The sequence below is a fragment of the Epinephelus moara genome, chromosome 10, assembly GCF_006386435.1.
Source record: "Epinephelus moara isolate mb chromosome 10, YSFRI_EMoa_1.0, whole genome shotgun sequence".
NCBI lineage: Eukaryota > Metazoa > Chordata > Actinopteri > Perciformes > Serranidae > Epinephelus > Epinephelus moara.
The window spans coordinates 32,333,667-32,405,078 of record NC_065515.1 but is presented as its reverse complement, the minus strand read 5'-3'; the positions used below and the strand labels follow the sequence as shown (position 1 = coordinate 32,405,078).

The 71,412-nt window shown below is 39.6% G+C and overlaps 5 protein-coding genes across 8 annotated transcripts in view; all 5 read right to left on the bottom strand.

Moving 5' to 3' along the window:
- LOC126396302 (cAMP-specific 3',5'-cyclic phosphodiesterase 4D-like) overlaps positions 1-18,408 on the bottom strand; it is a 127,971-nt gene extending 109,563 nt beyond the window's left edge. The window contains exons 1-2 of the mRNA XM_050054256.1: positions 18,246-18,408; positions 2,590-2,640 (exon numbers count right to left, since the gene is read on the bottom strand). Of these exons, the coding sequence (XP_049910213.1) occupies positions 2,590-2,604 (15 nt within the window). The 5' untranslated portion in view covers positions 2,605-2,640; positions 18,246-18,408. The remainder of the gene's footprint in view (positions 1-2,589; positions 2,641-18,245) is intronic.
- A 2,197-nt stretch (positions 18,409-20,605) lies between these two features.
- On the bottom strand, positions 20,606-33,516 carry LOC126396739 (integumentary mucin A.1-like). Of its 2 annotated transcripts, none has more exons than XM_050055020.1 (4): positions 33,389-33,516; positions 27,069-27,506; positions 26,499-26,662; positions 20,606-22,628 (listed from the first exon to the last, which is right to left on the bottom strand). In XM_050055020.1, the coding sequence occupies exons 1-4, from the start codon at positions 33,447-33,449 to the stop codon at positions 22,584-22,586; spliced, it is 708 nt and encodes a 235-aa protein (XP_049910977.1). In that variant the 5' UTR covers positions 33,450-33,516; the 3' UTR covers positions 20,606-22,583. The 2 variants fall into 2 exon arrangements, with proteins under 2 accessions (XP_049910977.1, XP_049910978.1); XM_050055021.1 differs by lacking the exon at positions 20,606-22,628 and adding an exon at positions 24,947-25,081.
- Positions 33,517-38,529: 5,013 nt separating this feature from the next.
- On the bottom strand, positions 38,530-43,065 carry LOC126396440 (mpv17-like protein 2). Its single transcript, XM_050054511.1, has 5 exons — positions 42,782-43,065; positions 42,023-42,184; positions 41,696-41,772; positions 39,612-39,740; positions 38,530-39,302 (listed from the first exon to the last, which is right to left on the bottom strand). The coding sequence occupies exons 1-5, from the start codon at positions 42,969-42,971 to the stop codon at positions 39,180-39,182; spliced, it is 681 nt and encodes a 226-aa protein (XP_049910468.1). The 5' UTR covers positions 42,972-43,065; the 3' UTR covers positions 38,530-39,179.
- A 1,492-nt stretch (positions 43,066-44,557) lies between these two features.
- On the bottom strand, positions 44,558-58,415 carry LOC126396441 (mpv17-like protein 2). 3 transcript variants are annotated; one of them, XM_050054513.1, is made up of 5 exons: positions 58,025-58,415; positions 46,997-47,158; positions 46,691-46,767; positions 45,271-45,399; positions 44,558-44,991 (listed from the first exon to the last, which is right to left on the bottom strand). In XM_050054513.1, exons 1-5 carry the CDS (start codon positions 58,212-58,214, stop codon positions 44,869-44,871), a joined length of 681 nt encoding a protein of 226 aa, XP_049910470.1. In that variant the 5' UTR covers positions 58,215-58,415; the 3' UTR covers positions 44,558-44,868. The 3 variants fall into 3 exon arrangements, with proteins under 3 accessions (XP_049910470.1, XP_049910469.1, XP_049910471.1); XM_050054512.1 differs by lacking the exon at positions 58,025-58,415 and adding an exon at positions 48,228-48,563; XM_050054514.1 differs by lacking the exons at positions 44,558-44,991; positions 45,271-45,399; positions 46,691-46,767; positions 46,997-47,158 and adding exons at positions 53,489-54,292; positions 54,438-54,566; positions 56,809-56,885; positions 56,985-57,146 and having other exon boundaries at positions 58,025-58,393.
- Positions 58,416-63,219: 4,804 nt separating this feature from the next.
- LOC126396442 (mpv17-like protein 2) lies at positions 63,220-70,521 on the bottom strand. The gene is made up of 6 exons (XM_050054515.1): positions 70,416-70,521; positions 66,926-67,249; positions 66,632-66,793; positions 66,178-66,254; positions 65,086-65,214; positions 63,220-64,594 (listed from the first exon to the last, which is right to left on the bottom strand). Exons 2-6 carry the CDS (start codon positions 67,113-67,115, stop codon positions 64,496-64,498), a joined length of 657 nt encoding a protein of 218 aa, XP_049910472.1. The 5' UTR covers positions 67,116-67,249; positions 70,416-70,521; the 3' UTR covers positions 63,220-64,495.
- Positions 70,522-71,412: the final 891 nt, after the last annotated feature.

Genomic DNA, 71,412 nt, shown 5'->3' with positions numbered 1-71,412 from the left:
TCGAGTTGACAGGTTCGTCTGGCATCGTGACACAAAACAGCAGTTTCCCGGTCAAAAAAAAGAAAAGAGCAATGAGCGCAGCAGGGGGGGTACTAACGCTGTTGTCAAGCTGTTGTCAAGTGTTGTCAAGCTGTGCACCAGAGCCAATGAGGAGTAATAACAACATTGGCAAACGCTATAAACAAGACAGACGCAGTTATCGAGGCCTCTCTTAAATCGGCACGTCTTCTCAACATCATGGTTATTTTTTGCTTTGCTCTGCTTCACACTTAAAACCCCCAACAAAACAAGTATGTTGGCACGGCTACGCATCAGTGTGGTCTCAAACTGACGTTAGATTCAGGTGCATATGTTAGTCTCTAGTGATTGGTTAGGGAATATTAAATCCCCCTCCCCACAGAAATCTGTTAGAGTGGACGCAATGTCAGAGTGTAAATGGAAACAGAGTGTAAGGAGCTGACATTTCTGTCTGAAATCAGGAAAACAGTATTTCTCTTATGGAGGAAAATGTCCTCTTGCACACACGAGTGGTTGAATTTGCTCTGCGGCTCAGAGATAACAGCAGACACAGAGAGGGAATTTCTTTCTTTTTTTACATAATATGCAACTTGCTCTTAATCGCAGAAACTTTTTAATTGAAGATGATTTTTTTACTCAACTAAAAAGACAACGTCTTTTCGTGGCAGTACTCCTGCCTGCTCCTCTAAACTGGGGATGTGTCAACCACGAACACACTGACTATAAGTACCTCATACAACCCCACATAAAAAAATCTGATCTCTGTAGCTTTTTGGAAACACTTCAGGGTAGATGGAGATTCTTTCAAGTAGGAAATAAAGTTGTGCTTTAAAAAACAAATATCAGCTCTAGTTTTTTTCAATATTTACTGGCAAGAATCTGATAAAAGCAGCAGACTGTTAACCTCTACTTTGTCATCTAACTTGTAGTGTTGCTGGTGTCATTTAAACACTAAACGCAACATCCATCCATCCATCCATCCATCCATCCATCCATCCATCCATCCATCCATCTTCATCCACTTATCCGGGGCGAGGTCGCGGGGGCAGCAGGCTGAGCAAAGCACTCCAGACATCCCTCTCCCCAGCAACGCTTTCCAGCTCCTCCTGGGGGACTCCAAGGCATTCCCAGGCCAGACGAGATATATAATCCCTCCAGTGTGTCCTGGGTCTGCCCTGAGGCCTTCTACCATTTGGATGTGCTTGGAAAACCTTTCCCAAGAGGAGCCCAGGAGGCATCCTGATCAGATGCCCGAACCAACTCAACTGACCGGTTTAGATGCGAAGGAGCAGCGGCTCTACTCCAAGCTCCCTCTGAATGTCCAAGCTCCTTACCCTATCTCTAAGGCTGAGCCCAGCCACCCCAGAGAGGAAACTAATTTTGGCTGCTTGTATCCATGATCTTATTCTGTCAGTCACTACCCAGAGCTTATCATTATAGGTGAGGGTTGGGACGTAAATGGACCAGTAGGGCTGACTGATGTATGGCAAAAGTGGAAGATCTGAGTCATACAGTATGACTTGACTTAACTTGAGTAGCAAATTTGAGGACTTTAGACGTGCTTGACTTACAGTGATAAAAGACTCAACTTGACTTTGACATGGTATTCATAACTTGAGACGTGTCTTAGACACATGACTCAAAAGGACTTGCCTTTTTTTTTAAATATTTGCTTTTTCCTAGATATTGAGAAATTATATTTTGTTTTTGAAGCTTGATTGGGTGATTTCTACAGCAATGCCTGTAAATCTGGCAACCTACTAGGACGCATCAGAGCAGCAGAGGCCAGTGCACGAGGTTGCTTTCACAGAGGGGACTAGTCCAAAAATAATGACATTTGATTCAAGGATTATGTTGTTGTTGACGATAGTAAGAAAATAACAACACAACATCCAACTTTATCTATTACTATAGAACCAAAAAGAAAGGTATGTGAATGTGTCTCTTTGGCTAATTTATTAGCTTACTGGCCCATCAGAATTTCCTACCTGACTTGTGACTTGCTTGACCTGAGCAATGACTTGACTTGCTTGATTCTCACCACAACTTGAGACTTGCTTGTGACTTGCACATGTGTGACCTACTCCCACCTCTGGTGTACATTGACTCCTGTTGGTAATGTGCCAGGAAGTTGTGTTCACTACTGTGACTTTTAGACCTTCTGAGGTTAAAGTTATTTAAGATTAAATTTATAATCACCAATATGCCCTTCAGAATCCATGTTTCAAAACAGTCTTTTAAGTATTATTCTGTGTAGGAGAAAAAAGCCATTTTAAAATGCTCCTAGCTTTTCAACAACAACAGACGTGATTCTTTCTCGTCATCAGATCAGACACTTGTTCTGAGTGTGTGTGTGTGCATGTGTATATGCATGTCCCCTGTGTCTTTATTAACTGCGAACAATGCCCTGAAGTAAAGATAAAACTTTTATCAGAGAGATACAACGTGACGCACAGCTGCAGTGTAAGATCTTACTTCAGTTAACCATGGACTTGATAAGGAAGAAAGGAGGGGTGTGTATGTGTGTGTATGTGTGTGTGAGTAAGAGGGGAAGTCATGAACGTTATTTACCTCAAGCCGTGACATTGATGCTGGTTATTTGTTGCAGCAGCAAGACAGCAGCTGAAACAAAGTAAAAGACAACAGAGAGGTGGTTTTAAAATGACGTTCATCACCCTTTGTAATCCAAGTTGATCATTATGAAGTACAGCGTACTAATAAAACATGTTTGCTTTAAGGGGAGATAACAGAGACTGGTGCTGTCTCACATGACAAGATGAAGAGAAACATTCTGTTATTGCTCACTGGCAAATTAATCATCTATGACTTCACTGTCTGCAAAGATTTCTGGCATTGATATAAGTCATTTTACGGGAATCACTTTGAATCTTTACTTTGGTTTTGCAGTCGTAAATCAAATTACACAAGAAAAAAAAAAAAAAATAAGTAGTATAGGAAGTATGATGCAGGTCTCTAACACACATAAAGAAGAAAATTAAAGTGTAGTGTCCTGTGAAAACTAAACATTAATGAGGACTCATCTATAAAGTATTCACATGATTCATCAACACCACCTGGCATTACCATGTGCTCAGTGATGGCGGATTGATCTATGAGCACGCTGGAGGCACCACAAAGGCTAAAAAGCCTTTCTGTCCAGCTAGAAAAATACATGATGAAGCACTTTTATGACTTTAATTAACTGATTTATGTTCTAAACACACACGCACAGAGGGCTCAGCCCACAAGATGCAAGATGGTATAACAAAAAAGTTTAACACAAAAAGCACAAATGGTTACAAAAAGTTGACAGCAGGGACAAAATGTGTCGTGTAGTGTTCAAAGCTAAATTAAATTAAGAGACATTCTTTATTCATATGAGGGGTAATTAGTCATAAAATGGTAAACAGCACTGATGTAGTGCTTGTAACCTGAGATCAAGTGGTTCACAGTACCTTTACTCAGTGTATACCATTAAGGACACTGGAAGTTTACATTCCACATTGGGGATTGTATCTGGCTTAGTCCAGTAGTTATTTAGGCTTATATTTTATTTTTCATATACATTTATTTTTTCCTTGTAGTTGGCAGCATGTGATCAATACCCAGTTGAAACTAGGCATCTTTTAAGTGGACCATTTTTCAGAAAAACCAATGGATTAAATTGTTCCTCACAGGTTGCGTCAATTCTACTTCTCCGACTAAATTGTTTAAAAAAAGCTGAGAAAACAGGATTGTTTTTCTTAGCTAATAAAAATTTGACACTTGAAAATACATTGTTTTTACAGAACAGATACCCTCATGTTAGGAAATAAAATTACAGACAATATGAGTGTTAACAAAATAAATAAAATGTCTAGGAAAAAGAGGAACTCGTCTCTTCAGCGCTTCTAAAATCCTGGCTATGGCTCAACTTATGTTCACTCACAGACACACACACACACACACACTGGTCTAAGAGTTCAGCTTCAATACCCAGGAGGAGCTGGGGATTAAACTACTCACCCTGAGGTTGCAGAGGTACTCCAGTGTATTGCACTAGGGACTCACAAACACACACTTTTTTAAACTAGAATTACTGCCTTAGGGGTGTATGTCTACGCAAACCAGTCAAGTTAGAGTTACAGTTTATGTCTGTCCAGACTCATGTAGCCATGACTGTTTACAATGCTTCAAATATGGATGTTGCTGCAAAGACACTACAAAATCTAAAACATGGACACTTCACACATCTTCAACCCGGCAGCATGAAAATCTATACAACAGGGCTTGACGCTAACTTTAATGAATTACGGATATCTATAACGTCATTCTTACTAGTCAAAACTGAATTACAGATATCTATAACGTCATTCTTACTAGTCAAAATTATTTTTGCCATTCATGTGTATGGGGTTTGTCATTATAGATATCTACAATTACATTATGACTATCTATAATTCCAGTTTGAGATATCTACAAAGTCATTTTGACTAGTCATAATTCAGTTGCAGATATCTACAACGTCATTCTGACTATCTGAAACTCAATTCAAGATATCTAGAAAGGACCATGTAGATATCTTCAATTGATGATAATTAAAGATATCTTGAACTTGAATTATGACTAGTCAAAATTAAATTGTAGATATCTCAAACTGGAATTACAGATATCCACAATTCAGTTGCAGATATCCGCAATAACAATTGCAGATATCCGCAACTACATTGGAGATATCTATAATGACAAACCCCATACACATGAATGGCAAAAATAGTTTGAATCTTACTAGTCAAAACTGAATTACAGATATCTGTAATTAGAGTTTTGACTAGGCAAAATCTAATTACAGATATCTTGAATAAGAGTTTTGACTAGGCAAAATTATGTTGCAGATATCAGTAATGAATATCCAGTCTAGCGATTAAATGTTAAAACGGCTTGCCATACTTCTCTGCTATTGGACGCGCTGAGGTGTCGTCACAGCGCGTTGCGGTGAAATTAAAAAAATTTCAATTCGAGCGCAGGCTGGCCGTGGCATCAGCTCGGTGGCAGAGCAGTGCGCTCTTGCGCCGCGGTAGCACATACACAATGAATGGGTTCGTCGGCGGAGGTCTGCACTTTGCGCGCTCTGTGTGAAAAGGGCTTTATTTCCACCCTGCCCAGCAGCGGTACCGTGGCGAACGGTCCCTAACTGCGGGGAGAACGGAGCAGGCTTCACCGGAGGTCCGCCGCTTTTCCCGGTCCCTCGTCACCGCTACACTTTAACTTATTTCCACCCAGCCGACAGCCTGGCCGTGGAGAACGGTCCCTAACTGCGGGGAGAACGGAGCAGGCTTCCCCGTAGGTCCGCCGCTTCCTCCACACTTTGACTTATTTCCACGCTGCCGACAGTGGGACTTATATTCATTGTGCCGACAGTGGCTTGGAAAACCGCCCATAACCGTGTCACACGGGGAAGAGGGAAGAGGGAAGAGGGAAGAGGGAAGAGGGAAGGCGGCTTTTGCGGTTAGATTATCTTTTTTTTTTATTGACAAAAATATAGGCTGCTTCGGCTGTTTTTTTATGCGCACATGTGCCCCTAAATATTTTTTACAGTTCGCACACACGTATTTTTAGTCGCAAATGCGAGTGAAACGCTCGCACTGTCGAGCCCTGTACAATCAGCACAGCTTCAAAGTGGGAGCCCAAGATTAGTGTCAGCAATTCAGTATCTGACCAAATGTCTCCCCTTCTGCTCCTGAGTTATCGTGTTGAATAATGGAAAGAAAAGTGTTTTTACAGAACAATATGATGTCACAGTGAAGTTGACCTTTGACCTTTAGAATATAAAACACCATAACTTCATCATTTTATCCTATTGGACATTTGTGTGAAATTCTGTCATAATAAGCGTATGAATTCTTGAGTTATAGCCAAAAATACCTTTGATGTTTGACCACCAAAGTCTGATTCATTCATTCTTTGTCCAAGTGGACGTTTGTGCCAAATTTATATAAATCCTCTCAAGGCGTTCTTGAGATATCGTGTTCATGAGAATGGAATGGATGGACGGACAACCTGAAAACATTATGCTTTCGGCCACGGCTGTCACCAGAACAGAGGTATAAAAATGGTCTTGACTTGTAGTCCCAATCCCACATTTCCCATAATGCAACTCAATAGTGTCTCCTTCATTAAAAATACCAACGTCTTTCAAACTTGCCTCCAATTTGTAACACAGGCTTTATGGTACAGATCAGTTTTCACAGTATTCGAGTAATTCTGTGCTGATGTATCAACACCTCACTGAATATTTATGTTGTGTCACAGCTCTCATTACATTATCCTACTCTGCAGTTCAAATCTGACTTTATTCCTGTCAATTAAAACCTACAGTAGCTCTGGGCGAGAAGCTGAACCACAGATTTGTGTCCGAGGAGACCATTTTATCAGCTGCAAGAAATCAATGAAGGTCATGAATTATTGAAATTTCCTTTAGCTCAGACTACAACAATTCAATCTGCTATTCAATTTTTTTTCATACAAACATCATTAAACACAACATGAATATGTTTTATTCATGCTCTGCATCCAAAACAGTCGAGTACATCAATTTCTCAGACATTTATTGTAAAAGAAAAACACTTCTGCTTTTCATGTCTTTTAATGTGAATACCAATCAATACTAATGCTTTTACAAAGTTCAGCCCATTAACACAGGGTGAACTTCTGCTTTCTATCCTCATGAGGGCCGCAGCTTTTGATTATTTTCATTATCAATTAATCTGCAGATTATTTAACCAATTTTTTTGTCTATAAAAGATTTTTTAAAAATGTGAAAAAAATTCCTTCTATAATTCCCCACAGTCCCAAACCCAAAGATATTCATTCTACTACTGTGCACAAAGGAGAAAAGCACAAGACACACTCACATTTATGAAGCTAAAACTGGCAATCTTACTATATAATGACGAAAACTCTGTATGTGTGTGGATGTGTCTGTATGTGTGTCTGTTCCACGTTTTTCTCCTCATTGACTTGGTCATTCCATGTGAAATTTGGCACAGTGGTAGAGGGTCATGGGAGGATGCGAATGAAGCAATATTACATCAATTGGCCAAAGGGGGGCGCTATAGCAACCGATTGAAATTGCAAACTCTGAATGGGCATATCTCATGCCCCATATGTCGTAGAGACATGAAACTTTGCACAGAGATGCCTCTCCTCATGAGGAACAAATTTGCCTCAAGAACCCATAACTTCCGGTTATATAGATTTTCCGCCATTTTAAATTTTTTGAAAAACACTTACAATCGATCTCTTCCTAGGAAGTTTGACCGATCTGCATGAAACTCTGTGAACATAATCTAGGGACCAATATCTAAAGTTCCCTCTTGGCAAAAGTTGGAAAACTGACTAAAACTGAGCTTCTATAAGGCAATGAATATTGCGGAGGGCGTGGCTCATCACATAAAGGTGTATAACATCTCAAGGGTTTCACCGATCACCACGCAACTTTGTAGGCATATGACCACACATAATCTGAGGGGACCCCTCCATTATTGACCCCATCAAACAAAATGGGGGCGCTAGAGAGCTAATTTCTTATCTAGGCCTAACCGCCATATTGATTTTTACTAACCGCCATGTAGATTTTTACTAACTGGTATTGTAACATCTTGGTAGATATGTAGAACAGGACGCCTCAAGGTGACTGGAGAAATTTAACTCTAATTGGCAACTGGGTGGCGCTATAACAACAGAAAAATGCTTAAAAATGGCTAAAATGCGACCGATCACTGTGGCTCCCCCTGTGGCCAAATGTTGATGTTTTTTTTCTAATTTTTGGTATGACTAAGTCATGGTATGGTATGCTGTACATAATCACGGAACCAATGGGTATGGACTAGTAATTGTAATTTTTGCTTTGAAAATAGCCAAAACAGAGGCGCCCAGTAGCTCAGTGCTTAGAGCGGGTGTCCCTTGTACAAAGGCATTGTCCTTGCTGCAGCAGCCGTGGGTCCAATTCCAGTCTGTGGCCTCATGCTGCATGCCATCCCCTCTCTCCCACTTCACACTCACTCCTGTCCTGTCTAATAAAGGCAAAAACCTGACGAAATAGTCTTAAAAAAATGACCAAAATGATTATTTAATTATCAGAATAGTTGCCCATTCATTTTCTGTTAATCAAATAATTGTATCACATCTCTACTCAACATCTGCTGCTAACTCATAACCTTTTTCCTCTCTCCTCTGGTATTGTAACATCTGCAAGAACTGTTGTGTCTGACATATAAAGCAAGTTAGCATATTATTTCTCACCTATAAAGAACGTTCACCTGTGTGCACTCAGTTGGCAGTAAAAGTACATCCAGCTAAAATCAATTTAGTCTTATACAGCATCCATTAAATAAATTGCTGTAGACTGTCCTCTCAAGACAAACAACATCAGCTTTTTCTTGACAGTTGTGGAAGGTGCAGAGCCGCAGACAAATTATGTTGTCTTGCTGATATGAGCGTCAGATCAAAAAACATTCTGAAGGGAATGGACAATTGATTCATTGTGTAAATTTCTAGTCTGTGCCTCTCCCAACTCTTGCACATCCACACCCCCACCCACACTCTCAGGTCTTCCTCTTCCATCCACCTCACTGTCCCGCCAGCCCACCAGACCACCATGGGGTCTAGAGCCTTCAGCCAATCTGCTCCCCACCTCTGAAACCCCCTCCACCAGACATTCGTAGTGTCAACTCTCTCCCCACAACCTAACCCAGGTTCAGTATGACTCCCATCTGTCTAGCTACACACATCCACTATTTCCTTAGCATTTTATTTACTGTAAACTTGTTTTGGTGAATATTTATCTATTGTTATGTTATTATTCTATCATTTATTTATTTATTCTATGTTACTTTATACCTTACCTCGTTGACTTTTTTCATCTGATGTTTCCTCTATCTTTGCCTGTACAGTGACCTTGAGTGTCGTGTCGTAAAATGTATTATCATTATTATTATTACTATTAGGCCTATTACCATAATTCATTCGGAGAACCTGTTGGATAAATTCCACCTTCATGATGGTTAAAATGATTAACTGTTTTTTAATGGTGTTGATCTAAGATTTTGGAGACTGAGAATAGAAAAACCTTTCATGTCTGCGTTTGCATGCAAATGGCTGAAATGTGTCTCTTGTTTGCATGTGCAAAATCTGCTGTTAAAGTTAGTTTAGTTCATGGTGTTGTGTTATACTGAAAGACGTGTTTGACCTTTTGTCCACTCCCACTGATATGAACGAGAGTAGACTGGTGTTTTCATTTTATTGATCGCTTTTGATATGAGGGCTGTAATCTAAAAAAGATTCCTGATTAACAGGTGTTATTCAGGTGTATTCACAAACAGCTGAAGTGTGTCTGCATCCATATATGGCTAACTGAAGGAATAAAGGACAGACTCGTAGACGTGTGCAATTTAATTTACTCTACATTACATTACATCTGACTTGTAAAACAGACCCATACGTACATACGTGCAACTTTAAAAAATTTAAAGGGCTTAAAACCCGTTTACCCCACGTACAAATTTTGCTCTGACAAATTTGGATGGCAATTTATAAAAAAGATTTTGTTGGTATGTTTGCACACCCATGTCGAACATTGGTGCAGAGGCAAAAATATGAGGGCGGACCTTGATTTCAGCGTAACACAAGAACAGAGCAGTCTTTAATGGTATTAATTAAACTTAAACTGTCACAATACTACAGAGCTGTGAATGGGGAAGCTGGGTCTATAAATGTTTTTCCCAATTTTGTTTTCCCATTTCAAACTTTCCCTTACATGATATCCAACTGTTTTAAATGATTCCCACAAGGTTGTTTTGTCACTTTAGTGAGGCAGTCAGGTCTAAATACTACAATACCCATGAGTAGGCCTGGGTGGTATCACGGTATTACAGTATACCAGAATATGTAGAATATTGTTAATACCTTCAAAAATACAGACACTCATCTTTCTCAAACTCATGTGGAAAGGCTGTACTGAGGACATACTGTATGTAGCGCACATCACACACTTCTCTTCTAAAAGTCAGTCTCTATTGCTGGAACAGACGGCTGAGCTGGCAAACATGGCGACTGCCAGTGGTGGGGATAATGTTACAGGACTGTAAACAACCAGCTAGGAACACATGAAAGAGATTGTGCTGAATTTCTTTTACATCTAACTCAGTGAATTGAGGGTTTATTTCGACAAAACCAGTGCAGGTGATTGTTGGAACAATGAAAAAAAGATTAATTGACAACACAACTAACTAAGATGGTTTGTGTGAGGTTTGTTCGAGTAAAGTGTGCTTTCTGAAGTTAACAAGGCAATTACGCTTAGGGCTGGGCGATAAAATTACTATTTTCAAGCAAGATAGAAATTTAGACAATACCGTTTTTATCAATATAGGGTCAAGTTGCGTTACATAACGCATACCAGTGTGCATCTCTCCTCTCAGCTCCGCCTCACTCATGCACTCACAAGTTCTCCAGCAACACTAAGAGCACCACAGAGCTGCTACTCTGTTTAATCTGTCTGTTAATTAGTCTACAGTGTGACAAAGGTCTACACGATGCACGTGCTACGCTAAATTGTGAGATGATTGAAATTACCGCAGCACACGCACATTCCAGTAGTTGTAGTCTAATGTTTGACATTGAGACAGCAACTGGATGCAGGCGAGAGATCTGTCTTAAAAAAGCAGCAACAACACAGACGTTTCATATACAAGACGTATTTAACTCAAACAAACTCTCTCGTTCCTTCCCTCCCTCGGCCTCTCTGTTGATGCTCTGTGCATACATAAGATTAATAGCCTCAATAAATAAAAAGATTTCAATCATAATCCAGCACAAGATTCATTTGAAAGGCCAAGGAAAACCACTTTTTCACTCCCCCTACAAAGATTTTGAATTGCTCAAAACTCCAATGGGTTTAGGCCTACCTGATACTTTTATACTCATGTTATAGTTTTGTGGCCTGTGCTGCAAACCTTTAAACCTCTGTAGCTCCAGTGCTATGTGCAAAAAGTTAACATACAGCCCTGCTTTTTATTCTAAAGAACTTTCATTGACATGTTGTGCAGTTGTATATTTTCAAACAGGGGGAAAAAATCCCTGTCTTTGCATTTTATTTTGATCACAGTCTGTTTTTATAAAAGTGCCTGTGACATCTCAAATGTGGCTTTGCCTTGTAGCGCTGCTTACCCATGAGTCTGGAATACCATTGCTATGGGAAAAAAAACAAAGAAGTCAGCCCGAGGCTTAAATTAGTTGTCCAATTTGTGAAGAAAACACAATGCCACAGCTGCTGAATGAATCCATTTCAGTTTTCTCAAAACCTCATCTTTATCTCCTGTCTAACGTTAGTGGCACAAAACAGAAGTTTAACCTCTATGATTGGATATTTCTTGCCAAAATGCACCTTGAGAGTCAAAGTTATGTTCCCTCAAGGTTCTTTCACTTCTACCATCAACTTTTAATTTAAAGAACCAGATATTTTCTTACAAAGCCTGGATGTGATTGATGACTCAACCAGGAGAGTTTCATACCAATATCAGCCGGAGGAACCTTCCAACTGTGAGTCACCTAACATTGTGCATGGGAAAAATGAATGAGACTTTTCCTTCCAGAACCAGAGGCGTCCAAAATAGCGCCTCCCACTTCTTCACAACTCTGAGAGAAGTCAAAATGTCTGCTGTAAAATCAGAATCAGAGGGATGTGGAGCCTTGACAGAAGTATGAACTCACTGAGAGATTTCTAATTGCAGTATATGAATCCTTCCACATCTTTAAGTCTTTAAAAAACTCACTGCATTCTTTATTGCTTTTGCCCCCAAGAAAAAAAATCGCCAGCTTTCAGCCTCTCTAGCGGACGTGGAAACCCTCTGCCCCCTGATACGCTTCACCACAGTCTGCCAGACCTTCTTTGAACCACAGCTCTACCCAGTTTCAAGATGCCGTTTGACAGCGTCAGCGCAGCAACACGTTTGATCAGTTTCGGACAGTTTAGTTGTAAGGCGATGCTCTGGGTGCAGACAGCCTGCCATCTCTCTTATCTGTAGCGAGCTGACATTTAATTCAAAGGATGCAGATTTTAAGGAGTGTTTCACCAAGGGGCCATCATTAATGTTGCCAGTTATATGTGTGATTTTTCTGCAATGAGAATTTATAACTTCATTCAATCTATAACTTTGAGGGCTTAATAGGCAAGCTCTCAGATACTAATGCGTCTCCTAATTAGTGTGTCATTAAAGGCAGACCATTAAAAAGGTCAACCACTTAAATCTTCATGATAAAACATGCAAACAGCATTTTGCTGAAAGGCAAATATACAGGATGTTGTCTGCTGTTTACAGTCAGAAAAATCTTGGTTATTTTCAATTAATTAAAATTTCAAAAGCTGTTTATTTAAGTGTGTTCAGTACTAATATTTCACATTTCAGAGCAGTGACTCTAAAAGTGAAAATGCTTTTAATATAACCATTTTCAAACCTGGACAGCGGCATTATCTATTTAACAGCTGTGACATCTCATGCTGCAATTATTCAAAAGTTCACAGTGTGCGTAGTGTGAAGCCTTCTGTCCTGGCACAGCATGGTCTGTAATGATTAACTATCTCAATGGCGGTGTTCCTGTCTTAAATTCTACAATCAGCCATCATAAAGTGAACACCCAAGGCATCTTGTGATGCCGTCATTGTCTTGGTGACGCACATCTGATATGCTTGTTAAGATTTGAGCTGATAAGGGACCACAAACAGTCTGAGCAATATTCAAGAGCTTCACTACGACACAAGATATTCACTGCGGGAAAATATGACTCACAACCTTCATCCCCAACCGACACACCCCTATGAATTTTAATCATCAGTATTACAGCTATGTCTTACCGCTACAGCCCATTGTTGATACAATATAAAAGAATAAGATCAACAATTTCTACCCGGAGACTTCAGAAAAGCTTTTTCACCCGCTAACATCTGGCTTTTTCATTTAGTGGGAAATTTAACACGCTGCCACAAAATAACAGCCGTCTCCCCCATAGCAGCGCTCAAACATCGTTGAAAATTTAGTTGGCACTAAGTTTAACAGAACGATAGTTAAATTAAGAGAATAAAACAGAGGTAACCACTGTGACATTTTCACTGATCTCCATGCTAAAAACCCATGTGCACACTGATTTTCGCTAGTCGGCAGATTTTGTCAGCTTTGGACTGAGCCAGGCTAACTGTTTCCCCCGATTACTGCAGCTCTAGCTTTATATATTATTATTACGTGCTGCAGGATGAGTGGTAACAGATTACATGTGATCAGATTACAAAAAACAAGTAACTATAATCATCCTAGTGCAATTCGGTTAAAGTTACATTGTCTGGGTTACTTGATTATATTTCACACAGGAACGTTATTTCCATTTGCAGTATTAGATTGGGTGGTATGGCTCTGTTCTGGGACCTCTCTGCCTTTCCTCACGCCTACGCAGAAAGAAACCTTCCATGCGCTTACGTGGAAAGCCTAAGGAAGGGAGAGCACACCTCTCTGCCCTTCCATGCACTTGTGTGGAAAGCCTTAAGTCAGACAGTACACTTTTCTGCCCTTCCACGTGCAAATGAGGAAAGCCTGAGGCAGAAAGAGCAAACCTCTCTGCCCTTCCATGTGCCTACGTGGAAAGCCTTAAAGAAGAGAGCACATCTCTCTGCCCTTCCATGCACTTGCATGGAAAGCCTTAGGTCAAACAGTACACCTTTTTGCCCTTCCACGTGTAAATGAGGAAAGCCTGAGGCGGAGAGAGCACACTTGTCTGCCCCTCCATGCGCCTACATGGAAGGCCTAAGGCAGGCAGAGCAGCAGCAAAGACCCCTCGGGAACAAAACAGAGAAGCATCAATGACAAACAGAAATGACACTGATAAGTCAGACACAACATGAAAAAGGGGAGCTGGGGTGGAGGCAGGTTGCAAAGCAGCTTGCAGAGGAAGCAGCAACAGTAGGCAGGCCAGAGCAGTTTAAATAGGGTGCCCTGAATGAGACTCACCACACCACTCACCCTGAATGACATTGGTTGCATAGAAAGGAATCATGTGATCTATCAGCTGACTCCCTTCATCAATCAGCCGCTCCATCAGTTGATTTGGCTTTTTGAGATCAGCTGATGTAGCTGGGATGTGAGCTAAGCTTGACATCGTGTCCTGCCTGAACTAACAGTGTGCTCAAAATTTGATTACATCTTTAGAATATGGCAATTTCAAAACCATAAAACCTTTTTTTTCATGATAACCAATGCTCTGTTAAATCATGAAAAGCACATCTGACATACAGGGTTTCTTAGACAACTGCTCCACTCTGTGGTGGACCTGACGGGAGAAAAAAAAACAAAAAAAAAAAAAACACTGCTGAATCGAGATAAAAGGTTCATGCAGCGGCAGTCCCTCCAAACAGCCTTTCATAAAAAATAGCAGAATATGTTAAGTGCGACCTCAAATAGTTGTTAGTCTACAGAGTGAGATGTCTGACCTCCACTGTGGCCAAATATCTTTGTGTCTCACACCTTTGTTACACATGAAGGAGCTTAGCTAAACCCACATGTTGGTTTCCAGCTCAAACAAAATGACTTACTGTTACTCAGGCAAACAGAGGACACAGTGGACAGTAATCACTAAAGGACAGGAGCGAGTCATAGTCACAATCAATCTCCATATAGTCATATATATATAGTCATATTTATTATTAACTCTTCACCACAATTGTGGTATGGAGTACAAACAAGACAAAATACAAAATAAATGATGAACAGTCAGAATGAGTCATCACAGGTCAAAGTAAACAAAAAGAAAACCAAGCCTGCACTCAAGCACGGCCATACATTATTTCATTTAAAAAGTGGCAAAACATTATTCAAGAAAGCACCCAGTTTACATATTGTTCTTGAATGATCAGTCTTCATTAAAGCTATACATTTGAATATAGATGGGTGGTTTAAAAAATATTTAGGCAAGTACTTATTTCTGTTCTCAGAGATGGTTAAATTTTTACATTAAACAAAACATGATATTCATTTCCCAGGTGGCCGTCATTACACAGATTACACAACCTTTCATTCCTTTCCAGACCCTTGTATCTACCTGTTATTTTAGGAAGTCTATTATTAGAAGTTCGAAAATTACAGATGGCCTGACTATACTTCTTGTTTTCACAAAGTAAATATTTTTCAAAATTAAAATCCTCTTTAAATTCACAATATAAATCACATGAGGACATGTTCTGTAGTTCATAACGCCACTTCTGTACAAACTGGTCCTTTAACCTCTGCTCAACTGCCATCTTCAACCATTTAATGTTATCACATCTCTGGTCTGACCAAACATAAGAAAAACCGCATTCATCTAATATTTGCTTAACAAAAGAAATCCATGGTGATACATATAGCTCATTAATATCTAAATTAAATAGACAGTTATACATCACCCTGCTAATCTTTGTTTCCTTCCCCATCACTAAACTCCCCCAATAACCAATAATTCTTTTTTGATATCAATACATAAAGGGTATCTTCCAAGTTCGCCATAAACCATATTATTACAAGTGGACATTTTAACTTTCAAAATATACTTGAGGAATTTCAAATGTAATTTCTCTAAGATGTTTACCTTCTCAAACCCCCATACTTCGCAAGCATACAGCATAACTGACATCACCAGCCTATCAAAAAGCTCTAATCTAATATCTATTGGTAAAACAAACTTCCTACATTTGCACAGTAAAGAAAACATAGCTCTTGAAGCCCGTTTATAGAAATCCTCAATAGCAAATTTGAAAGACCCGTTGTGGTTGAAAAGTATTCCTAAATATTTAAAACTATGTACAATTTCTAGCTCCTCGCCATTACAGAGGAACTAATACTTTTCAGCATAAACTTTACGGTGGCCAAATATTGTAACTTTAGTTTTATTACTATTTATAGTTAATTTCCATGTCTTACAAAAATGGCACATTTGATCAATTCCTTTTTGCAGACCTTCCTTTGTTGTAGCCATAGTGATGGTATCGTCCGCGTACATAAGTACCATGAGTTTAATGTAACTATCTATCATATCATCGCTACATCGAGCCGGCTCACATCCATTTACAATTAAATATTCCTCAAGATCATTTATAAAGAGGGCGAATATGTATGTATGTATGTAGGTGTGTTTCTACTCGTTTTCTGTAGTGGATCAGTACACATTCTTCTCATCTCTTCTTTCTGTTAGTGAGTTTTAAACCAGCAACTCTGCATTTTGTTAAAACACGACAGCTATGACAAATGACATCATTTCTGCAACTGGACAGAAAACAGCCTCAAACCAACATTCACGACAAACAGAAAAAAAATACTGCTGCTGTGACAAACTTGCAAATCACAAATAAAGTCACCTGTCAATAAAAACCCAGGGTCTGTTTTTTAATTCTCATGATTGATCTCTGTGGGGAGGTGACGAGACAAATGGCATTTTTCTGTCACATTACCAGTAAGTCATCCAGTCAGACAAAAGCAAATTTGGGCACTGGCTCTGCAAATGTTTGCATATACAACAGCCTCAGATCGTGATGGATGATAGGAGCAGGACGAGGCGGCTCAGCGCTGGAGCAGCACGCCATCTGATGGACACAGAGAGGACAGTCAAGCCTGATTTTCTGTGTTTCTTGTTAAACTGATGTGAGTGAAGGAATCCCAAAGTTTCCTACATCAGTGAAACAGGTCTGACAGAGTGACTCTAACCCTGAGGGGGCTCTGTGCTGCATAGCGTAACTGCACTGTCAGTATGAAGGTAAGCACAGTGAAGACAGTGAAACACTCAGTCTGATACGACGTATGTCACAAAATATGTCTCACTGCATCACTCGAAGGATCACATTTTACTTTCAGGCTGATGAAAAAACTCCTCAAGACAACAAGTCCCTGACATTTCAACGGCAGACATTTGGAAAAGAATTCAGCAATTCAGACAAAATGTAAATGATAAATAAATAAAAATGTACATATAAAATCAAAAAATCGCTCTAATTGCAACAACAATAATAATAAGAAGAACTGTAATAATTACTCTTCTTTACTCTATTTTTCCTCATGATGCTGGTTTGAATCTACAACAAATAATTAAGTGCACTCTCTTTGAGCAAGGCACTAAACAAGCGCATTGGATCCTACCCTACACAGCAGTGAAAGAAAAAAGATTAGATTAATTCGATAAATCATATTGATTACTTAAAGAAAGCCAAATATGATCCCAGTGTAAAGAAGGTATCAGATAATCCCAACTCACAGAAGGTCAAAAGCCGCCCCAGCCAGATGATGAAGAGGAATAAACACGTGTGGAGACAGAGAGTAGTCTGAGCATGCTGAAATATGAATTTCCTGACAAATCTTTTTTACCTCCCAATTCTGAATGTGTGTGTGAGTCAGAACAAAAATGATGATTGCTTGAAAGAGATACGTTTCAGCAAAACCTTTACCTTTTCCTCTGAATAAGGGAGGAGGGACAGATCATGAAAGAAAGAAAAGGATGTGACGATGTCGAACAGTGTGTGTGTGTGTGTGTGTGTGTGTGTGTGTGTGTCATAGAGACTGAATGAAGGAAGCAGATATGGAGGAAGGAAGGAGATAAAGACAGGAGAAGGGAATGCATAAATATTTTGGGGAAATACATTCCATGTTGGTTTACTGATGAAGCTTAATTATTTGAACAGCTGAGCACACACAGTGTTGCTTACATTACAATACAACACAAGCATGACTGGAAAACTACTACTGAACATGCGCCGCAAGGATATTACTAAAGAGTATTATACAAACACTACAACATTTCATGTTTTTACATGAATATCATGAGAATATTGAAGAAATCATGCTGTAATGCAGCACAAACACACCATTAAATCTACTGAGTGCACTATGAGGATGACACATTACATTCATTAAGATCTTATCAGTGTAAAATCACTGTTGAGTATCACTGACACGCTTTATGTCCCTGTATGTATTCTGTATGGATAGTGCAAAACTCCCATAGTGAAATCGGTGTCTTAATCATTTTCTTCTCCCATGAGCAAACCATCTGCCAGGCACTTACCAACTTTACTTTGACATGGGTAAACATACACAATCAAGACATCGGCTGCCTCTGTGAGCGCATCTACCGCCATATGACAGTAGTTTAAAGTTTAATTTTAAAGATTCACTTTCACTCACCGCACCGCAGCTGTCTTCTCTCTCGTAGCTTTTTCTTGCAGGGAAATTCCTCTGAGCCTGTCGGAGTCGTCCGTCAGGTAATGCTGCCGCAGTTATCGCTCTTTTCCATTTTTATTGCCGCAGATAACTTACTGAAGTTAGACTTCAAACTCTGCAACATGCAGCGCTGCATGTACGGCTGTCACTGTGACGTCAGCGAGCGCGCATCACATGACAGGAAGTGGAGCTGTGGGACGTAAACAACTTTACAACACTAACCACGAGGTCTGCTACGGTGGCCCTCTATTGTTTTTACTGCCCTACATTGACCTGGCTGTTCACACAGCTCACACACACCTAAATCTGTGTACATGTGTCCTTATCTGTCAGTTTAGCCTACTCATGCCTCCTTGCATGTTTTTCACTATTACTCATCTTTCTTGACCTTTTGTCTGTGGTTGACGCCTGCACAGTGACTCCCTAACGTCTGTCTGTCTTAGGTGCATTAGTATTAATAGCAAAATCTACTCAAAAGTATAAGTCCTCATTATGCAGAGTGCCCCCTGTGTGTTTTATTAATGTAGGCTATATTACAGGCATTATTAATATGAAATAATGTGCATACAGTCTTGTAATGTTTTTTAAGTTACTTGATTAATCTTCATTTAATCAGGAAGTCTGCGCCTTTTCAAGAAAAATCTGGCCACAATAGCAGCTGAAAAACCTTTTTAACAACTCATTTAACTTCACCCCCCCTCATGGCAACAGGACCAATGGTAGTGGCTTCCCGAGCACAACAATGCATACGTGCCACATCACAAAAACTGCTCAGGAATTGCCTGAGGGACATGACAAAGAGCTCAAGGCATCGACCTGGCCTCCAAATTCCCCAGATCCTAATCTGAACAACCAACGCACAACAGGACTCAAAGAATCCTCCAACACCCTGGTTCCAGCCACCACAGGACACCTTTTCCATGCCTCGACAGGTTAGAGCCGAGTCTGATCCAACTGTGAATCTGGGTGTCCTCTGGGGTACCAGCATGTGATGGATCAGATTAGGATCTGGGGAATTTGGAGTCCAGGTTGACACCTTGGGGCCATTCTGAGCAGTTTTTGTGGGGCGACATGGGGCATTGCCATCGCGGGGAGTGCCATTGCCATAGTGCAGGGGCAGGGGGGGTTGGTGTACTTGGTCTGAATTGGTGTTTGGGTGGGTGAAGCATCATGTAGCATCAACATGAATGCAAGGACCCAAGATTTCCAAAAAGAACATTTTATTGTAAGATTGTTATTCACTTCATCTGCCAGAGGTTTTAATGTTTTTGGTGGATATACCTGGATGGCACAAGGGATAGTGACATCATCTTTGGAACAGCAGATTGTGGGTTTAAACCCCAGTTTGAGCATCCACTACAGCTACACACAAACCTATCTCAGAATATGAGCGAGAGTAATAAAACTCAGCGTAGACGTCACCTGGGTTAACCAGAACTTGAGGAAGACACACACACCCCTCATTTCCATTTTGCACTCTCCTGCCAAAAGCTTTGCTTTGTGTTTATGCCAATAGGTTACAACACAATACAAATGTTTTTCATTTAGCACAAACAGGCCAAGCAGTGACTTTATGCACAATATAGTTAAAAATGGGTCAAAAATGAAAATGAAAAAACAGAAATCAATATCAAAAAGATGTGAAAGCTAGTGTCAGTTTTCAGGTATTTTGTCCAGGATGCCCTCGGATGGACTCAGACATAAGGATTCCTTCAGTCACAGATGTTACCCAGATGTTTGTTAATCAGACAAGTTGAACTAGTACATCAGAAGTTTACTTGTGTTTTCAGTGGAAAAATGTCTCAGCAGTGATGCTAGATTCACAGACACTGAGACAGCTAGATTTCACTATGAAGAAACACTTTCAGTTTGGTCGAAGCAGCTCAGTCATCTTACTGGCTCTGACCTTCTTTGGGTAACCCTCACCACTGAACCACTGAACCCTGCAGACAGCATGCTTTATCTGAAGTCTGAGTCATCCACCTGGAGAAACTTGACACGTTGACGTTGGGGTAAAGACAACAGGCAGGGTGCTGAGTGGTTCTTTTGAGCATAACGTTAATCTGAGTCAGGAATCATCCAGTGATATGAAAAAGCAAAAAACAGCAAAGTGTTTTGGGAATATTCCTTTTATTTCATTCAAAATGTCACAATTATGTACATCTGTCTAACAGCTAGTGTGTGATGCACACTTGTTGGGTTATATGATGATCACCCTCATTTTTAAAAGCATTTACTGTGATCCTTGAGCATAAACATGCAGCAAAATTACTTTGTGGAGGTATGAAAGTAGTTTGAATATATTATTCTCCTTTGGAAGAGAGCTGTTTGTGTCCCAGCCATCACTAGAGAGAGATGTTAACAGAATTAAAATGAATGAAAGAGAGCAGCTTTGCCACACACATACGATTTGGTAAAGGATTACATGTGTCAACATTGTATGTGAAGAGATATACAGAGTGAGAGTGAAAAATATGCAGTGCTCCGGGAATGAAACCTAAAGCCCGGATATGAGTTAGCATTTTAGCACTCCTGGTTCCCTCATCTTTACGTCAAAGGGTTTATTGAAAGGGTTTTTGGTTAGATGCCTGAAATAAGGTCTGTGGTTAACACAAGCTTGAGAGACTTTCATGTTTTGTTTTATGTCGTAAAATATGTCAGAAAATTTCCCCACTTGTGAATTTTAAAGCCTGCACTTGCCTTTATGATAGAAAAGGCGGATGCTAAGTGGCTAAATGAGAGTAGTGTGCGTCATCACGCCAAACGCAACTTTAAGGCCTTGTTATGGTGGCGACTTTAAGTCATGCATCCATTGTGTAGTTTGTTTATAGGCTAACGTTAGCTTTTTACTTCTGGCGACTGCAAAATTGGTATTCCTTTGTGAAGATTATCTTTCTTAACAAAACGTGTAAATGTCATAGACTTCTGTTTTCCACAGAGCTTATTTTTCTGGAAAAACAGAACCAGGGCGACATTAACTTCCCTGTTGGCCTATGAAACACATCATCCTTAATGCACTCTATTTAGTGTTATTATATTGTCTGACATCTGTCTGTCATGTGTCTGCAGACGTGTGTCATTGTTTGTTACAAGCCGAAATACTCATATTGACCAGAGTTACGGTTTAACTCAGTGACTTCCAACTGGTTGGTCGCAGGTCCATTCTGACTGGACCACAAGTGACTCCCAAGTTTGTAAAAAACACACTTTATTTTGAAGTACAGTAAATTTCAGGCACAGAGCTTTTATTTTGAAGTGCCATTTTCTGTTGTAGAGTTAGTGATTAGTGGACAACAGACTAACTCAACGACATGGCCAAACGCAAGTATGACCCTGAATGTATTATACTGTGTGGACCTTGAACTAATGACTAAGAAATCTGGACCCTGTGGCTGGACCAGCTGGGAACCACTGGTTTTACTGATAAGTCAACAAAGCGAAACTATTTCAATTTGCAGGTTCAGCATGACGAAGTACAGTCCTGCACTAGTTTGCATTTTCTAGCTAGTGTTTAAATGTTACCTTCCTGGTTCTTGTGTCTTCATCTTTCCTTGGTGTTGGTAGTCTTAATAATTCTTGGTCATGACATTTCTATCAAGCTGAAATGTATCTCAGCCAATGAGTTTATTTCTACATCTGAAAACTGTTTGTACTGGATGCCTCAGGCCAGGGTAGACATTATCTATACATCATATGTGGCAATAAATAACATAATACGTGTCAATTCCAATTACAGTTGTGTTTCTATATAATAACTGCCCAAAAAGGCATTGTACATGCAGATAATATTAATTTCATGTACACTTTCAACCCTGAAAATATAACTTCCTATGCAATGTTGACGACACAAATCCCCACATCATCATGGAAACTTTATATGTGCTGTATTCTTATAATGTCACTTGTTACATGCAAGAGTGCAATTCTGAATTACAAATGCTCACCAGGACGTGCATCACCAATTGAGGAAACATTCATTTTATATTTGTACCTTTCATGCTGATTCTCTATTCAGAAGAACCTATGGAGGAAGACTAAGTGCAACAGTTGATCCAGCTTCAATCAGCAGAATTATAAGCAGCCAAACTTGCAGGTCAAGGGTCACAGGTGAGGCAGGTATTCTCCAGTCATTGACAAAAGTGCTTTGTAGAGAAATAAGAGCCTGAGAGGAAAACATCAAACTTGTCTCTTTCTTGGGTGGACAACATTTCTGTTTTTTTTTTTTTCTCTATCCAGAATCATCAGAATCGTACAGTAGACCGAGCTCCTCCTGGACGTCAACGTCTGATGAAGTCTTCTCTGTTATTTTGAGTAGTGTGCGAATGGAGATTCCTCGTTCACTTTGCCCTGGAGAGATGAAAGGAAACAGCAAAACGGTTACAAGGAGCAAAACATTTTCATATTAACCTGCAACCAGTGTGGTGTTAAAATGCCTGTTTAGAACATCTGGTGTTTCAAACCTGCTTTTGTCTTGACTTTTACCCATCTAACATTGTGTTCACCTATTTGGTAGAGCACATTTTGAGTCACTATATCTTAATGAAAAATTTGTTGAACTTAACTCAACCTATTTGAGCTATCTCTACCATTCGGTTTAGGTAAGTTATGCTAAAAAAAAATCCCTAGATGTTGCTATGTCTTTTAACAGGATGCCTTTTCAGTCCGCCTCCTGCAAGAGGTTGGAAACAAAAATAGTCACTTGAGACATGTGGGCTGTGTGTGGTGGGATTTTCAAAGGTAGGCATGTTTATTCAGCATGTTATAGTTTCAGAGATCTTGCTGAACAAATTCATGTAACTTTATACAAAATGTAAAACTCTAATAAGGGTTAAATAATCTTTTACAAACAAGTTCTACCAAACAGTTCATTTATTCTTTTGTGGTAAAGGTAGTGAAGCTAAGCTAATGTAACTAAAACTGAGTATTTGCTACAAAAAAATAGAAAATAAATACATTTCTGATCGTTCACTGTTGTTAAATGATACATTTAATGGTATCCATTGTATATATGCCGAAATAATTTCATATTAATAATATGTATTTCAAATAAATAAAGGCAGTGATGCTAAGATAATAGATGTATTTTCTATAAAATAAAAAAGATTGAAATTAATTGTTAATATCATATAGCTAATGTTCTTCCATTATATATTTGATGAAAAGAATTATATTGGAATTTTCAGCAATTCTGAGATGTTTTCAAAGTACCTCTACTGGTGAATAAATATGTGGAAATAATACTAATACTGGTAATATAACTAATTCAATGGTAACAAATTGACACATTGGTATACTAACATATTACTATTATTATAACAGACAGAAAAAAAATCTAAATTACAAATCATGTACTGTTATATAAATACCATGAAGTGACATCTCAACCATTTGGTGGAAGCCTATATTTAAAAAACTATGGGGTCTGATAATAAATAAATTATATATATATATATATATATATATATATATATATATATATATATATATATATATACACATACATATATATATACATACATACATACAGTATATATATATATATATATATATGTACAGCTACTTATCTGCACCAGAGTTAGCTATAAGCTCATTTTCATCTGTAGTCCCCAGGCAGGAAACAGAGAATAATTTCCCTGCTAAAAGACACTATTACATAAAAACACTACAACACTAAGACACCACCACAACAACAATAAAACTACAACAAGACAACAAGATATAACACGATTTCATAATGTTACATCAAGTGTTTGAGTTAATGTGTGATGGGTACATGATTGGGTTGGGTATCATTGCCCAAAAAGAAATAAAAAATGCAAAGAAGCACATTTTCCATTGCTTATTCTTCAGTGTCGACACTACAGGGCTGCAGAAGGTTCTGTTTTATAACTTTTCTGAAGTGTTGTTGCACAAATTGTAAGCTAAATTTGAGAGGATGGAGGAGGAGATTAAAATAAAGAAGGGATCTCTGGATGAAGGACACTAATTTTAGTCTAAATAGGCGAACAACATAACACAATGTCACTTTGAACCCTGAAAACAGACCTAAAAGACACTTATTAACCATGAAAGTTATCTGCTCATCTTCTCCTGCCCAATTTGCAAAATCAGCTGTTTTATGTTTGGACCCATATGATGTTTGCTGCTGTGTATGTTGAACGCAGCACACAATGTCCTGAACGCTATTTACAGCAGCTACACTCCTGTGGCAATAAAGATTTAGAGATAGCTGGTGACAGTAGTTTATTCCATGTGTGTTTTTGCTTTTGTTTCTGTTAGTAACACAGTGGAGACCTGATGGCTGCTCCCATCATCTGAGGTGGCATCTGAGGCGCTGATGCAATAAGGTTTGATTTCTTAGTGCTTAGTCATTACATGCTCACCACACACTGTCCTGTTTCTGAGACTTTTTCACACACTGATAATCCAGTCAGGTTTCCTGTTTGTGTGAAAAAAGAGAGCAGCAAACCACTGTGCTCACTGCTGAGAGGAAAGGGAAGAAGATGACACAGGGAGGCTGAAAAAATCTTAAATGTCAGCTCTTACACAGTTGACAGGACTGACAGTTCATTTCCCTGCAGAGCAAGACACTGCACTGCTGCCAGAGTCACACCTTGTAATCATAGTGTACATGCAGCTAATTGCCAGCAAGTATTGCCCCCTGCTGGTGAAAATACCAGGCAACTTGCACACACGAGGCATGGCACCATGTCATATCATCATTGTTTAGTGTCATGGATGGATTACTGAATGGGCCAACCGGGCAACGACCCAAAGTGTCAGGGGACCCCTGGCCGATTCTGCAAAATGACAAATGTCAAATTAACATGTATCAAGTAGGAAAAGACAGGAAGAGACACAAACCCACAAAAAGGTGCAAACAACTACAAAGAGACGTAAAACCACAACACGTCTGTGTGCCTTGCTCCTGTGTAGAAGAGGAAGCATATCTGTGTCCAGGGGCCCATTGTCTCCTTATCTGCCCATGTTTATTGTGTATTATTCTTGGTTCTCTGTCAAAATTTTGTGTCTACAAGAATTTGGCAATCACTTTTAGGAAAATGGCATCGAATACAAGATTAAATATATTTATATTTACAGCTATTTGACCGAATCACAAGCTAACAAAGATCATAACCGGGCCTTGCAATGCTTAGTTAGCTTTAACCTCTGTCTGGCCAAATTAGCAAAATGCTTGCTGTCCACAGGGTACAAAGTATTAGAATCCCACAGTTTTCCCATTCTCCCTGCTGATGCCTCATGTCTGTATCCACTTTTATCCTCTTCAAAGCTGAGTTCTTCACCCTGTTGCTAGTGCATCCCATCACACAGTAGCTTTTAGACATTTTTCTGTTGCTTGCTAACAGACGGAAAAGACAAGGAGGCTCCTTCACTCAATCCAAAGTCAGTGGAGATCAATGAAGTGTTTTTCCCTCCAGTGGACTTAAATGTGCTCTGTCTCTGTAGGCCTACTGATGGTTAGCAGGTAAATGCTAATGTTTACCATGTTTATCATCTTAAACTAGCTCGCTTACATTAACACTAATTAGCACTAAACACAAAGCGTGTCGTACGTCATCAGTTTTGACCTGATGATTGCGTTAGATGAAAAGGTAAAGGATCAGCAACAAGATCAAGCATGTAGGCCCACAAAATTTCATGGCAATCCATCCAATAATTTCTGAAATATTTCAGTCTGGACCAACCGACTGATGGATGCGATGCTAGCATGGCTAAAAATGAAAACATAACCTTTTTCAGTCTCATCCAAATGTATTCTCAAGATAAAATTAAATGTAAGTAGTTAGAAACTATTCATTCATTCAAACATTTTCTATAATCCCTCATCCCGCTGGGGGTCCCAGGGGGGCTGGAGCCTATCCCAGCTGACATTGGGCGAGAGGGGTACACCCTGGACAGGTCACCAGATTATCACAGAGCTGACACATAGAGACAGACAACCATTCATGCTCACATTCACACCCAAGGGCATTTTGGAGCCACTAATTAACCTGCATGTCTTTGGACTGTGGGAGGAAGCTGGAGTACCCAGAGAAAACCCACGCTGACACAGAGAGAACAACCTGGCTTCGAATCAGGAACCCTCTTGCTGTGAGGTAACAATGCTACCACCAGGCTGCCTTAGTTGAAAAGTAGTTTCACACAAATGAAAACTTCAAAATTAGTTAAAACATCAGTTTCCATTTTTATACTCACCATCGGCATGTCATCAAGCCTCTCGAAGTTGGACCTCGGTGATTGGATACATTTCATGGCGGCAATCACCAGCAAAAGAACTAAGACGATACAAAAGATGCAAATGATGGCCACGAGGCCGGGGTTTGCTTCCAAGTCATGTTTTCCCCACTCATGTAAGAGACCTGAGGGTGAGACAAACCAATAGTTCAGTGACAGATCTTCCAATAGGCTGCATAAGCGGCATTTTTTATTATTAAAAAATCTTAGGGGGGCAAATGTGACAGGTCCAGCGCTGCAAAAAGTTACTTCTTAACTTCTCAACAAACTGGATAAGACATATTTCTGCTTCAGTCAAAAAGAAAGGTGTACTGAGGAAAGAATTGCAACTCTAAATTTGCCAATAAAGAGCTCTCAAAGTGCAAAATGTATTACAGATCTCTTTCAAAAACAACCACCAAAGACTAAATGAGGGAAAATGTAGCAGGTTTTTGATTTTGTCACATTTTCCCCATTGATTTAAACATCGTTCTCTCATTCAGGAAAGAAACAGAATACACCCTGAAACCTAAGCTCTAACAATAGTCTCACCTGAGCTGGTTGTGTTTACAGAGGTTGTTGCCGTGACGTTCGGTGAGTCTGACGTTGGCGGGAGTGTCGGTCCGTGGGAAACTGTCGTGTTGGATGTCTGGTTGGTCGTTGGAGTCTGAGGAGTGTTGTGTGTCTGGTGTGTTGTTGTCGGAGGCTGTTGTGTGTTGTTGGTAGTTGTCACACTGGATAGACTGACTTTATCTTGCGTAGTCAAAGTTGTACTGACTTCATCTTGTGTAGTCAAAGTTGTACTGACTTCATCTTGCGTAGTCAAAGTTGTACTGACTTCATCTTGCGTAGTCAAAGTTGTACTGACTTCATCTTGTGTAGTCACAGCCGGACTGACTTTATCTTTGGTAGTGACTGTCAAACTGGTGTGGTGTGCAGCACTTGTGGTAATCTCTGTTACCTGTTTGACTGCAGAGGAAGTGGTGGTGTCTGCAAAGAAACAAACAGCATGAAAAACTCTGAGGATGCATGGCATTTGCACGTGATCAAGATAAGGCTAGTGGAGCATTAGTTGGCATTTTCAAGGCTGATAACCAAGCTGATGTTTTGGACTAAAAGCAGAGGCGTAACTGGGAGTTACGTGTCACACAGGAGGTGACTATATCCAGTTTCGTTTAGTATTATTTAATGACACTGCATGCACAAACACAGCACTTAGACTCGCCCAAGTTTTCCTCTTTTATGTGCTTTATCAAATGAGAAAGAGTCAGCAAATGTAATAAATTATTACCAAATATCTTAAATGATCAAGTGAATTTGTTTTTGCATTTAAGCCATTTTAATATTACTTCAAATAAAGATAAACTGTATGAAATTAACCACAAACCTTAGTCTATGTCATATTGTCTTATGCCTCATATTATTAACTAATGTGTGCCCAGCTCAACAATACACACTAATTAAACACTAGCTTCCTTCTGACCCCACCTTCATCTAATATTAGTAAGTGAGTGTAAAACCAGTAAAACAATGATTCACAGATAAATGGGTGAGTAGCCAATCAGGACATGACGCAAAGAAGGCTGTTTCTGTTTGTATTTCTTGTGCTATTAATAACTGTTGCTTATCATAAGAAAAGCAGAGACTTTTACCCACTGTATTCCACGCTTTTAATCAGGTCTAATATTTGTGTTATCAATACCAGGGAGACAAACTGCTCTCTTTTTAAGCACCTTAACACCTTGCCATAGGACACACTTATTCATTATTACAGTGCTAGTTGTTTCCAGCAGACGGTGACAATGCAACAAAAACTGAAGAGGTCAATAGCAAGATGGCACTGTTGCCACGTTCTATTATGCACTATTGCATATCTGCACAGAAACAGTAGGTCTTTAAGCATTAAGCTTTAAGGTCTTTTAGGTTTTTTTGTTGTTGCTGTGTCATGTTTTTTTTTATTAAGATTTAAAACTAAATAAAATATCTTGGGGAAAAAAATCAAATAAAAATGTCTGCCTTTATGTTGAATTAAAATGTTTAGTTTAAATACAGTATTTTCAATCTCTATGTTTGTTTTATTTACTTGGTGAGAGAAGACGCAGATTAAGTAGCAAAGCTGAGCTGTTGGAATAAGTGTGTTTGCTTTTCTGATTTAAGTGTTGAGTAAATGAAACACTCTTTAGCTGGAGTCCAGGCTCGGTGCACCAAAACAAGCAACAAGCAGCATTGTTGGTGTGTCAGTTGAAGCCTTCAATGTCTGTGGCCCCATCCAAGTAAATACAGTAATCACTGGCCAGAGGGTCATTTAGCAACACTTAGCGGTGGACTATTAACAGAATCCTCAAAGACTCTAACTGTCAACATGAAAAAATATTGTGTCTACGTCACAATAAAAAATATTTTAACCACTTTCTAAGGTTGCAACTGTGTCTCCCACTCACCAGAAATCATGTATATTCTTAATTATTTGGAAAACACAAGCAAAATATTGACAAATTATTTTGTATGAAAATATAAAATGTTGGTAAGAATTAACATTTTGGTTCACTTCATACAAACTGAGCAAGGAGATGTGACAATTGCAGCTACCATTTCTTTGGATAGGAAACAGTTGCAACTTGAGATTTTTTTTATAATGCAGTGGACGGCATATTTTAACATCCAGATGGTTAGAAAAGTCTTGAATTTTGAGGTACTTATAATTTCCTTAAATGTTCTATGTTCTAAGGCTCTATGAGTTGTCTTGATACAGTCCTCAACATGAAGGTGGCTGAGCTGGCAGCTAGCAGCTAATGGTGTTAACTCCATAATTAAACAACAGCAACAGTGTTGACAGAGCTAATGGTGTTAGCCAGGGGGGGAACCGGAGAGTGGGCACTACACTTCCACAATGTCCTGATATCAGTGGTGACCACCATACGAGTCCAGTGCAAAGCAGCGGCTATGAGCTAGCCAGTGGGATACAAACATGCACTAACATGGATGCTATAAGTTTTTCCATTTCTGCTACTTTTTCCCCAGCAATGCACACTATCTGATAACAGCAAACAGTAACAACATGGACAACATCACAGTAGCAACACAGACAGGAGTGCTCACTCAGGCCTGTTCGGCAAGGCCTAATAGTGAAGGCAGCTATGGCTGCAGGGATCAGGCTCTTCCCAAAGCTAGCCCCTCTTCACCTAAGTGCTTTGTACCTGCGCCCGGAGGGCAGTGGGGTAAGGAAGTGATTGACTGGGTGTTTGATGTCCTGTTCTACTGAGATAGCAATGCGTGCAATGGCTAATTTTTAACTCTGTGAGGTTGGGTGTGGAGAAACCAATTATTCTGCAGCGGTGTTGTTTATGCGTGTGAGTTCGGCCCTATTAGTAACTGATAACGTGTGAAAGAAGCAGGTGGAGCTGTACAGTAGGCTGGGCTGAATAACTCTCTGGTACAGCAATAGGAGGAGACAGGGGGCAATTTAGAGTCCTTAAAGTTTGCAGATGGCTAATAATCTTTGGTGGCTCCCTTTTATGATGTCATTGGTGTGCCAGTTGAAGCTAAGTCTATTGTCCAGTGTCACTCTGAGGTATCTGAAACTGTCAACTATTTCAACTGTTTGGTTTTTGATCAGAATGGGATGCTGAGGTGAGGGGGGACCAAATATTATTTCTTATGTCTCACACCACTGGGTGAAGAGTGCACCTGTGTTGTGACAGTGCAGCCGGCAGCAATTGGGGTGGCACGGGTTGAATTTTGTGGGGGGAGATTTCTTGGGTTCACAGATTATGGTGGCAGTTTTCCAGAGGGTAGCAGATGTGGCAGTCTGGTAAGATTTGCAAAAGAGTGAGTGGAGAATTGGTAAAGGCTCCATGGCCCTGTCCCAGCAAAGGTGCTGACGCCGTCGGCTAAGCTGGCGCCGTATCCCCTACTCCATAAAGGACACTGTTCCTCAGGATCTGGTAGGGGGAGAGCTCTCAGCCACTCTTCACATACAGTAGAGAATGGGTATCAAAGTGGGCGTCGAGTGTATTCAGTTCTGGGTCGGTTCGTGCACTCAGTTTGGGTTTGGGTTCATGTCCAGTTAGGGTTTTCACTTTCTATAATGCCTGCTTGGTGTTGATGTTGCTGAATTCAAAATCCAATTTATCCTTGAATTTCAGTTTTGTCTTAAATACCTTCATTTTTACTCTTTGATTTGCCCTTTGGAGTTTAGGCCTGTCTTTTTGCCTCAAGGCTATGAGCTTTTCCTTCAGCTCTGTTTTATTTGGGGAGTGATCCAAGGTTTGGAGTTGAGATATTTCTTCATTGTCTTAACTGGAATGGTGCTGTATATGTAAACGTTGATGTAATCCCTGATGACAGAAACCCTAATGTTCAGATCTCCATCAACAATACCCCAGTCAGAGAGAGTGCCATGCCAGGGAGCAATGGAGTTGAATGATGGTGTACTCCGACCACTGACCACTGAACGGCTGCTGAGCATGGCCGAGCGCAGCTGAGTGGCTAAATTGTCCCGGTCAAACAGCTGACTTCTGGTTTAGCACTCTGCTAACTTGAATGGGAATAAAATGATTTAATCTTGTGTCTTGAATAACTTTCTAAATGTTAGTGGACCGAATACATCAGATCTTGATACTGAAACGCGACAATTCGCAGGGGTTGCGATACGCAAAAAAACATATCCAACCATCCAGCCACTATGTAAATTGGCTTCAAAGCATTGCCATAACATATGTCCAAGATGTTATCCCTACTGATGGGAATGTCCACATAATGAAGAAATGATGGTAGCACACAGTCCAGTCTATAACTGTTAAAATCCCCCACTAATAACCCCGGGGCTCTGTGATACTTATCCAACATAGCATTAGTATCCTCGGCCACCAACTCCCCTGCTGCCTTGATGTTTGTGCTGTGGGCAATGTAAACACAGCTGACCACAACAGTTGGGCATTCCCAATGGAAATAGTAAGGACGCAAGAACAGGGTCAGCATCTCCAGGATGGGCATACACATCTTGATGTTGCTACACCTCCTGTTATTGATGTAAAAGCAGACCCCACCACCCCGCATCTTCCCTGACTGGCTCGTTCTGTCAGACCTGATGATTGTGAAGATGTCCAGGCTGACTTCCACATCAGAGACCGACTCATCGAGCCAGGTTTTGGTCAGGGCAATGATATAGATGTCTCAGAAAGCCCTACCTAGTCGGCAACGGGTGTGTAGCAAGTCCTTTTTATTCTGGAGTGAGCGTACGTTTGACAGAATTATGGAGGGGAGACGTGGTTTAAATGGTCAGTTCCTTATTCTGCTGCGAACAGAGTGCTCCAGGGATCACAAACCACCAACTGTGTCACTAATTGGTATGGACGTTTCTCACTTTTTTAAGGCTGCACAATATTGGATTTTTTGCCAATAGCCGATATGCTGATATGTAAAAACTCATTTGACTGTCAACAGATACCATTATCTTTATATCCACTTTTTCCCTCCCTAATTTTAGCCATCAGCAAGTCTCTCCTGTAGTGGAATAAACATCATATTATGCGTACATAATCTTGTCATGATGGCCCTCCAGCAGATGGAGACATGACATACATGGCTTTTTAATGTATGTAATATTCATTCATTGAGAAAAATAAGAAAAAGCATGTTGGCCGATTCTCATAGTTCAATTTAAAGCCGATATTGGCCGATACTGATGACGTGCCGATAATGTTGTGCATCCCTGCTACTTCGTTATGTTTCATAAACTAACAACAAATGAACTGACCAGGAAAATAAGCAGAACAATCCATAATGAAGATAACATAGTTAAAAAATTACCTTCACACAATTAACTTCAATAAACTGTTGCTTAAACATTGATAGATAGGTAATAATAATCTAATGCTTTACTCTATACAGTATAGTTTTACATATCTGCTCCATCTGTTAATAACATTATCAAAAGTTTCTTAACAGCCTCTTTGGGGGCCGCAGTAGCTCAGTCTACAGAGACTTGACTTGGGAACTGGAGGGTCGCCGGCTCAAGTATGCTGACCAAGCTTGGAGTGTGGACTGGTATCTGGAGAGGTGCCCATTTGTGCATGTGTGTGTATTTCAGGCTTGCGTGTAAATGTCAACAGTGAAAATGGATTTGATAAAGTATATCTTATTCTTCTTCTAGATGCACCTTGAGGTGAGGTGGTCAACTAATGAAGCTGTTTGTCCTGTCATAAAATAGCAGTTCAGTTTGAGGTTCAGATAAGGCCGTAGAGTCTGTGACGTGTTAACCAAAGCAGAAACATCTGTTTGTCAGGTAATGATGTGTGTTTACTGATGATGCAGACAAACAGGTGGCAGTCAGCTGGCATTGCATGCCCGTGTGCATTAATGTGTTTGCCTAAGTAGCAGACGCCACAGAAAGTTATCAGGATCATTTTCACTGATTAAATATTTGCTTCATTTTCCACCCTTACGTGACCTTCCTATTTAGGCTACTTTAACTTCCTCCCTGATTTACTAGGAGCACTTCATACTTCACTTTAATAATCACTATTGTGCAAAATGGAGAAGGACAAACGTTGACTTGTAATTTACAACAACACACAATAATATGTTGCTTCAGTATAAAGGTTTCTTTCTTCAAGGCTGATTGTTGTCCAACTTCTAATGCAACCCTGGCCTCAGATATTGCTGTTGTAGACATTAAAATGGTACTAAATACAGTGTTCTTTTCATACTGAGAAGAAACCTATCTCTAATAAAGCTGCCTCCCACTACAGGAATTTTCCAGTTTGCATAACTTTGCATCTTCATAATATTTCAACATGACGTTCAATTCAAACCCTCAAACAAATGAAACACGTCAGTTCAATAGGTAGAAGTGTGAAATGTTGGCTTACCTTTACAGACTGTGACTGCAAACAGGCACAACAGCACAGTGAGGTGCATCGCTGCAGGCATGTTGAGAGAGGAAAAGGCTGGCGGTCATATCGACAGTATTCAAATACACACACAGTCTACATCCTTGACAGCAGGATGTGCTGAGTGCCTGAGGAGGAGTGCTCTAAACGCTGGGTTGGTACATATGAAATCCTTCAGGCTGGTTGGTCAATGTTTAAACAATGCTGTGTGTTTGCTCTCTGTTTAAAGCGACAGTCATTCAGTGGGCGTTTTTTATTTTAATTGACATTCTGGGTGGAAGTAACAAAAGTTGCTTGCTGTAAATGATGTAAATCAGTTGGATGTTGTGAATAATGAATGGTAGACGTTAAAGCAGCCCAGTTGATTATCTGAGCAACACTGTTTCAATAGCAGACAACTGACAAGTTCTCACTCTGTTTATCAATTCACATGTACTGTATTTCATCACTTCTGTTATTAGTTCATAAGCATTTAATTCTCTTCCTTTTTTTAAAATAATTTTTTGTTACTTCCACTCCTGAGGCCACTTTCCTTCAATGATGCATTTTGTTTTGTGAATGACGATTGGCCCAGCCAACATTTGTATGTGGGCCCCTTGTGGGTAGTAAATGGGCTGAAAAATGGGCCCTATATGGGACTGTCCACAGGTTCCATACCGGCCCCATGACATTTTCCCACATAGGTGGGTTAACCCAAGTGGGCCCCAGATAGGACCCATACTTATTTTGTACTCAGGTAGCCCCAGAATGACCCATGACCCAATACAGGGCCCATTTTTCAGCCCATATATTACTCATGTGGGCCCCACATACAAATATTGGCTAGGGATGAATGTAAGATGTAGAAAGTGACGAAACATGGCTCTGTTTTCATCATACCATCTGTTTAATCAAACTGGCTTTAAATTAACCAAATCACTTGATATCTTATCACTCTATTTTTCATTTCACACCCTTTTCAGCCCAGAAGAAACTAACAGCATTGGATGTTCCTGCAATCCCCAAATATGTTACATCTGTTCATTTCATACATATCAAATCAACGTTGATAAAGTGACATGGTTAAGATTACATGTATATGAGCTGACTTTATCATCTGGAGGTGTAGGGGATAGTGGATGGTGGACTGAGGGACACCTACACAAGACACCAGCCAAGATGCAAACCACTTTAGACTGCTATTGGAGACCAACAACAAAATTGGTTATGTTTTAGCAACCCATTGCTGTTTTACAAGCTGCTTTTTAGGCACCAAACATGATGTTTTTCAGAGATCAAATGCTGATTTTTCACTGGGGATAGTGCCACGAAATGCTTTTGTTTTTTTACACTGTGTTTCCTGCTAGGAAAGTGCCATGAAAAGTGACTGCTTTATACTGAGACGCTGTTGTGTTTCCAGCCAGGATAAGAAAAGCGGGTGTTCAGATTTTCCTACCATGATCAAATGGTTTTTGTGCCTAAACCTAAGTACCACAGTAACCACAGTGTTGTTGAATTATAAAGAAAGGTAAAGTTTCAACATATCTGCTACATAATAATGTAGAAATGTAACGTATCCATGGTTTGTAAAAGCACCAACATTTTGTCTAGTGATTGGGTTGACATTTTACCCCTCTGTTTTTCAATTCTCATGCATTTTCATCATCTCAATTTTCATTAGTTAATATTTGTTACTTACACCCATCATACTTCTAAATGTCAAAAGAGGAATATTTTCAGTATGAGTAGAAATAAAGGTTGAATTAAACTTATAATGTACGCAATCAATCAGCTTTGCTTTCCAGCCTGCAATTAAAGGTTGCCATAGTGATGGTAACTGCAGAGTCACTCCTGGCTCAGAAAGTTTAATTTGAGACACACCTCTCAAACTCCTGCTTTTACCTCAAAGACTGTAACTCCGATCACCTACATATTGATACCTTGAAAGAAGACACCTTGCTGAGTTTGAAGCTGCTCTCCGCTCTAATGTTGTTTTCACACCAAACACGATGTGAATTTTTGCTTTGCGTTACTCGCACAAGTTTGAATGCAAGAACATTTTGTGTTGACTCGCTGCATATGCGCGAATAACTCTTGTCATGCACACATAAAATCTCTGGCTCGATGCATGAACTGCTACTGGTATGTCCTCAGCGTCACTCATCCCTGGAGGGCAGTGTTAATTTTGTCAACTAAAACTTAAACGAAAACTTTTCGTTGACAACCCTTTATTCCGTGACTAATTTGTGACAAGAACGTAAATTTAATAAGTACTGACAACAAAAACTAAAACGAAATCTCTGTTCATTATGAAGTGACGAGTAAAAACGTGCCGAAAAAGCTGACGCTGTCCGGCCAGACAATCTGGATTACAACCATCCTCAGTGCCTTGATTGTTTTCCTTTTTAACCAGTTAATTATCTAAACTCAAATTCAAGCTCTCAGTCTATCTTTCTGATTGGATGACCTCCCCCCACCCTCCGTGCGGTGGCGGTGCGCGTCCAGTTTTGCCACACAAGCCTTGGCTCCACAGCGGGAAGCTGGGAACAACAACGCCTGTAAAACTCTGTAAAAGTACACCAAAGCATACATTTTCATTTCCAAATATTTATTTGAAAATGAAACCATTCATACGGGCCAATAAAAAAACATTTTGTTAATAATAAAAAACAAATGTAATCTGTGACCGCGCCAGCCGGCGGGACTGCGGCTGAACCACTTCCAATGTTCATTCATTCATTCAATCGCGTGTTCAATGTGTGTGTGTGTGTGTGTGTGTGTGTGTGTTAGTATGTCAGAGAGGAGGAGTATCAATAAAAGTTTCCACTAATTATTTCGGTGTTTATTTCTTTTATTCTTAAGTTGTTTTTTATTAAAATGCGTAACAATATTATGGACCAAAAGTTAATCTAATTTATTATTGTAGAATGTATTCAGCAAATCACAACTTTCAACTGGAGACAGCGCTGCAGCGAAAAAAAAAAAAAAAAAAAGGCATTATAAAAAGCCGACAAATAGTGTTAATTAATTAACATGAGACATTGGACAGTGGTTGTCAGTCTGTAATATTTTTTTTATTTTATCATAACTTTTCGGAAGTTACTCAAAAATGCATTTTTTTGTGTGCTTCTGAGCACACGGGCAGCATAAACAATGAAGTTACATATGACCGTTGCGGCCCTTGGAGGGGCGCTGTAATCCTGGTGGTCCTTTAACAAACACTGAATTAAAATGGGCATATGATGAAATGTGTTTTGATGCCCTTGTAAGAAAATAGCAAATTAAAATGGGCATAACAGTTAAGCTGTTATGATCTTCTTTTGATGTCTTAAGAGGATTGAAGCTTTATTCTTGCAGGTTGTAAGTCATTTGTTGTACAAATATACAGAAAATAAACAAGAACCTGTGAAGGACATGATTATGTATTGCACTTTTTCTAACAAGCCTTAGACATTCATTTTTATTATACAAGAGTAATATGGTACATTCTTAGTTTAAATGACTAAACACACAGTTAAAGGTATGCTTACAATGGAGTTTTTACTACCATGACAAACATCCTTTTGCAAAATCTATTACAGTATAACAAAACTGTCAAATTACATCAAAAGACTAAAATGAGACTAAAACTAAAACTGACTTCCACTGACTAAATTTTAACTAAAACAAAACAAAACTAAAAGACTAAAATGTGACTTTAACTAAATCCAGTCTTTGGTAAATGACTAAGACTAAAATGAAATTAAAAATTCTTGTCAAAATTAACACTGCTGGAGGTTGTGATGGATCTTAATGCTGATTGGCTATCGCAGTGCAAATTGGTCCCTGAAGTTCAGATTTTTAAATTCTCGCGAATAAGCGTATGATACGAAATCATGCTACTCGCTTAATTTGCGCTGCTTAATTTGCGCTGCTTAATTCGCGTATTTCGTGTCATTTGTGTCGCGACCATCACGTAATTCACTCGTTGAATCGTTTTATTCCCGCATGGTGAGAACACAACATACAGTGAGTGTGATGTCACGTACTCTGACTTTGTCACACACATTAGATTAAAAAGAGGTCTGAAAATCGCTTAAGACTTAAACTGTGATTGTGCATATCTGCTATTGGCAAAGTATAAACGATATCAAAACATTCAATAGAAGAAAGAAAGTCCCATGTCTTGTGACTGTTTCAGAGTTCTAATGAAGTTTCTACATAAATATTTGAATGAGCAGTCAAGGTTTGAAAAATACAGAAAAAAGTTGTGTCAAATGAGAGCCATTCATTTGAATGATCTAAGTTATCCACGGTCATGAAAACTTTGGCCTATGTCCACATATTGTTTTTTTTCTTAGCACCAGCTTCTTTTTTAATGGTTCTCAATGAGGCGAGAGCATATGAGAAAAGGTGTCACACCCAGCGCTACACTTTTAATGTGCGACCGCTCCCAGTGCTTTGACTTGGAAAAAGCTCAGTTCAGTCAGGAACACTTTTGTTAAAGAAAACTTTATTTCCATTTGCAGTATTATATTTGGTGGTATGGCTGTTCTGAGGCCTCTCTGCCTTTCCTTGGACCTAGGCAGAAAGCCTCTTCTACGCGCCTGCATGGAAAGCATAAGGCAGAGAAAACACACCTGATTGCCCTTTCACGTACAAATCAGGAAAGCCTGAGGCAGAGAGAGCAAACCTCCCTGCCCTCCCAGGCAGGACACGATGTCAAGCTCAGCTCACATCCCAGCTACATCAGCTGATCTCAAACAGCCCAATAAACTGATGGAGCAGCTGATTGATGGAAGGGAGTCAGCTGATAGATCACATGATTCCTTTCTGTGCAACCAATGTCATTCAGGGTGCCCTCTTCTGCTCTGGCCTGCCTACTGTTGCTGCTTCCTCTGCAAGCTGCTTTGCAACCTGCCTCCACCCCAGCTCCTCCTTTTCATGTTGTCTGACTTATCAATGTCATTAATGTTTGTCACTGCCTTTGGCTTTCCATGTAGGCGCATGGAAGGGCAGGGGGGTTTGCCTCTCTGCCTTAAGGCTTTCCACAATGGCGCATGAACAGAGCCATACCGCCAAATATAATACTGCAAATGGAAATAAAGTTTTCTTTGACTAAAGTGTTCCTAATTGAAATGGGATTTTTGTAATGCCAAGGAGTACACAATACTGTATTTATTATCTGCTTGTCCAAACTTTATTATTGTGGGGAAAACTGATGACAACTGCATGTTTTTGATCAAACAAAATGCATAATTAGGATACAAGGTATTAAATGAAAGTCATCACATACTTAACAGATTTTCATGTCATTCAAAAAACAATAAAACAAATGTAATTCATCAACATTCACAGTTCTTTGAAAACCTCAAAGCCAACAACGATGCAAGCTTTACTCTACAAACACTCATCTACTGGGACTTACATTGAAGTGCCTTGCTGAAGGTCTTGTTAATGCAGCAGTTACACTCACTCAGAATGTGATAAAAAGAAAACCAGCACCATCATTAACATGACAGGCAGTGAGACAGCTTTTCATCCCTGAGTGTGAACATCATTCAGATATAAATAAACAGAAAAAATTGGACAGAGACACATTAAAACTCTACAGACATGATGGGAAAAGTGTTCCAGCACTTCCACTTAAATGTCCACAACTCCTCAGAGTTGAGACAGAAACTCGAATGGAACGGTTTGTCGGAGGAAAAACACCATCAGTTATAACAGTTTTGCAAAATTATGCAGAGGCAAAAAAGACGTTTGTTAACAGATAAAAAAGCAAAATGTTATTTTGCCTCGATGAGGGACTTCACAGTTGAGCAAGAACTCTGTCTCTAGCTTTTTCCTTCAGAGGTTTGGGCGGTGGGAGCGTTTCCTGCTGCACATCTACAGCACTGCTGTCTGATACCAGCTCAGTGGGGGGGCTCTCATCCTGTCAACACAACAGAAACCAATGCACACATTACTAATTAATATCACTGCAAGTAGAAAACTCTGACAGACACAATCAACAGCATGAACAGAGAAATAGTGAAGAGTTACACTATATCTCTCAAATTCGTATTAGTGGCAACGTGGGTTTTTTTTTGTTTGTTTTTTTTAATTTAGCCTTCATTAAGGCAAAAACATGAAAATAAATGGTGTTCAATGTAGTCAGTAAAAAATAAATCACATTCTCTTAATAAAGTGAAAACAATCCAAAAAGCAGAATCCCATTAAATCTCCTGTGTGGCTGACTTACTCTGTGCTTCAGGTAGGACAGGTAGGTGTCCCACCCTAGGCTAATAAAGTTGATGAACACCACACGGTACTGGAGTGAGAGGAAGTAGAAGTTGAACATCTGAGCGGCAGGCCAAACAGTGCACTCCGCCTGCAGGCAAGAACAACATAGGTGAGCAAGAACAGACTGATTACCAAACGCAAACATTGTTTGAACTCACTTTCAGCTGGCTTTTAACCAAAATATCTTTTTTACAGAAGTTTAAATACAGCTAATCAGAAACAGCAAATAGATTTTTGAGGGAAACGTAATAACAAGCAAATTAAGTTTTCTGTTAACATGATGAGAAAATGTTGCTGATTGAGGCATCTGGCAAGTCGCAAAAATATTGAGAATGATTCAGAAATAGTTCACTGACAACATATTTCAGTTGTTTTCCGCCAAAGTTGGCAGTCTTGCAATAGACCGTCCCCTCATACTGACGACAGTATTATTTTTTCTATTACCTTTTTCATTAATATTTAACTGAAATCATGATCTTTCCCTAACCTTAACCAAGAATGCGTTTGTTGCCTTAACCTCAGACAGGACACCTGGACGGGAACCCGCAAAGTTTTGGTGTCAAAGTCCTGCACTGTGAATGCCCGGCATACTCCCCAACCACCTCCTTTTGAAGCCGACACAGTACATGAATGTGGTGTTTTGTTATCTGAAAGAAACGTCATCCCTGAACGTAATCCAGGCAGCGGTTACATGCCATAACAAAGTAATTAAGAAAGCAGTTTAGTAACATACAAACCTAATTTCTAGGAGACAGGGCTGGTTGATCACAAATGATTGTTACACATAAACCACACCAATCACATTTCAAAGGGTCAGTAGTAAAAAAGAGAAAGACTGTAGGGAGTTGTGTAAGGTGGTACTTTAGCACAGTGGTGCTTTAAGCTCGATGCTTGAGACGGCATGCTAACACGCTGATGTTTATAATGTTTACCATGTTCACTATCTCAGATTTGTGTGTTAGCATGCTTACATTTGCTAATTAGCAATAAACACAATGTACAGATAGTGCTGCTGAGGATGACATTAGTTCATAAACTGAGCTCTAAGACAAGGTGAATATTTTACTTGAGGAAAACTCAGTCAGTAGGATTCATCCTCAAAGAGCCATGCAAAATTTCATGGCAATCCATCAGACAATTTTTGAGATATTACAGTCTGGTTGAAAGTGGTGGACTGAATTCGACATTGATAGAGCCACACTGCCAGCTTATTGAATATAGGCTTAAAATGGCAGCAACAAAATGAAGCGGACTGGACCGGTGCTCACATTCAGCTTTTTTTTCTCCTTGTGTTTTACATGAACACCAAAGGACACAAGCATAGACAGGACCGTTTAAGTCACTGGTTCCCAACTGGTGGGTTGCGGCCCAAAAGTGGGTTGCAGGTCCATTCTGAATGGACCGCAAGTGACTCGCTAAAGTGTCAAGTTTGTAAAAAATAAAAAAAACTTCATTATGAAGTACAGTGAATTTATGGCATAGAGCTTTTATCTTGAAATTTTTCCTGCTGTAGAGTGAGTGACTGACGGACAGCTACTTCACAGAGACAACAAACAGGCTTGACAACATGGCCAAAAGCAAGAATGACACTGAATATATTAAATTGAACTGATGACTAAGGAGAAAACTGGACCTCGTGGTTGGACCATGTGGGAACCACTGGTTTAAGTTACAGTAGCTAATGCATATAAAAACTGCAAAGTTAAATTCTTTTTTTTTTTAAGATATTTTTTGGGCATTTTACCTTTAATGGACAGAACAGCCAAGCGTGAAGGGGGGAGAGAGAGAAGGGATGACACACTGCAGCAACAGCCTTGTACATGGGGCACCTGCTCTATCCACTAAGCCACCGACCCCCCCCAAAGTTAATTTCTTATCTCTGGTTAAGAACAAAGAAGAACTTCTGATGTGATAAGCATGTACATGGTGAGACCTGACAGGTGTTGCCTTAAAAATCTGCAAATATTGTATTGTTGTCCAGAGAATATATATGGTATTGTATGGTGATGAAACTGGTGATCTACACCCCTACATGTTACTCACTGTATAAAATTCCCAGAACTTGTCTGTAAATTCCTTCCATCCTTCAGATAAAGTGTGTCCCTCCATGAGACCTAAACCTGCAATAAACAGAGTTGTCTGTCAGATGTGCATCGGCGCCAAGCGTCCTCAATACCAACTTCAGATAAGGGCTGGACGAGCTTTTATAAAACATAGCCAACACTCACAAACAGAACCTCAGTCAGATCCAAACTGTTTATCACGGACAACCTCTGAACTTCATTCACTTCTGATACACACACATCGTCTTACCTCACCCACTTTACGACAGGCTGCTTAGTGCCAAATAAATTCTGAAATGCCTCTCACCCATAAAAAAGACTATTCCCACAACTGGTGCGCCGACCAGCATGTCCACCAGAACCTTCTTGCCCACCGCTTTGAGAGTATTACCCACGAACAATCCGTCCAGCCAGATGTACCAGCCATGCTGCACCGGGCCCAAGGAGCAGCCAAATGTCAACATTTTACCTTCAGGGGGAGAAAGTCAGAGCAAAAAGAAATAATTAATTTGAATGAAAATACCATTTTTATACATGTTATAAAATATGTTATAAAATAAACATTCATTCATTCATTCATTCATTCATGTTTTATTCATTTTTTATTTATTTGTTAAGAACATGTAAATATTTTATAAACAAACAAATAAATATAACATTACACCTTAAATCATACTGTATTACATCATTAAATAAAAGCAGAGGTGATAGGCCACCCAGATCCTGGCACAGGCATCACAGATATCTTTTATCAACACATGAACCAAATTCAAATAAAAGTTTTCGTTTTTATTAAGCCTTGAGTTTGTACAGATTATCTGAGGTGCTGTAAGAGCAATCAAAGTTTGATTTATTACTGTAGAAATTGTTGACTCTCACAGAATCAATCAAAGATTTTGCACATCAATTTGTGCCCTCTGGCATCAGTTCATAGTGGAAATGTCTTTACTAATGTAAAGGAAAGCACAAAATTAAGGTGCTAGGTGTCAATTCAAAATATAAAATATAATGGAATATAATGCGGTGAGCTATTTCCACAATAGCTCTGCTTGTCTCTTTTTCTCACCTGTCCTCCTCCAGTCTCGGACTCTGCCTGGTTTCTTGAAGTTCTCCCAGGTCTGCTGCACAATATCCCCCAGCGCCAGCATACCCCCTGCGCTCAGCGTGTTTGTGAGCAGCAGGGTCCGGTTCTGGAAAAGTGGTCGCCAGTTGAGCCGAATGCGGACCAGAAAGTTTTTACCTAACCGGGGAAGCATGACCTTAGGACTGCAGAGAGAGTACTGTCATCAGCAGGAGAACCAGCTCTCTGTCTCTCTAACTTCTAAGTTGGTGTTTATCCTCTTACTCCAACACAGTTAAGCTCAGGGCCGTCATCAGCATAAGCTACCAAATGTTAAAAAAAAAAAAAAAACCCACACACAGCATGTATGTAGGACTACAAACACAAAAGCACACAACAAAATACACATTCAAAAAGATTACTGTGCCTGAGGAGTAAAAACGGTGGGTTGGTGTGAGCAAGTCTTTGCTCTGTATTTAAAACATCATTACGGCCCAAGCACCAAATGGTATAAGGATCCTATTGTAATTGCTCAGTTTAGTATTACTATTTCAGTCAGGACCACTTTAGTCAAAGAAAACTTTATTTCCATTTGCAGTATTATATTTGTGGGTATGACTCTGTTCTGGGTCCCCTCTGCCTTTCCAAAGCTTACACAGAATGCCTCTTCCACGTGCCTAAGCCTCAGGTGGAGAGAGCACACCTCTCCGCCCTTCTGCGTGCCTATGTGGAAAGCCTTAAGGCGGAGAGAGCACACTTCTCTGCCCTCCCATGCGCCTACATGGGAAATCCAAGGCAGGGAGAGCAGCAGCAAACACCCCCCAGGAACAGAACAGAGCCAGTATCAATGACGCTGTGACAACAAGATGACATTGATAAGTCAGACACAGCATGAAAAGGAGGAGCGAACACCTGCCTGTCTGGCTGTACTACGGCGCACTCAAGAGTAGAGAGGAGGCAAAGAGACAACAGTCCGAAGTAGAGGGAGAGAAAAGGGTGAGAGAAAGGTACCACACTCCCTCTACAGACAACCTGCTCAGTGTAAGAGCACATTCAAGATCAACAGTATTCAACACTTCTAATTTTTTAATGTGTAGGTGAAGACAGACCTGAGGAACAGGCTGCAGAGGGACCATCTGGCTGCATGCATGCTACTCAGCATCCATGGGCCACCTCTGACCGAGTTTCCATACGACAGAGCCTTGGAGCTCTTTTTCAAAAAATCAAGAAAAATAAAGTGCTCTCAGCCAGGCTGCAAACTGTGCTGTTAGATTAGGCTACAGTTGTGTATATAGTTGTGCTACAGTGGTGTAGTCAACAAATAGTGTATTTATAAAAACATTCAGTTTTAAGTTGTCATAATTTCACATGTCAAATTTCACGTCTCACAGGACACAGGGGGAGATTAGGCTACAGTTGTGTATGCAGCTGTCACAAAATGTCTTATAGCTTATAGCTTATGGATGAAAATTCATTTTGTGTGTGAGTATTCATTAACAACATAATGAACCTAATGGCATCATGTCAAAAATTGTATGTAAAGGGTTAAAATTCTGAGAAGGAATTAATATTTGGTCGTTTTGCTCAGGACTGATGTTGGTTGAAAAAAAAAATAATATTCATATTTAACATCTTTATGGCAGTTTTAATAGGGGACATTTTTTTCCCTCTAAGGTAACAAGATGGATTTTTTAAACCTGCACAAAAAATATAAAAGGCATCAAAAAAAAAAAAAAAAAGAATGCTGTTGCTAATGATTGACACATCCCAGACTGTGAAAGAATGAATATTTTTTATTTTTTTTAAAAAAAGTTCCCCTGGACTTAAGTATACAGAAAATATTGCATTATGCAAATGGAAACTGGCATTTAAAGGGTTCAAATTCTTAAAATATATGAATATTTGTAGTATTAGTAATTTTTAATGGTATTTTTTTTTGACAGGAGGTCAGACAGAAACATGGTTGTTTTAAATTTGAGAGAGGAAAGGTTTGTCGGAAGAAAAAGCCCGTCTGGTGTGACAGTCCTGCAGCATTTTGCAAAGGCTGAAAGACGTTTGAACAGCAAAATGTTCTTTTGCCTTGATGAGGGACTTCACAGTTGAACAAGGACTCTGTCTCTAGCTTTTTCCCTCAGAGGTTTGGGCGATTTTAACACTTCTTGCTGCACATCTACAGCACTGCTGTCTGATACCAGCTCAGTGGGGTGGCCGTCAACCTGTCAATACAATAGAATCCAATACACACATCAATTTAATGAATATCACTTCACTTTTTAATAACTAAGCAAGTAGAAAACTACTGTAGTTCTCTCCTAATTCGTCCACATTAATGGCAGAGTTTTAAGATTTTAGCCTTTATTAAGGTACAGATATAAAACTAAATGGCATTAAATGCTTATACAATAAGTAAAAATGAAACACATTCTCTCAATAGAAGAAGTGAAAACTATCCAGGAAGCATAATCTCTGTTGAAACCCCTGTGTGGCAGACTCACTCTGTGTTTGAGGTAGGACAGGTAGGTGTCCCATCCTAAGTCAACAAAGTTGATGTACACAACGCGGAACTTGGGTGGGAGGAAGTAGAAGTTGATCATCTGAGCGGCAGGCCAAACACAGCAGTCCGCCTGCAGGCAAGAACACAGGTGAGCATAAATAAAGCTGAACTGATTACACAACAAGTGACCAAAGGAACCATGAATAATTGTGCAAACTTTCATGGCGATTCATCAGATAAGTTTTGAGATATTTCAGTCTGGTTGAAAGTGGTGGACTGACACTGACATCGACAGAGCCACACTGCCAGCGTGGCTAAAAAGGCTCGAGATGGCAGCAACAAAATGAATCAGACTGATGCTCGCTTTCAGCTTTTTTTCTCTCCATGTGTTTTATATGAACTTCAAAGAGCAAAAGCACAGACAAGATATGTGGGCTACAATTAAATTCAGGCACCTGCACAGATAGACCCCATGTGCACTGGTGGTGTTGGAGGGGATGTGGATTGGGGTCCAGTATGGGAGAGTTTGTCCCCTATCTATAACTTCTAAAGGCTCACCTGAATACAGTCTGTCTAGTTCAGGCAGTAACCCACCATTACAGTAACAAGAAGTAAGCTAGTGTGGTGTAAAATCACACCTTTTACCTCTAACTCTGTGCCAGATTCAGGTTCACCAGCTGCCCGGTGCAGGTAGAGACAGATGCCGAATTGCTTTCCAACTTACATGTGTCTTTTTAAACCAAAATTCAATTTGAAATAATGTGTATGTCTCCCATGTCGAGTCTCTGATAATCAGTTTAAACAAAAATGACATGCAGTTTGGTGCTGTGCTGCGTAAAGGGAGCAGAGGAGCAGTGCTGGGCTGCTCATTTCTGTTCTCTGGGATTCTTATGCAATGTTTAAAGCTTCTTTAGAAGATAATTATAAGAATTAGTGCATGACTATTTTCAAAAGAGGAGAGGAGAGGAGAGGAGAGGAGAGGAGAGGAGAGGAGAGGGAGAGGAGAGGAGAGGAGAGGAGAGGAGAGGAGAGGAGAGGAGAGGAGAGGAGAGGAGAGCGCCCTAGACAGAAATGTCTCTGTTCATTACTGTGCACAAATGTTTGTGAACTTAGGCCTCAAGCTCAAGAAACCCTCTGGTGCTCACAGAAAGAAATCCTCTGGCAGGGTACACTTGCATGTGCACAATTTGTGGAAGGGGTGCCCTTTTTTCCACCTGAGCACCTGCTCTGCATAATGTCTGTGCACAGTACTGGTTTAACCTACAGTTACAAATGCAAAAAAGCTCCAAAGTTAACTTCTTATCTCTGGTTATATCTGGTTAAAGAGAAGAACTTCCGATGTGATGAGTGGATGAATGCAAGTACATTTGCACTGATCTGCTGATCCAGATCCACAGGTGAGACCTGACAGGTGTACTTGCCTTAAAAAGTTCCCAGAACTTCTCCCTAAATTCCGTCCATCCTTCAGATAAAGTGTGTCCCTCCATGAGACTCATACCTGCAATAAACAGAGCTGTCTGTCAGATGTGTGTCAGCGTCATGCTTCAGTAATAGCAACTTCAGGTAAGGGCTGGAGGAGCTTTTTATAAAACATGACCGACACTCACAAACAGAACCTTATGTAAGCCCTGTAAACTGTTTAAACAGATGACCTTTGTACTCCATCCACCTCTGATACTGACACACATTGTCTTTTTGTCTCCAATAAAATGTGAAGTCTTCCTCACCTAAAAAATACCACATCCCAAAAAACGGTGAGGCGACCACCTGGTCCACCAGAATCTTCTTGCCCAGTGTTTTTAGAGCTTTACCCACGAACACTCCGTCCAACCAGATGTACCAGTAGTGCAGCAGTGGGCCCATGGAGCAGCCCACCGAAAACATGAAACCTTTGGGTAAAGGGCCAAGGACAGAAACAGGAGAATTAATGGCAATGAATGAGTCATTCAAAACACAAATATTCTCCAGAATACAATTGTTATTCTATAAAAAACCTGGAACAGCATCACTTTTCTTGTCCTGCCTTAGAGGCCTTTCTTGAGTATTTGAACCTTTGAACCTCGAGCAATTTAGTGCCATTTCTTTCAAAAACATGTGAAAAAAGCTGACTTGGTAAGAAATGTCCCACCAATTGCAAAAAAATTAAAAAAATAAAAAAAATAGAAAATTAATTTAAAAAGGAGGAAAAAAACAAAACAAACTATATTTATTATAACCATAACATTTTAAAAGTAGGTTACATAATTATTATAATTTTTAAACACTCTTTCCAGGTCATTACCTTGTTTGTCTTTACCTTTCTTTCTTTTTACTACTTTTCTTGTTTTAAATTCTCTCTTTTTGCTAATTTCTTGGGTCATTTTTTTCTTACATTGTTCATTGTCTTCTCCCCATGTTTTAAAGGAAATCAAGCCCATTTGCTCAGGTTTCAAAGGGTTAAGAGATGGAGATTTGGATATACTGGTTAAGAGAGTTTGGAATTTTATCTTGTATTGAAAAAAAGAGATTCAACCTCCTAACTAATGCGCCATGGTACTGTATTGTGGAGGTTTTACACTATTAGACAAACATTTTGAAATTTGGTTGCAATGCCATATATCTTGTATTTTTTAACATTTACCCTTTTCTACCTTCTCCTTTATGGTCTTTTAGAACCAAAAACACATAAAAGCTTTAGTCTGCATTCACTGAGGTTGTGCAAATTATCTGAGGTGCTGTATGAGCAGTCAAAGTTTGAAACATGTTCCCCACGCTATCCTGCAACATTACGTTAATTTGGCAGACACTTTTATCCAACACACTGCGCTATGATGATTGTCTGCATTTCTTTTCATTGACTGTGAGGCCAGTCATTCAGTCATGTGTAGAGCAGTCACCAGCACCTCCAGGGTTGATGGTGAACTATTTAGACGAAGCAATAATTGCATCCCTCATGCTTTGCTCCTCTTTCTTTCTCACCTGTCCTCCTCCAGTCTCGGACTCTGTCTGGCTTCTTGAAGTTCTCCCGGGTCTGCTGCACGATGTCTCCCATCCCCATAATGACTCCTCCAATCAGGGTGTTTGTGGCCAGCAGGGCCCGGCCCTGGAAAAATGGCCGCCAGTTGAACCGAATCCGGACCAGAAACTCTTTACTCACCCGGGGAAGCATGACCTTTGGACTGCAGAGTACGTACTGTCTGTCATCAGCAGGAGAAGCAGCTCTCTGTCTCTCACTGTGGCCAAGTTGACTAACTTCTAAGTTGGTGTTTATCCTCTTTATTTACTCCAACATGTTTCAGCTCAAGGCCATCATCAGCGTAATCTACCAGTGTTAAAAAAAACACCATGTATGTAGGACTTCACCACAAGAAAGCTGAATGTTTATCAGTTATCCAATGAGAGCTGGAGACATAAGTGGCCCGCCTCCAAATGATGCTGCACCGCAAACACAGACGCCTCAACACAAAACCACACACAAAATTAAAGCAAACATCTCACAGTCATAAACTATACCTGTGCCTGAGGAAGAGTGCTCTAAGCGCTGCGTTGGTGAACATCAAATCTGTTAGGCCGGATAGTCACTGTTTGTACAGGTATTTGCTGTGTATTTAAAACAACAGAGATTTGTCCACCCATTCCTGTAGGAATTCAAGGAAAGTCAAGGGTCCACAGGCATGTCCCTGAGTTTTGTGAAGATCCTGGTGTTGGTGAACTGTGGTGTTAACACTGGACTGTAGTCAGTGAACAGTAATCTCATGAAGCTCCTTTTTTTTTACCAGGTGAGATAGGATGGTGTGGGGGAAGTGTGCTATGGTGTCTTCTGTTAATCAGTAGGGACAGTAGAGAAACTGCAGTGGGTCCAGTGTGCTGGGCAGTGAGGAGCAGATGTAATTCTTCACCAGTCGTTCATAGCGCTTCATCACTGAGGTCAGTGCCACTGGGCAGTCCTCATTCAGGCAGGCTGGTCTTGTTTTCTTGGGCACAAGAATGACTGGACTTCTTAGGTACAGGTTGAATATCATGGCAACACTGGCACTAGTTGGTCAGAACATAGTTTGACTGATACTGTCTGGTCTTGCTGTTTTTCTTGGTGTCCAAGGCTTAAAGGCCCTCTTGATGTCATGCTCAGAAATGGTGACAAGTATGGCCAGCTATGAGGTCACCGAGGTCCGGACCTTGGTAAAACTTTCAAAGAGAAAAAAACACAAGAAGCCCCAAACAGCATGGTAAACATATTAACACACTGGGCAGCTTTTATTTTGAAACGACACGCAGGACGTTATCTGAGGTATCGGTGGAACCCGGAAAACTTGAATTCAGTTGACAGGAAGATGACGATACTGCTAGCTGACAGACGAGGTGAGTTGACAGGAAGATGACGATACTGCTAGCTGACAGACGAGGTGAGTGAATGTTTTTGTGAAAGTTTTTTTTATTATTATTTTAGCGACGACCAAGCAGCCCACTGTAAGTTAAAGTTTAAGAAAAAGTTAAGTTGTTGCTAAGAAACGTTAATGTTAGAAGCTTTAGCTGTGACACATTGAAAAAATATTGAACTTATTATGATATTCTAAATGATGGTGATGCACCTGTATGTTGTATACTAGATTTGATTGAGGTGGGTATTTGATATATAATGCACTGGGCAATAAGAGCATCCCTCTATCTGAACACTATTCAGTGGCTTGAAGCCTTAAACCACATCAAATAATGTTGTTACATTATTCAGCGCTTCATTCACTTATTTGAGGAGTACATGAGCTCACATGTTTGTGTCATCTACTATTTATTTGTTGTTGCATTACTTTTGCTAGCCTAGAATTTGATAATAATCACATGCAATAACCCAAATTATCAAATTATTATCAAATTATCAAATTTGGATTATTATTATTATTAGTCAAATAACGTGAATATTTTCTGCAGCTGGGCCAAATTAACCCCACACCCCCCATGCCCCCGCTCCTTTTCAAATTCTGGACCTCACTAATTTCTAAACCCTGGCTACGGCCCTGGTGAAAAGTGTATAAAGTGCACCCACCCATCCAGCTGTTTTTGCTTGTTGACTACTGATGGCCTTAAAGCGAGCATAGAAATAGTTTAGTTCACTAGCTGAAGACTAGACAACATAAATATTTTGCAGAGATTATCAATCATAATGTCACCACATTTACCTGTGTGTGTCATGTCACATTAGCAAGAAACAGAGACATTTTGAAGTCATATAATACTTAATTCAATACATTGTACACATTTCTCCTGGACAACTTGTCAGGCTCACAAACCTGTATGTTAGCAGTTCAGTGACAAAACCCCCCATTCCTGCTTAAATTTGCATTCATGTAGTATAATCTGATGTGTTTATTGTCTGTGATGAGTTATTGCCTACATGTAGAATTTCAAGCAAAACAGGTAGTTATTTTTTGTGAGAAGGCTGTGAAAGCAGTGTGATGGAGGAATTCCAAGCATAGTGCTATGTGACGTTTGATAGCTCTCACTTGTATCTATAATGTGTTCCACATACTTGATGAAGATGGTGTCCTTGTCATTTCACATTGCACCTCCTCTGGGTTAACTACATCTTTCTTCCGTGTCGCCAAGTATCTCCCCCTAACCCATGTGCATCTGTGTGGATTGATCATCATCTGCAGACTGGCAGCCACACTCCTTATCAGCTTTAGCAAATGGGACTTAACAGTTCCCCGTGTCAGGAAGAGAAATACATTAAGGTGATGTAATACACTTTTCCTGGAATATTTAATTTTTTTCCCCATAACCGAGCCTTTAACAAAGACGTATGAACTAACCAAACCCTGTTTTTTTCTCCTAGGTCCTTACTGACCCAGATGTTGACAGGGAGGGGGCAGTGATGACCCATGACAGTAGAGAGAGTGTTCTGTTCCCCAAACTTGAGTCAAAGTTATGTAGGAAGAGAAGACAGCACTTTGGTCTCTGGTACATTGCTCAGTGTTTATGAAATGTGGATAAAAAAATCTTCTATTAAAAAAAGAAGACATTCTTTTCATAATCTTTTACTATTACTGAAAAATTAGTTAGTTCCCCCATGATTATAAGCACATGAACAACAGTTATGCACAGTATATACTTGTTCACAGTGCCTTGTGTTTCATGCAGGTAGTATGAATATTTTTTATTTAAATTCAGTTTTTACACAGGATACTGTGCTTGTAAAGGCCAACCTGTGTTTACATATCCATCTCCATGCAGTTAACCCTCGTGAGGCACAGCATGATGAGTTAATGTACAGTTTACATTTCATTTTCGGCACAAAACTGAATATTTTTTTTCACGCCTGCTGTGCATTCAACCCTTTGCATGCATACTTTTAGGATCCATACCTGTATAGAAAGATACCTCACATGGGGTTCATGTTTATATTTTTCATAATCCTACGGGTTGCTTTTTTCTTTATTTTCTTTTTTCACCTCACATTATGTAAAGTTATTTCCAATGTTGTAGTGTGGCACTGTAATTTACCTACAGACACTTGACAGTCTGTAATCAACCGAGGAACTGACTCAATGTTCAACAGCATACCCTGAAATTTACTTCTGCCTTCAACCCATCTAGCATGAAATATGTTAGTTCCTGCATTCTGACATTTTCTAATGCAGTAAAACTAACTCCCTCCTTTTTGCAGTCTATACACTCAGTTACACTGGTCAGACTTTACATCACACTGTCTACAGTCAGCTATGATGGAAGTAATAAAACCATGATCAAACTGGATGTCTACTTGTTATGGTGTTTGCCAGTCACTAGTATTTATTATGTCTGCAATAATGGGGATTTCACAAGTAATTTTCCTGTGTTCTGTTTTTTGAAATGATATACACCAGGAGTGTCAAAGTAATTTTACTTCATGGGCCACATACTGCCCAATTTGATCAGATGTTGGCCAGTCTGGTCAATCCATTGAATATTAAATAACACATTCCAATTAGTTCCCTTTCTTTTAGTGTAAGGAAGTAAAACTAGCCTACATTCTTAAAGTATGAGCCATTTATGAACCATTCATTTACAATAAAGGATATAAAAAAGCCTGACAAGTTGACAATGTGAGACTTACATTTAAATTGGAATTACTTCTCTGCAATTTTCACAACACAAACTCAGTCCGTGGGCTGGGCTACAGAAGTACATGTATCACAACTATTATGAAAACATGCATGTTTGTATGTCTGTAAGTTTCTTGGCTGTATAAGCATAATACATTTCATGTACAGCACAGCAGTAAAGCCCTCCGAAGCAAATTATAATTTATGAATTAGTGTTCAATGAATTGATTTAATAAAATAACACAAGGAACATACAGGTCGAGTAACAGGATAAATATTTATTCAACATTATTGTATTGAGGCTGCACCCCTCAAACCTTTAGTCCGGTGGTTCTCAAACTTTTTTATACAAGGGAACCCTGAACTGACACAAATTAGACTGCGGACCCCCGTTTGAGAAACACTGATCAATTGAACCTGATTTTTATGACCATTTTATGGTCCAAAAAAAAGCATCTACACATATAAAACCAAAAATCTGGTCCAAGCCCAAAATGACGTCCTCAAATGTCTTGTTTTGTCCACAGGTAAAACATATTCAGTTTACTGTCATAGTGGAGCAAAGAAACCTACCCTTAATGGATAATTGTAGCAGCTAAGGATGCAGCGATTAACCGGTTTCATTATTAACCGTTGTTTAAAACACGACGGTTTTGTAACTGTAAGGCTTGTTTACAACATGTTGTCACTCTCAAAATATAAAAGGATATTTTGGTTCATTATTTTTCTGTGAGCAACTTAATAGCTTTAAGGAAATTGAATCGAACGCAACTGGACTTGGTATTTGTCTGTGAAGACGTTTCACCTCTCATCCAAGAGGCTTCATCAGTTCATGTCAGGCATGAACTGATGAAGCCTCTTGGCAACCCTAATACAAATACTATTTGCCAAGACGGCCCGCCCCCTGGCTCCGTTATTGGATATTAAAGCTATATCCCTGATTGGATAGTCAAATGATATGTTAATCTCAGCATTCCGATTGGCTATTCCTTCGAATGTGTCAAATAACAGTCAAAACTACTTGTATCGACTTGTACTTGCAGATCTGATTTGTACCTCAAGGTCTGATCTGTAACTGTGGACTTAGTGCACTGTAACACTTTTTTGTACTTGTGAAAATCTGATGCGTAACTGTAAAAAAAAATTTAACGGTAAAACTTTTTCTTTCTTTTTTTTTTTTTTTTTAACTTTTTTTTTTATTTTAAAGAATAGTTTTTTGGGCTTTTGCCTGTAATTAACAGGACAGAGTGAAATGGGTGAGTGAGAGAGAGTGGGGGGATGACATGTAACAAATGGTTGTGAGCCGGAGTCGAATCCGCGACTGCTGCAGCGAGGCATCGCCTCTGTATATGGGGCGCCAGCACGATCCACTACACTACCGACGCCCCACAACTATACAACTTTGATGCATAACTGCAAATCTTGCAGTCGTGCACAGCTACGGATCTCTGTACGGATTCAAAAGTTCAATGTATTTGTTCGGATATTTTTTACACATTCACGGATCTGAATGCATTCATACAAAACTTTTTCACACAGTTACAAATTTGATTCCATAGTGCCTCACTTAAGGTCTTGTTAATGCAGCAGTTACACTCACTCAGGACGTGATAAAAAGAAAACCAGTACCATCATTAACATGACAGGCAGTGAGACAGCTTTCCATTCTGAATGTTTCTCTTTAGAGTTCAGACAGAAATATGCTTGTTTTCTTGAGAGAGGAACGGTTTGTCAGCGGAAAAACACCATCTATTATAACAGTTTTGCAAAATTATGCAGAGGCAGAAAATAAGTTTGAACAGATAAAAAAGCAAAATGTTCTTTTGCCTCAATGAGGGACTTAACAGTTGAGTGTGAACTCTGTCTCTAAGCCTTTTCCTTCAGAGGTGTAAGCGGTGGGAGTGTTTCCAACTGTACACCTACAGCACTGCTCTCTGATACCAGCTCAGTGGGGGGGCTGTCAACCTGTCAACACAACAGAAAGCAGCCCACATGATGTAACAGGCAACATGCTGTCTGCCCCCCAAACTAAACCCATTCTCTTTATAAAAGAAGTGAAAACTATTCAGCATGCAGAATTTCTGTTGAATCTCCTGTGTGGTGGACTTACTCTGTGTTTGAGGTAGGAAAGGTAGGTGTCCCACCCTAGGGTGACGAAGTTGATGTAGACAACACGGAATTTGGGCGAGAGAAAGAAGAAGTTGATTGTCTGAGCGGCAGGCCAAACACAGCAGTCCGCCTGTAGAACAACACAAATGAGCATAAACAAAGTGTGGCTGATGACACAGAGCAAACATTGTAGAAACGGCCACTTTCAGCTGACTGTTAACCAAAATATCTGTTTTAATAATCATTGAGAGGAAACTGCCAGTAAGCTTTTCACAGACATTATTATCTTAACGATATAAAAAAGTCATTGCAGAAGTTAGTGATATAATAATAACAATACATTAATACATTAACTACACTGCACTGCAAGATGGCTGAACGCTAAGTGGTTTCCTGCTACGTGTGTAGCTAACGTGGTGATTACAAATGATTGTTACAAATCAACTATACTGATCACAGTTCAAAGGTTCAGTGGTAAGACAAAGAAAGACTGGGGGAACTGTTTGATGCTGAAGGTGAGTAAATATTCTGCAACTTGAAGCCTTAAAACACAAAACAAGCCTGAGAGACTTCAGGAACTCCAGCAGCCCTGCGAGGCTGTGCTTTGGCACATTGCTACTTTTAGCTAAATGCTAATGTCAGCGTTCTAACATGCTCATAATGTCAGTGCTAACCTATGGTGCTAACATGCTGATGTTCAGCAGGTTAAATGCTGACCGTCTTTACTCTCAGTTTAGCATGTTAGCAGTTTACCATTTGCTAATTAGCAATAAACATGAAGTTACAGGTGAGGAAAAGTCAGGGTATGGCTTAAGTCAGTAGAATTCATCCTCAAGAGGTCATGAATAATTGTGCGAAATTTCCTGATAATCCATCAAACAATTTTGAGATATTTCAGTCTGGATCAAAATGGTAGACTTTTTTTCTACTTGCGATTTACATAAACACCAAAGGACACAAGCACAGACGAGACATGTAGGCTACAGTTCAATTTACAGAAGCAAATGCAAAAAAAGCTTCAAAGTTAATTTTTTATCTCTGGTTAAGAACAAAGGAAAACTTCTGATGTGATGAGTGGATGACAATGCAAATATATCTGCTGATCCAGATCTACAGGTGAGTCCTGACATGTTGTGTATTGATTCAGTGATCGATGATCCGATATCAAATACAGGGAGGAGGGATTACAACAGTCATAACTGATATGTTATATGTAAGTGAGTGTATCTATATGTTGTTATCGTTGTTATTGTTGTTGTCGTATGTCATTGTCATTGTTGTAGTCGTTATTGTTGTTGTTGTTGTTGTTATTATTGTTGTTACTATTATCATTACTATTGTTGTTGTTATTACAGTATTATTATTATTATTATTATTGATATGCGTATTGAGTGAACAAGGGGTAGGACCAGATAAGTGTATACTTCTTCCTACTCCTTTTGAACATGTAAATGAGATGTGAATATATTGTTTTCTTCTCTTTCTAATTGTTTTAATCAATTGCTTATTTTTATTTTATTTTTATTTTTTACATGTTCAAATAAATAAATAAATCAAATCAAATCATCGATGCAAAGTGAAAACATCGAGCCATCCTCGTCATTAGGATCAGCCTTTATTTTGAAATTCTGTGTCACTGTCAGACAGTGCCAGGCAGATAATGGCGAACATACTAAAAGAAGACGATCAGGAATAAATCAGCAGAATGGAAATATTTTGGATTTCAGAGAAAATACACGTGACCAGAATAAGCACATGTGATATGTAAAAAATGCTGTTATGAGATAAAATACTCAGGAAACACACCGCACCTGCCTCGCTGGCATCTCACACGCTAAATTCTCGCTACAGCAACATTAGCTACTCTGTTTCAGCATGCAGGCTGAAATTCAACACTGCTGTTGTGTCAGAGGATGCAGTGACTATGCAATGTAAAAGTGCTTAAGCTAAGAATGAGTGCCAAGCAAAAAAATACTTGTTTCATCTGTGAACGTTGACACTTATCACTGAGCTGAATGTGATACCTTTGTTAAACAATGTTGTTGGTCATCCATGTTTGATGGCTGTTTGGAGAAGTTTGCCTTCAGGGCTTTGAGCCAGATTGGGCTGAAGTTTTAGGAAAAAGATTATATTTTGGGTTAAAATGAAAAGATTTCCTTCAGAAAGACGAACTTATCCCATGTGCTGTTTTATGTGTGTTAGTGGTGTTAATTTGAAGTAAACTTTGCTGCACTGAATTGGTTGCACTTATTTATGCTCATCTATGTGTTGTTTTTATCTTTTATGGACAAAAGCAAAAAAGAAAGGGGTGGCAGCTTCCTCTGTAGCAGTGGTGATGAAACTGGTGATCTACACCCCTACATGTTACTCACCCTATAAAATTCCCAGAACTTGTCTGTAAACTCCTTCCAGCCTTCGGCCAAAGTGTGTCCCTCCATGAGACCCATACCTGCAAGAAACAGTTGTCTGTCAGATGTGCGTCAGCGTCACGCTTCAGTAATAGCAACTTCAGCTAAGGGCTGGAGGAGCTCTTATACATCCTTCTCACCTAAAAAATACCACATCCCAAAAAACGGTGAGGCGACCACCTGGTCCACCAGAAGCTTCTTTCCCACTGTTTTTAGAGCTTTACCCACGAACACTCCGTCCAACCAGATGTACCAGTATTGCAACAGTGGGCCCATGGAGCAGCCCACCGAAAACATGAAACCTTTGGGTAAAGGGCCAAGGAAAGAAATGGGAGAATTAATGGCAATGAATGAGTCATTCAAAACAGAAATATTCTCCAGAATACAATTGTTATTCTATAAAAAACCTGGAACAGCATCACTTTTCTTGTCCTGCCTTAGAAGCCTTTCTTGAGTATTTGAACCTTTGAACCTCGAGCAATTTAGTGCCATTTCTTTCAAAAACATGGGACAAAAGCTGACTTGGTAAGAAATGTCCCACCAATTGCAAAAATAAATAAATTACTAACATTTTACTAACATTACTTTAACAAAATTTCTCATTTTTAATTCTCTCTTTTTGCTAATTTGTTGGCTCATTTTTGTTCATTGTCTTCTCCCCATGTTTTAAAGGAAATCAAGCCCATTTGCTCAGGTTTCAAAGGGTTAAGAGATGGAGATTTGGAAATACTGGTTGAGAGAGTTTGGAATTTTATTTTGCATTGAAAAAAAGAGATTCAACCTCTCAACTAATGCGCCATGGTACTGTATTGTGGAGGTTTTACACTATTAGAAAAACATTTTGAAATTTGGTTGCAATGCCATATATCTTGAAACAAAGAACAAACAGCTCGCACACCGCAGGGCTCCAATGCTGAAATGTTTAATGAAGTGATGTTTCGAGCGTTATGCTTTTCATCAGACAGTCACCAGTCTGATGAAAAGCCCCCACATTCATTTGGCAGATACTTTTATCCAACACACTGCGCTATGATGACTGTCTACATTTCTTTTCATTGACTGTGAGGCTAGTCATTCAGTCATGTGTACAGCAGTCACCAGCACCTCCAGGGTTGATGGTGAAATATTCAGACGAAGCAATAATTGCATCCCTCATGCTTTGCTCTTCTTTCTTTCTCACCTGTCCTCCTCCAGTCTCGGACTCTGTCTGGATTCTTGAAGTTCTCCCGGGTCTGCTGCACGATGTCTCCCAGCGCCAGAATGACTCCTCCGCTCAGGGTGTTTGTGGCCAGCAGGGCCCGGCCCTGGAAAAATGGCCGCCAGTTGAACCGAATCCGGACCAGAAACTCTTTACTCACCCGGGGAAGCATGACCTTTGGACTGCAGAGTACGTACTGTCTGTCATCAGCAGGAGAAGCAGCTCTCTGTCTCTCACTGTGGGCAATTTGACTAACTTCTAAGTTGGTGTTTATCCTCTTTATTTACTCCAACATGTTTCAGCTCAAGGCCATCGTCAGCGTAATCTACCAGTGTTAAAAAAACCACCATGTATGTAGGACTTCACCACAAGAAAGCTGAATGTTTATCAGTTATCCAATGAGAGCTGGAGACATAAGTGGCCCGCCTCCAAATGATGCTGCACCGCAAACACAGACGCCTCAACACAAAAGTACACAGGTTGGTTAGTCACTGTTTGTACAGCTATTTGCTTTGTATATAAAACAACAGAAGTTGTCCACCCGCCCTGATCCCCTGGGGGTCTGCCTGTAGGAATTCAAGGAAAGTCAAGGATCCACAGGCATATCCCTGAGTTTTGTGAAGATCCTGGTGTTGGTGAACTGTGGTGTTAACACTGGACTGTAGTCAATGAACAGTAATCTCATGAAGCTCCTTTTTTTGACCGGGTGAGATAGGGTGGTGTGGAGGAAGTGTGCTACAGTGTCTTCTGTTTATCAGTAGGGACAGTAGAGAAACTGCAGTGGGTCCAGTGTGCTGGGCAGTGAGGAGCAGATGTAATCCTTAACCAGTCGTTCATAGCGCTTCATCACTGAGGTCAGTGCCACTGGGCAGTCATCATTCAGGCATGCTGGTCTTGTTTTCTTGGGCACAAGAATGACTGGACTTCTTAGGTACAGGTTGAATATCATGGCAACACTGGCACTAGTTGGTCAGTACATAGTTTGACTCATACTGTCTGGTCTTGCTGTTTTCTTGGTGTTCAAGGTTTAAGGGCGATGATGTCATGCTCAGAAATGGTGACAAGTGTATAAAGTGCACCCACCCATCCAGCTGTTTTTGCTTGTTGACTGCTGATGGCCTTAAAGCGAGCCTAGAAATTGTTTAGCACACTAGCTAAAGACACATCGGCACTTGACGAGAAGGTGTGGCTGGGCTTGTAATCTGGCATACTTCTTAGACCTTGCACATGATTCTGGGATTGCTCTCCTGGATCTGTAGTTCCACTTTCCTCCTGTGGTCCCATTTTGACTTTTTACTGCTTACATTGTAGGCTGCCGCTTTATTGTTATCCATGCTTCCAGACTGCAGCTGTGAGCTGTACGTTGCAGAGTGTGTGTTGATGGCATCCTGGGTGCTTCTGGCAATCCATGTTTTCTGATGTGGAGAAATGTTATTATAGTGTTAGGTGCAATTGCCTCTATTGTCAGTCCTCCAAACAAGCAATAGCCAAGGCTGTGGCATGTTTTGTATGTTTTCCGGTTGTCCATCTGTCTGTCCCATCCTTGTGAAGACGATATCTCAAGAACACCTCAAAGGAATTTCTTCAATTTGGCACAAATGTCCACTTGGACTCAGTGATGAACTGATTAGATTTGAGTGGTCAAAGATCAAGGTCACTGTGACCTTGTCTGTCTCATACTCATGAACACGACATCTCAAGAACGCCTTTAGGGAATTTCTTTAAATTTAACACAAATGTCAACTTGGACTGAAGAATACACTGATTAGAATCTTGTCATCAAAGGTCACTGTGACATCACAAAATATGTTTTTGGCCATAACTCCAGAATTCATATGTTAATTATGACAAAACTTCACACAAATGTCTAATATGATAAAATGATTAAGTTATAACGTTTTAAATCCAACAGGTCAAAGGTCAACTTCACTGTGACATCATAATGTTCGGCATAAAACACTTTCCTGGCCATTACTTAATGTCATATCTCAGGAACAGAGGGGGAGACGACAAAACATGTCTTTTACACCAAGGCAGCAACCTTATAAGATCACACAGCATATTAAAATATAACAGAAACAACATGATATACATCATCGGAATATGGGTTTCTGTGTGTGTGTGTGTGTGTGTGTGTGTGTGTGTGTGCATATCCTTACACACATATCTTGAGAACTGTTCATACAATCTACTTCACACACACATAATGTATACCGGGGCACCCAAGGACATTGCAGTGTGGACTGAGTTTACTTTGCTGCTTGATGGTGGATTTACTAATATTACTACGGTCTCTCTTCACTTCCCTGAAGTCAAGGAGCACAGGCAGCTCCACCCTGCCATTACAACTTAAAGTGCGTTTAACTATTCTAACTTCTAACACGAAAAACATTACCGTCAACAAAATACCCTTGCTTATTATAGCCATGATATCCATTAACTCTACACTAACTCTACACTCTACACCTCAGTGTTTATATCAAAGCAAACGATTAACAATTGGAAATGAACACCTATGCTACGTGTATTTCACCAGTGGTTCTGACCGCGAGCAGCTGGGACTTTGGTGTGTTTTTCAGGGGCAGATTTTGTGATCTGTTGGTATTAGCAGTGGTAGAAGAAGTACCCAAAACTTAGTTTTTCTTAAGTAAAACTATTAATTACTGATGGTAAAACTATTAATACCACATAATAAATGTATTTAAAGAGGCAACAGATAGCATCTTTTCCTAAATATATCATTATGAAAATAATGTGGGTTGCACAGGGTAGTGGCCAAAAAAAAAATCAGACTATCAGTGTTTACATAGGTTACTTAGTGGCTTTGTAATAAGCTTCTGCAGAGATATTGGATAAAGCAAGATACCCCATTCAGCTCACTTCCTGATTCAGTGACGTCAGCGCCACGCCCCCGTAGGAGACTTGCGGCAGCTCTGAATGTATTGCCGTCAATGAGGAAAATGAACGTGATCACAATGTATGGTCAATTCTTTCGCCCTATAGTCACTAAAGTAAATATTGGGTTCATTTTCCACAAGCCACACATCTTACCAACATTCTGACACTAAAGCTGCATTTTTCATCTGCACAGATCAAGAGAACGTTAACTTTGTTTGAGCCCTGTCTGTCTCAGAAAACAAGTTCTCGCGAGATCTTGTGATCTTGATAAACAGTTACAAACAGTTATTTACCGCTAGTAATAAATAAAAAAAAATGCACACACACCTTCTCATTCTACAAATACATAGAGGTGTACCGGTGGCTTTACAGCCTACATTTTATTGATTATCTCTGATCCCCACGGACAATTTGGTCGTTGCGATAGTGCAACGCAACACCACTGACACTAGGTGGCACCAAACTAAAAAAAAACCTGAATCCTATCTGTTGCCTCTTTATGTTCATGGTGGAGCTTTCAATTCTAATAAACTGTTTGATAGTTTAATAATAATTATTACCTCCACCAAGGAGGTTATGTTTTCGCCGGCATTGGTCTGTTTGTTTGTTTGTCTGTCTGTCTGTCTGTTTGTTTATCTGCAAATTAACTCAGAAAGTTATGAACGGATTTTGAGGAAAGGTGGATAATGGGACAAGGAACAGATGATAAAATTTTGGTGGTGATCGGTTGAAGAAAAGTGGATAAAATAGTAAATAAAGTCTATCGTCTGACAGCCTCAGCAGCAATTGCAATTTCTAAAGACGGTGAAAATAGCACCATCTGGTGGCCAGAAAGCACGTCTTGTTCTACTTCCTAAATATTGTTGTAATTCTAAAGTTGAAGTTAATGTTCTGTGTTGGGAAAAAAAGAAAGTGAAAAATACAAAAAACCATATTATATTCTGTGTTGGTACAAAATAAAAACGACATAAATACACCACAGTGTCTCCATGGTGAAGGCATATATGACCTAATAATGATAGTGATGCGAATAACCTAATTGTGATGCAGGCTGCAAAATCTGATGCGGGAGGGGTGGGGGGGTATCACATACTTGGCAGAGGCCTGCACTCTCTGAGTGCTTTTCTAGTTCATCACATTTATTGTGTTTTGATGGTAAAATCTGAATCTGCAACATAAGTAACATTTCTCTGCTGAGTAAATGCAGTAGTGCAATGTTTTCCTCTGAAGTACACAACACAGCTAGGAGGTAGTATACAGCGGAGTTGCATATTTTTTAAGTACTTTTGGACATTTTGTTTGTTATTTTGGGGTACAGTGACTTAGAATAATAACATAATTCAACATTTTTCATATCGAAACAAATATGGCTGTTTGGGGCCCAGTGCTGTGCACAGACGTTTTGCAGAGCCAGTGTTCAAGCGGAAAAAAAGGGCATCCACATTTTATTTTGTTTTATTTATTTATCTATTATTTGCACACTCAAAAAAATGTGCACACACAAAGTGCCAGCACCAGAGGGTTTCTTGAGCTGGAGGCCAAAGTTCACACAGAAGATTTATGCACAGTAATAAACAGGGAAATTTCTGTCTGGCTCACGTAAGAGGTGTCTAAATATCTATACTATACACCTGGCAGCTGCTACACATAGACATTCACTTTGTACGATGGTGGTTCTAAATAGTCACCAATTACAATTGAAGCTCTTTCCTGCGACACACAGTGTGATGTTTTACTTTCTGTGCAGCCAAATATCTCCTTTCATGTTTTCAACTCATTTTACTATAATAAACTCCTATTTTTGACTGTTGTTTTTAATGCATGTTGTGTCTTTAGGTTGTTGACAGTGTATAAAATTACCTTGCAGAATTTTCCACAAAACCTTCAGTTATTTTTTGTGTACTTTTACATGTTTTAGCAGGTTGCACCATCTTGGAATGACAAGACATGACAATAAGGTTGAATTACAATAGAAAGGTGCTGCTACACAAATAAACTTGCATTTATACTTTGCATATTGTTGCTGTTTGTATAACATTAAAAAAAAATGTTGCAAAACTGGACTGACAAATATACTTAGCAAAGCAATGCAAAGATGAGACACACACATTACCTACAGTGAATGTCCCTGTCTTTTTCTTGTTTGACATGAAAATATCAAAGAGCAGTAAATGTTACGAGTGCAAAGAACTGAACCTCCAACAGTACATTAATTTTAAAAAAGCACATTTGTAGATATAAGCATATCAAAGTAAAAAAATAACACTTCCTGGAAGGTCTGTCTCTCCTGATTCTTTATTGCTCCATAATTTACATAACAGCTACGTATGTTTAAAGATTCTGCTTATATGCCACAAAATGTATAATTCGGACACAAGGTACTACAATAAAGTCACATCGCGCACTTTCATGTTACTCAACAATAAAAAAAATAAAACAAAAGCACCTCTTCAGCAGTCAGATTTCTTTAAAGGCCTCTACGATGATGTATTAAAAAATTAAAAAACAACAACACTGGTATGCTAATGATACATGTTATGTTGTATTAGGAGTTCTAATTGGTGGTAAATCTGTTATATAAACACAGCAGCAACACTAAAGATATACACACACACAGTCATGCACTGAGCTGATTAATCACCTGACCTGCCAAAACTAAACCTGCCTCAGTCATAAATTGGCAGCTGGAGATATTCACATGTACAGTCACCAGTATAAAACTACTGCAGTCTTGGATCAGGTTTCCACTTACGGCTGCACAATCAATTTAATATAACAAAAAAAAAGAAGATCTTTAAAAATAATCCTGTTCTACATTTTCTTTAAACACATAACCATAATCATGCATTTGTTTTTATAGCTACCTCAAAGGGACAAACTGAACACAGGGTCATTTGGCATTAAAAAGGGAGCATAGCACAGGTTTATATATTAAGGCAATGTTTGTTCTTGTTAATATAATAGTTACAAAAACATAGCAGCTCTTTCACATCAACAATGATTCTTTCATGTCAAATATATAATATCATGTCGAATAAAAGGAATGACACTTGGATGGTTGGATGTTAGACAGTTTAAATCTTTGAGTGCAACAACGATGCGAGTTTCACACTACAGACACTCATCTACTGGGACTTACACTGAAGGTCTTGTTAATGCAGCAGTTACACTCACTCAGGATGTGATAAAAAAGAAAACCAGTACCATCATTAACATAACAGGCAGTGAGACAGCTTTCCATCCCTGAATGTTCCTGCAGGAGTGCACATCATTAAGATATAAATAAACTGACAAATGAGACGGAGACACATTAAAACTCTACAGACATGACGGGGAAAGTGTTCCAGCACTTCCGATTACACATCCACAACTCTTTAGAGTCCAGATTAAAACACGGTTGTGTTCTTGAGAGAGGAACGGTTTGTCGGAGGAAAAACACCATCTGTTATTACAGTCTTACAAATGCAGAGGCAGAAAATAAGTTTAAACAGATAAAAAAGCAAAATGTTCTTTTGCCTCAATGAGGGACTTCACAGTTGAGTGTGAACTCCTTCTCTAAGCCTTTTCCTTCAGAGGTTTGGGCGGTGGGAGCGTTTCCTGCTGTACATCTACAGCACTGCTGTCTGATACCAGCTCAGTGGGGGGGCTCTCATCCTGTCAACACAACAGAAACCAGTACACACATTACCAATCAAACTTTGACAGACAGAATCGACAGCATGGGCAGAGAAATAGTGGAGAAGAGTTGTAGCTAGAGCGCAGAGTCTGCAGAAAAACACTTCACCACACACTTCCATTGGGTTTTAATTGATGATTGAGAGGAATTTCTTCTGTTTGAGTCGATACATTATCTTTTATGGGGAAAATCCTGCATAGTAGGGGTGTAACAATGCATGTATTTGTATTGAACTGTTCAGTATGAGGCTTTTGGTTTAGTATGTATTACAAACCGAACGATTCTTCGAACAGCTCAAACTGTGTTTAACGTAATGTTCTCGGTGCCACTGCGCTCAACGACGCAGCCCACATGATGTAACAGGCAACATGCTGTCTGCCCCCCAAACCAAACCCATTCTCTTTATAAAAGAGGTGAAAACTATTCAGGATGCAGAATTTCTGTTGAATCTCCTGTGTGGTGGACTTACTCTGTGTTTGAGGTAGGAAAGGTAGGTGTCCCACCCTAGGGTGACGAAGTTGATGTAGACAACACGGAATTTGGGAGAGAGAAAGTAGAAGTTGATCATCTGAGCGGCAGGCCAAACACAGCAGTCCGCCTGTAGAACAACACAAATGAGCATAAACAAAGTGTGGCTGATGACACAGAGCAAACATTGTAGAAACGGCCACTTTCAGCTGACTGTTAACCAAAATATCTGTTTTAATAATCATTGAGAGGAAACTGCCAGTAAGCTTTTTCACAGACAGTATTATCTTAACGATATAAAAAAATATCATGCAGAAGTCATTAATATAATAATAATAATAATAATAATACATCAACTACATACATCACAGATTTTCTATCACTAAGGTCCTCCACTGCTTCACTTTTAAATGTTCCTCATGTGCCCCATAAAAGCACTGGTGAGAGCGCTTTCTGTTTTTACGCCCCTTAACTGTGGAATTGACTACCTCTGGATATTAGAACGGTGAGCTCTCTCTGCATTTTAAAAACATAAATTAAAGACCTATCTTTTTAATTTGGCTTTTGATTCGGACAGTGGCAAGCAAAAATACTTGTTTTGTCTATGAACCTTGACAGTTATTATTGAGCTAAAATGTATGCTTTTGTTAAATGATCTTGTTAGTCATCCATGTTTGATGGCTGTTTGGAAAGGTTGCCCTCAGGGCTTTGAGCCAGATAGGGCTGAAGTTTTAGGGAAAAGATTATATTTTGGGTTAAAATGAAAAGATTTCTTCCAGAGAGGTTACCTTATCCCATGTGCTGTGTTATGTGTGTTAGTGGAGTTAATTTAAAGTAAACTTACTGCACTTAATCGGTTACAGTTAAGGAGGGTGGCAGCTCCTTCCACCTTCTGTGTGTGTCTGTGTGTGTGTGTGTTAAATGGGCATATAATACCATCTCATACCGCTCGCAGGCCCCTGAATGAAATCGATTCAAAATCATATCATGGCAATCTTTGTGATATCTGCAAATATTGTATTGTTGTCCAGAGAATCTATATGGTATTGTATGGTGATGAAACTGGTGATCTACACCCCTACATGTTACTCACCTTATAAAATTCCCAGAACTTGTCTGTAAACTCCTTCCAACCTTCGGCCAAAGTGTGTCCCTCCATGAGACCCATACCTGCAATAGACAGAGTTTAGTCTGTCAGATGTGCGTCAGCGTCACGCGTCATCAATACCAACTTCAGATAAGGGCTGGACGAGCTCTTATAAAACATGACTGACACTCATGAACAGAACCTCAGTCAGATCCAAACTGTTTATCACAGACGACCTATGAACTTCATCCACCTTTGATACTGACACACATCGACTTTCATCTTACCTCACCTACGTCTTTAAGTACAACCTTTGACTCACTCTGTTTTACATGTGTGTGTTTCATAGTGAAACTGCTTATGTGCACACACCTTGACTAATGTTGAGGTGTGTATGTGGGCACTAAGAGAAGAAGGAGACAGGCTGCTTAGTGTCAATAAAATGTGAAGTCTTTCTCACCTAAAAAATACCACATCCCCAAAAACGGTGAGGCGACCACCTGGTCCACCAGAACCTTCTTGCAAACTGTTTTTAGAGCTTTACCCACGAACGCTCCGTCCAGCCAGATGTACCAGTAGTGCAGCAGTGGGCCCATGGAGCAGCCCACCGAAAACATGAAACCTGTAGGCAGAGAAATTCAAGGGAGTTAGTCAAAATTTAACACATTGCACAACTATTCTCCAAATCACCATGTTGTAGTAAGACTTGAGAGATTTATTGAGTGACAGAGTTCAACTTTTCCCTCTTTCTCACCTGTCCTCCTCCAGTCTCTGACTCTGCCTGGCTTCTTGAAGTTCTCCCAGCTCTGCTGCACGATGTCTCCCGTCCCCAGCATGACTCCTCCGCTCAGGGTGTTTGTGATCAGCAGGGCCCGGCCCCGAAAAAATGGCTGCCAGTTGAATCGTATCCGGACCAGAAACTCTTTACCGACCCGGGGAAGCATGACTGCAGCGAGAGTGCTCTCATCAGCGGGAGAAAAACACCTCTCCGACTCTCTCTGTAGGAAAGTTGATGAATTGGAAGAACCTTCTTTATTTTAATGTGTTTCACCGCAGGGCCTTCATCAGGGTGATCTACCTAAAGTTAAAGAAGAGGAAAAAAAAAAACAGACTATAGATACTCTACAAGCAAGCTGAATGTCCATCGGTTATCCAGTGAGGGCTACAGACATAGACGACCAGCCTCCAAATGATGCTGCACTTTCAACACAGCAGAGCATTCAAAATAACAAACATCTCACAGTCATAAAATGTCTTCACAAAAATAAGAATATAAAACCTGGGTATTTAAAATCTTTATCAAATAGTTGCTAAAATGACTGTAAAGCTCTCAGATGCTAATATCTTCATTCTTATTCGATTGTTAGCTTCTAAAATTGTAAATCCAGATGGCTTCTTTTTGTTTCCTAAGGAAGTCATATCACCACCTCTGGGTCCCAAACTGACCTGATCAATACCAATCCATGATTAAAAAATGTCAGGCTACTGGGTGTTCTAGGTCCTGGGCAATCATCCAATGGGCATTCTGTGTACAGGCCCAGGGGCCCACACCACTTAGGGCCCCATGCAAGCAGCACAAAGAAAATATAGTGGTCATTACAAAGGCTCTGTCTGCTTCATTTTCCATTTAATGCCAGATATTTTCAGACTTGTAGTCAAGTTGTATTCAATTCAATTCAGTAGAACTTTATTTATCCCAAAGAAAATTCTTGTGCCAGACAATGCTTCGAATTACAGTAACACCAAGTGCAGTAACCACAATTTTAACGCCTCACAACCAGTACAAACCAGTCAACCAGTACGTTCTCCAGGTCAGGGTCACTCACTGGGCCCAGTTTTAAAACAATAGAGTATTAAATATCTGGCAAAACATACAAATATATAAGACAGAAGTACAAGAGTTACTAAAAATGAACTAAAATAGTGGAAAAACAGACTGCTCCTGATAATCAATGTTATATTAAATATGATATAACACATGACTGAGAAAATGATATTGCAGTGAACATTATATCTAAGAATAATATTGCACAAGATATTAAAAAGTAATAATGTGCATCATATTAAGTAATAGTGCACCTGATGTAGGTGAATATTGCTGTCAGTGTCCTTTGTTTGAGCTCTCCTCCCTACAGAAGGGAGAGGAGTTATCTGATGGCCACAGGTAGAGAAGATCCCCTGTGGTTGCTCCTCGCTGGTCTCAGTCTATGCCTGAATGTGCTCTGATTGGACTCCAGAGTGGCTTTGTATTGGTTTGGTTAGCCTACTTTCAATGGTGGAATTTAGCAAAGAACATTTATCAAAGTACTGTATTAAAGTACAATTTTGAGGTCCTTGTACTTCACTTGAGTATTTCTGTTTTAAGCTGCTTCATGCTTCTGCTCCACTACAATTCAGGCACATATTGTACTTTTTACTCTGCTACATTTATTTGATAACTTTACCTACTTTACAAATTAAGATTATAAATACAAAATATGAATCACATCATAAATTATGAGCATCTGTTGCAGGACAACACATCTGAGGAACAGTTTTATCCTTCAGCGATCAGACTGTTGAACTGTAGAACTCACCAGTCTTCTGACTGTCCTTTCCCTGCACTTTATTGGCCTTTTTAGTAGCTTCTATTTTAGATTTATTTACTTATCAATTTATTAATTGAATAATTTTAGAGCTTTTAAATGTGCCGGTTTTAGACGTGAAACAGTATCTTGTTTTTATATTTCGTCATAAAAATGACAATAAAAACAGACATAAAGTTATAGGTTATAGATTACCCAGCAGTAGGTTATATAAGGCAATTAAAATGAGCTCCACCTTTACCTGCTGCAGCATTAATATATCAATGATTACAAATACAGTACAGGATAATAGTACAGGATAATATATATGACTGAAGTAGTCACACAAGGAAGTTACGACGGGCCCTGTGCACGTTTTCATGCATGTATAGTCTTAACAAAAATAGAGACTTGACACTGGACAACATCAATATTCATATTACCCAGCAATCATCATTGAATATCTGAAAAAAATATGAAAGAAAGCAAGAAATGAATTACTTAACTGACTGGTTTTATAGTACATGTATAGATTTTATAGCTTATATAGAAAGAGCACATCATTTTGTTTTAGATAGCTACAGATTATTTAAAAAAAAAAAACGTGACGCAGATGGGTTTGACTTTTTGAGGACATACATAGCAAAAGGCACCTAATAATATTATTTTCTTTCTATCAATTATCTTTGAACACAGGTATATTTCCAAGGTGGCAATCTGAATCACTCGCAAGGGCCCGCTTTCTCTACAGGCTCCTCCATCACAGGGCCCCAGTGCAATCGCACTGCCTGCACTTTTTATATTTACACCCCTGGATTGAAGGAATAATGGTCGTGCCTACTTTTACCTTTGGTACCTTGAATATATTTTGATGCTAATAGTTTTGTACTTGTCAAAGAGTTTGAATTTTACCTGTAACATACTTTGTGCTGTAGTATTGGTACTTTTACTTAAAATATCATATAATACTTCTTCCATCGCTGGTTACTTTTATTTTTCCAGAACTATTCCATGTATGCCTTGTATACTGTATCTGATTTATTAAAGAAAGAATAAAAACCTGACCACCACACCAATTTAGTGAGGTGCCCAGCAAACAATTGTGCCCTGTATGGATGGAGCTCCTGTGTTCACTGATCCTGCCTTTAAATGAATATACTTTAAATATACTTTGTTGCATGGACTGCTTATCATATCAATTATTTCGTTGTTTAACAGGGGATTAATCAATATCATATTTATAGGCTCGCCTGTCCATCTGCAGATGACACAGACAGAAACTTGTGTAAGAGTTAGGTCCAAAGATCACGCAGGTGCTGCTGTGAATGACATTAGCAGTTAGCCGTTAGCCGTTAGCTAGCATTGAGGCTGCCTGGCTAATTTAAACCAGGACTAACCGCTCGGCTGCCCTCACCATGAAGCCGGAGACAACCGGTTAATGTACCGTTTATTATCATGTACAACTCCCGCACTGACATTCACCTTATGTGTACAAAATAATACTTTTATTTTTACAATGAGCTCAGTGTTTTCCATTGGACGCCGCATGCAACTGATGGACGTGTTCCCCGTCTGAGCCGGTGTCATGAAGAAATCTGCTCCCCCGTAATATGCAGTCCCCCTCCTTGACCTAATTTGACCCCAAACACTTAAATGTGCTAAATCTGAACACAACCTTACCTTAACCCAACCACGGGTCAGAAACTATAGGGAGAAACACTCGTCCTACAGGAGAGAAACACCACCTGGTGGGGGAACAGACTTTGACACCAGACCTGTTTTACACAGGATACAGTAAATGTTAAAGCGCCACCTGCTGGTCTGGAGGAACAGTTGTCAAAACAGCTCCATTAAACCTACAGATCATAGTTTGACTCAGTGTTTGGTCTTTGTAACACAATCCACAATATCTTCTAGCTTTATACACTATATATATATATTTTTTTTTTCATTTTTTCCCTCTCTTATTAGTTTTTTTAATTTATTTCTTTTTTCTTTCTATTTTTCTTCTTCTTCTTTTTTTTTTTTTTTTATAAAAATCACATCGGGATGGGGGTGAGGGAGGTGAGGGGGTCTGTGGGGGATCTGTTGGGGATGGGGAGGCTGTGCTTTTAACATGTAAAGCATTTGTGCTACATTTTATTGTATGAAAAGTGCTCTATAAATAAAGATTGATTGATTGATTGATTGATTGATTGATTGATTGATTGATTGATTGATACGCAGACGCAAGAGTGATATGAAGACATGAGCAGGTGATACCTCCAGGCGAACACAGCTAACTAGAAATATAAAATTATCCAAAAACTTGGCTTTTTTCCCTCTTTACCTAAAAAAAAGATATAGAATATAGCCTATATATTCATTTTTAATGAGCAAATCTTGTATAACCTAAATAGGACATTTCAAAGTCCTGCATTCAAAATATATCTAAGTAAAAATAAAGAATTATCTTCAACCTCTCTATAAGCAGACATCCAAAGTGCTTCACAACAACAAGAACAAGAACATAAACAACAACAACAGAAGAGGAAAAAACAGACATAAAATACAGACAGAGTAAATATAAATAATATCAATAAAAACAAATCAAGAAAAATGTGTATATATTTTACTGTTGAAGCTGGACGAGATGGGATAGTGATTTTAAATTTCACAAATAGCTATTTGTTTTGCC

Coding starts and splice junctions, on each gene's coding strand:
- LOC126396442 (XM_050054515.1), bottom strand. CDS start 67,115: ATGCTTCCCCGGGTCGGTAAAGAGTTTCTGGTCCGGATACGATTCAAC. Junction 65,215..66,177: donor AGTTCTGGGAATTTTATAAG/GTGAGTAACATG, acceptor GTTGTTCTACAG/GCGGACTGCTGTGTTTGGCC. Junction 64,595..65,085: donor TTTCCTACCTCAAACACAGA/GTAAGTCCACCA, acceptor TTGTGTTGACAG/GATGAGAGCCCCCCCACTGA.
- LOC126396440 (XM_050054511.1), bottom strand. CDS start 42,971: ATGCTTCCCCGGTTAGGTAAAAACTTTCTGGTCCGCATTCGGCTCAAC. Junction 41,773..42,022: donor GGGAATAGTCTTTTTTATGG/GTGAGAGGCATT, acceptor TGTTTATTGCAG/GTTTAGGTCTCATGGAGGGA. Junction 39,303..39,611: donor TGTCCTACCTGAAGCACAGA/GTAAGTCAGCCA, acceptor TTGTGTTGACAG/GATGAGAGCCCCCCCACTGA.
- LOC126396441 (XM_050054513.1), bottom strand. CDS start 58,214: ATGCTTCCCCGGGTGAGTAAAGAGTTTCTGGTCCGGATTCGGTTCAAC. Junction 47,159..58,024: donor CCGAGACTGGAGGAGGACAG/GTGAGAAAGAAA, acceptor CTTTACCCAAAG/GTTTCATGTTTTCGGTGGGC. Junction 46,768..46,996: donor TGGGATGTGGTATTTTTTAG/GTGAGGAAGACT, acceptor TGTTTATTGCAG/GTATGAGTCTCATGGAGGGA.
- LOC126396739 (XM_050055020.1), bottom strand. CDS start 33,449: ATGCCTGCAGCGATGCACCTCACTGTGCTGTTGTGCCTGTTTGCAGTC. Junction 27,507..33,388: donor TGCAGTCACAGTCTGTAAAG/GTAAGCCAACAT, acceptor GTTTCTTTGCAG/ACACCACCACTTCCTCTGCA. Junction 22,629..26,498: donor GGCTTGATGACATGCCGATG/GTGAGTATAAAA, acceptor TCATCTCTCCAG/GGCAAAGTGAACGAGGAATC.